This window comes from Protomyctophum bolini (assembly GCF_963924005.1).
Source record: "Protomyctophum bolini genome assembly, chromosome: 15".
In the NCBI taxonomy this organism is placed as follows: Eukaryota; Metazoa; Chordata; class Actinopteri; order Myctophiformes; family Myctophidae; genus Protomyctophum; species Protomyctophum bolini.
In genome coordinates, this window is record NC_137876.1 from 35,039,754 (window position 1) to 35,111,842 (window position 72,089).

At 43.6% G+C, this 72,089-nt stretch overlaps 4 protein-coding genes across 5 annotated transcripts in view; 3 read left to right on the top strand and 1 right to left on the bottom strand.

The window, feature by feature from the left end:
• Positions 1-2,735: 2,735 nt before the first annotated feature.
• LOC308329269 (SLIT and NTRK-like protein 3) lies at positions 2,736-11,600 on the bottom strand (the record flags this gene model as incomplete). The annotated part of the gene is made up of 6 exons (XM_080783491.1): positions 11,379-11,600; positions 10,875-11,126; positions 10,484-10,599; positions 9,245-10,174; positions 5,273-5,492; positions 2,736-3,893 (listed from the first exon to the last, which is right to left on the bottom strand). The coding sequence occupies exons 1-6, from the start codon at positions 11,592-11,594 to the stop codon at positions 2,736-2,738; spliced, it is 2,892 nt and encodes a 963-aa protein (XP_080639617.1). The 5' UTR covers positions 11,595-11,600.
• Positions 11,601-23,157: 11,557 nt separating this feature from the next.
• On the top strand, positions 23,158-48,612 carry nrd1a (nardilysin a (N-arginine dibasic convertase)). 2 transcript variants are annotated; one of them, XM_080783965.1, is made up of 32 exons: positions 23,158-23,318; positions 24,022-24,210; positions 24,765-24,999; positions 25,734-25,815; positions 26,215-26,368; positions 27,006-27,079; positions 28,006-28,101; positions 28,311-28,433; positions 29,208-29,265; positions 29,938-30,011; positions 30,287-30,356; positions 30,501-30,578; positions 31,738-31,858; positions 31,981-32,039; positions 32,790-32,844; positions 32,931-33,035; positions 33,358-33,481; positions 35,909-35,995; positions 36,137-36,256; positions 36,607-36,658; positions 37,140-37,290; positions 37,927-38,054; positions 38,270-38,432; positions 38,854-38,885; positions 39,744-39,882; positions 41,047-41,094; positions 41,769-41,821; positions 42,083-42,166; positions 42,403-42,493; positions 43,952-44,068; positions 44,265-44,354; positions 46,086-48,611. In XM_080783965.1, exons 2-32 carry the CDS (start codon positions 24,041-24,043, stop codon positions 46,305-46,307), a joined length of 3,255 nt encoding a protein of 1,084 aa, XP_080640091.1. In that variant the 5' UTR covers positions 23,158-23,318; positions 24,022-24,040; the 3' UTR covers positions 46,308-48,611. The 2 variants fall into 2 exon arrangements, with proteins under 2 accessions (XP_080640091.1, XP_080640090.1); XM_080783964.1 differs by lacking the exon at positions 23,158-23,318 and adding an exon at positions 23,523-23,543 and having other exon boundaries at positions 46,086-48,612.
• A 15,340-nt stretch (positions 48,613-63,952) lies between these two features.
• LOC308329658 (protein FAM163A-like) lies at positions 63,953-65,984 on the top strand. The gene is made up of 3 exons (XM_080784115.1): positions 63,953-64,009; positions 64,971-65,085; positions 65,505-65,984. The coding sequence occupies exons 2-3, from the start codon at positions 64,993-64,995 to the stop codon at positions 65,883-65,885; spliced, it is 474 nt and encodes a 157-aa protein (XP_080640241.1). The 5' UTR covers positions 63,953-64,009; positions 64,971-64,992; the 3' UTR covers positions 65,886-65,984.
• Positions 65,985-69,684: 3,700 nt separating this feature from the next.
• Positions 69,685-72,089, top strand: part of LOC308328988 (rab GTPase-activating protein 1-like) — a 6,093-nt gene continuing 3,688 nt past the window's right edge. The window contains exons 1-2 of the mRNA XM_080783132.1: positions 69,685-70,462; positions 71,528-71,596. Of these exons, the coding sequence (XP_080639258.1) occupies positions 70,352-70,462; positions 71,528-71,596 (180 nt within the window). The 5' untranslated portion in view covers positions 69,685-70,351. The remainder of the gene's footprint in view (positions 70,463-71,527; positions 71,597-72,089) is intronic.

Sequence of the window (72,089 nt, forward strand, 5' to 3'; positions counted from 1 at the left end):
CACTCACACACAGTCACACACACACACATACACACACACACACACACACACACACACACACACACACACACACAGTCACAGTCACACTCAGCTACACCCGCTACCTGTGTGATGAACAGCATCTAGAACAGCATCTTGTCTCCGTCTCTCTGCTGTGATGCTGAGCTGACAGCCAGAGCAATGAGAGGAGCTCAGAGTGAGAGAGAGGGAGAGAGAGAGAGGGGGGGGATGGAGTGGGGGGGCTAAGACAAGACAAGAGGGAGGCCAGGAAGGAGAGATAAAGGAGCAAAGAGGAAAAGGGGAAGATAAGACGAGGAGAGAAAGATTAGAAAGAAAGAAAAGAGTGATGATGGAAAGAAGTGAGCGAGAGACGGGAATGGTGGAGAGGGAGAGCAAAAAAATAAAAAGAGAACAATTCAGCACAGGGCCCTGTGGCCACCAGCCCTACATGTCCTTATTGTACAAATAGATTGTATTGATTTCATACCATTAATGTGGCAGATTTCATGCTATTAAGATCCGGCTTCTTTCCATAGTTGTGCAGAACCCTGCGGGTCCCCAGTTTTACTCCAAAGCTTAATAGACTGTGTGTGTGTGTGTGTGTGTGTGTGTGTGTGTGTGTGTGTGTGTGTGTGTGTGTGTGTGTGTGTGTGTGTGTGTGTGCGTGCGTGCGTAGGCATTCATCTGCTCAGCATACCTCAAGCTGTTACTTTCATGCACCATTAGGTCAACGGGAACTGAATGTGCTTTTATGGGGGTCACGGAACACGCGTGTACGTGCATCAATGATTGTGTTTTGCGTACCTGTGTGTGTGTGTGTGTGTGTGTGTGTGTCAGTTTGTCACACAATAGCTGTCAGCTGAAGGTTTATTTAGCACCCTTTATTGTATTTCTCGGGTCGGTAAGAAGGCTGAACCAGAACCAGATGCAGAATCATCCTATACATTAATATAACATGATCCCTTACAGTAAGAAGGCTGAACCAGATGCAGAATCATCCTATACATTAATATAACATGATCCCTTACAGGAGAGCTTCAACACGGGAAAAAAAAACTAAGAATAAATATATTCACAATTGCCTCTAATACTTGTAGGAGATGAAAGCATAAAAAGATACCTCCATAAAAGAGAATAATCGATAGTTGATAGAAGTGTCTTTCCTTTTGTAGATTTCTTTTGTGTTGTATTCTTTTGAAAAATGCTTTCGTGTCCAGTTTTTGTTCTTTTTTGTTTAGTTCTTTTTTGCCACTCAAATTTCCTCTGAGAAATATCTTAAAACCAATACAATAACTTGGATGTCTGTATCCGATGAAAGAAGGAGGTCCTCGTGGCCCCATTAAGTCTGAGACATTAAGAAATCCAAAAGGCATACTGCTCCGTGCTGTCCATCTCTCTCTCTCTGTTCCACATCCAATAAGGAAGGTCTACAGTGCATACCAAGAACCCTGTTTCATCTCATCACTGAAACCAACTACTCCTGGATAAGCCAGAAAATATCCCTCCCTCTAGGCCTGGTGGAAGAAAGGAGAAAAAAAAGAAAGAAAAAGAAACAAACAAACAAAATCAGTTCATCCAGATTCACATCATCAAAATGAAAGAGATCAAAAGTCAATTCAGCGTCATACAAGCACCTCCAATGTTCACAGAATGTAAGGGCAAAAATGACTATTTTTGGCTTATCCAGGGAATTGAGTGATTACTTCAGCGACTTTCAATTGGTCAGGTTCCTTGTCACTCAGCGTCCCGTCAGTTAGTAGTCAAACCCCTTTGTTTTAGATAAATAGATCTGTATTCATAGAAAAATAAGCATTAACCACACTGCTGGCTGTTCATTGCTAAGGCACTTGTTCCGGCTTCTCTTGTTTTCTCTCTCCTCTCCCTTTATATACAGTACAAGCACGCAACCACCCCACACACACACACACACACACACGCACACTTACACGCACGCAACCACCCCACACACACACACACACACACACACACACACACACACACACACACACACACACACACACACACACACACACACACACACACACACACACACACATCTATCTATCTATATGCATATACAGTATACAGTATCAATTATATGTACACATATAGATATGTAGATATAGATAGATAGTGATACGGTATGTATTGTTCCTTCGCGATGTCACAGTTTGTATTCTGTGTCTGATTCTGTTTATTTATTGAGGGTGAGAGCTGGTGTGTTGTTTTCCCCCATCAAAACAGGTATTTCAGAATGCATGAACACCAACCTGCATCATTTTCTTTCCCTCTGGCGTCTTTCTCTTTTTGTGGTGCTGGGAGTAGGACAAAAACCCACAAAAGCCCCGGCCTCAGTGCAGTACGATAAAGAGGCATAAAAATAATAATAATAGTAATAATAACGGTACAGTAGTAGCTCCTGCAAAAGTTTCGCCTCCGGGCACAGATCAGGGATCAGCTAATCCTTTCCAGATTCTGACCTTATAAGCCAATAGTGGGAAAAATACAAAACTGGCTTCAGCTCATTATCCAGGAATAAACAGAGTGTGTTTAGTGTAGTGTTGTGTAGTGCCGCTCCTCCACAGTCTCTGCTCACAGGCACGGCAGCCTCTGGACTATACAGGAGGCATTGTTACCGGATGAGTCATCGTCAGAACACGGGGATGAAGAGGAGAGAGGAGTAGATGAGAGGACGAGGAGGGAGAAATAGTACTGGAGTAGGAGGAGAACAATTGTTAGAACTGGTAAGAGCGGTCCAGTACCTCCATGTAGTCCGGTGTGGTCCTCAGTCTGGCGACCGCCTCTCCGGCTCCCTGCTCACTCTGGTTGTTGCTACCACTGCCTCCCACCGAGTTGGCGGTGGTTACCACCGTTTGCTCTGGCCTGGCCTGGTCCTGTTTGGTGGGGTCCGGGGGTTGGTGGGGGTGAGGATACCGGGGTGGGGGCCGTGCGTACCTATCTGGCAGGTCTCGGAACTCGGGGGCGGTTATCCTGAAGAGGCAGTCCACCAAACCCACCTTCGGGGTGGGGCCCTGGCTGTCTATGACCGTCGGACAGAGGATCCCATTTCCGTGGAGGCCAGCAAGGGGTCCCATTGCCCCGGTGACTGTGCTGAGGGGCAATGGGGAAGACACGTCCAGAGTCCACTCCCTCTCTTTCTCTGTTGTTGAACGGTAGCCTCCTTTGCATTCTGTAGATCCTGCAAACTGCTGCTGCTGCGATAGTCGTTGCTTCACTGCTGCATCCAGCTCCTCTTTGTAGGCGGGGCTGCTGCTACACACAAGTGCAGCCCTGGACGGATCTGAGCCTTTGGACCCAGGCTCAGGGGGCAGGATGGTGTCATAGACGTGGCTGTGTTCTGGTCCGGGGAGAGGCGGTGTCTGTGGGAGGCCGTGGTGGTGGTGGTGGTGGTGGTGGTGCGTCTGCTCTGTGAAGATCCCGCACTCCATCTGAATCCCAGCGAGGTCCACCTCTCCCTGGCGGCGGAACGGCAGCTTGTCCCTCCTTCGCAAGGCGTAGGCAATCAGAGCTGCTGCAGCGAAGAACGCAGAGACAAACAGCACCAGCAGGCTGAGGACTAACACTGACAATGGAATGGAATCCTTCCCTGGAGGGGGTGCCGGCCCTAGCCCCGGGCTGGGGTACCCGACCGAGACCCCCTTGTCTGGGGCTGTGGAAGTGGCTGTTTGCTCCCCCTGCTCCTGCTCCTCCTGGCGCTCCAGCTCTGGGCAGAGGAGCTCCACGGAGAGGGAGCGGAGGTCAATGCCCGTGGTCTCGTCTGGGGAATGACAAACCACCTCTCCCACCACCACCACAGCGCTCAGCCCCTCCAGCCAACGCTTCAGGGGAGCTGCCTCGCAGTTACACTCCCACGGGTTCTGCTGCAAATCCACCTGGAGAGGCACAAAACAAATCTGTCATCTTCCCTCGTGTGTATTGGAAAACTGGCTCTCGTCCTGCCGCTATGCAGTATATGTCATAGACAGTGACAGTACTTGATCTCATATTGGGGTGTCACTTTGCAAAATGTAAACAAAAGTTTGCGGTTGATGCCGGCTGCTTTCAACTTTGTGACTCTCACTTCTGTTGAAGAACAGTCCAATAGTTTGCTTTCCATAATGTGAAAAGGTCTTATGAATATATGACAGTATCATTATAGAATTCCATGTGATATTTATCTCCAGTGATGATAATGTATCTTTGCTGCCTAATCATTTGATGATCCATTACTATCAAGTCTATATTGACTTGATAGTAAATATAGTTTTGATAGTCTATATTTACCCTATATTTAGTATATATATTGCAACCATTCATTTAAATGGGGAAATTCACAGGGGTTGGAGGAATAAAGAGTGGAAAAACATAGTAGCTTGCTACTCGAGACCACAATAATAAAGAATTGACCACCTAGAAAGTAGTAAAGACAAGGTTGACAAATAATTGATTACAAATTCTCTACACCAGTCATTTAGTTAAGTAAGTGTGTGCTATGCTCACGCACCTTATCCAGTTATCCCATGTGTTTTTTTCTGGAAAAAGCTAAGAGACCCTTTGGTTGTACAGTTTGTAGCATAAACTTGTAAATAAGCGAAGAGACCTTTTGGTTGTACCGTTTGTGGAAAAAGCTTGTAAATATCTAAGAAAGAAGAAAACCCTTTACCTGTACTTTTTTACAGTTTTCTTCCTGTCTTGATCTACATTTACATCTTAACCCATTTAGACCTGAGACCGATTCTAAATCCTGACCTAAGTTGTGTGTGGCCCTTCACTCACTTTAATTCCCATCTGTTAAGAATGTTGCCCACCCTATACGTCTATTTGCGTGCAGTGGTGTAATGGTGTTTTTTATTTCCTGTGGTACTGCATTTTAATGACACCACTGTGTACGCACTTCCTGGCACCACTTTATGCCTATAGTTAAATATCTGACTAGTCTCGCGTTGCCAGACTCTCGCAATTTCCAAATGCTTCCATCATACAGTCTGGACTCTGGAGCAACGGAAGCTCTATCATGAGTAAAATATATAGCGGAAGTGGAGCCTCCTCCCCACTTCCGTTTCGTCTTTAGTCGCACAAATTTATCCTAAAATAAATCGAAAAGCTTGCTGCTTAGCAGAAACAGATATAAAAAATAAGTGCTAAAGATATTTTAAACGGAAATGGCAGCTTCCTTACTCGGAGGTGTAGTTCCAGACTCTATTGCATTCGGAGATTGTGGTATAGTTGTCTGGCGAGACTAATATCTGACAGACCCATACCCAGTACTCACCTGTACCAGGCCGGTGAGGTGTTCCAGCACGCCCTCTACAGGTAGGCTCAGGAAGTGGTTGTTTCGAAGGTTCAGACGTGCTAGATTAATCCCAGAGAACACATGTAGCGGAAGGCTCCGCAGCAAGTTTGCATTTAGGAACAATAGCTGAAGGGAGGGCATGGAGTTAAAGGTCCCAGGATCCACCTCACGTATCTCATTGTATTCAAAATATAGGTATCTATGAAGAGAAGAAGACAGTGTTAATTTCAGTGACTTTCAATTAATTTGTCCAACCGGTAAAAAGTGCTTGTTGGCGGCTGTTGTCATGTTTATTTCTTATAACTATAAGTTTGGCCCGCACATCTAGAGTTCACACTTCTCTTCCCAATCTGACCAATAAACCCATATATGGAGATCTGTCAGTCCCTTTTATGCCCATATAGAGATTGCTGATGTGATGTCACGCGCTCCATGCGTAATTGGGTGTAATGGCTGACCTGAGCATGACAATGTGGTCCGTCCCAGAGATGTGTAGAGACAGCGCGGTCATGTGACCCATGCATCGCTCGAGAGTGACACCCTGGAGTTTTAAATACATTGTTTTCAATGAGGGTGGCGGAAATATCAGCAATTTTAGGTATAGTATGTGTGCAACAATATGACAACTGTAGTATTGTATTGTACAGTGACGACTAAAGTCTCTGTAATGTTTTTGTTATACTATTACTAAAAAACGATCTAAAGATCTAAAATAAAATGATTTAACTAAGACCATTAAACCTGGGCTGTTGCCTTTCATTCACTGAAGTGACTGAAAGGCAGTATTCTCACGATACTGCCTGCTCATAAACCGATCGAGGGGCTCCAAGCTGCAGCATTGCAGAAACACTTATTGCGCTCTTTCGAGACGTCGATATAGTTACCGTATAATCATTTGCAAATCAGAACACAAGGTATCGAAAAATAACCTGTCTTTTTTCAAATAATGTCTTCTTTCATTTGTCACAGTCATTAAAAAATGATGTTTGTTCATGCCTCCCATAGAGTCCAGTGCATTCCGTAAACTTCTGGTCCAGGGCTTTGTCACTATTAGGCTCCCCATAGCCGCCCAGAGCTGCCATTGGACTGGCCGGCTGGCCCACACCGGCCAGTCCTGAGCTAAACACAAGCTCTGTGTGCACATGCTTGCAGGGAAAACTAAATAAGAGCTATGACAGGGATGGATTAAATTAACCATTGTCATATTTAAGCAGAGAACTACAGAATTTCCATACTTGGCAATGCTTTTATGATGCTCCAAGACAGTCCAATTTGTATGAGTGAGCACTTGCCATTATTCCCTATGGCCAGAAATGGAGGAATGAGAGATTCTGTAGAGTTTGTTCCCTTTCCTAAATCAGTGACGCAACACTAATGTGCATCTGCACTGAGAATGTACTGGGGGAAATGGAAATAGGTTATCGCTGCAATAAAATGAAGCTCATATTGGGGTAAAAGCCTGCCCCCCCCCTTTCTCTGTTACTCTCATACACACACACACACACACACACACGCACACACACACACACACACACACACACACACACACACACACACACACACACACACACACACACACACACACGCACACACACACACACACACACACACACACACACACACACACAATTGAGTCCAGAGCCATCCATTTATTGTCAGTACAGCAGCTTCAGGTCGTATGTCTTGATTATACCACACATCACATCAGATTCGGGCACCTACGGTTTTCACCTTTGGGAGAGTTGTTGTTCTTGTTCACAAATATTGGTTCAATAATTTTATCACAGGCCAGAGGGATAGCATAGTGAAATTAGTCAGATGGAAACGTTGCAGACCATTATTCTTGTTGACAAGATGGATGTGTGTTAGTAAAGCATGGGTATTGAATATTAAAAAAAAAAACAAAGTCAGCTTATGCATTATTTCAGATATTAATATTAATGCAGCACAGGTGATAGGAGTCACTGGTATTTGATTTGCTATGGACTTTAACTGTTACTGTTTCAGCTGACAACTGAATGTGGTTGATGTCACATAATGTTAAATTGATAGGCTAATAATAAGGATGGTATGCATTTCATAAACCTCTCATGTTAACATCAACAACATTCATTATGATACTGTAGTGGGTAGTGGGTCGACAGAAACAATATAATACACATATTGACATTGTTAAAGTAGCACTTTCAACTTTGTCATATAATTGTTCCTCCTCACTAATGCTCATTTTAATATGGCACAATGCCCACCTACTCACTCTTATTGTTGCATGGGCTGTGGACATCACGATGGGCATTACAAGATACTGTAATAGAAATTGAAGCCTTAATATTTGAACTCTTGTTTGAAATAGACGGATATGTCACCGTCTAATGAGCCAACCCGTTCTCACAACCAAGAGGTCACATTTTGCAGCTGTCAGTACAGTAAAACATCAACATTTGACATGATGTGCCAATCCATCGCATTTTGACAAAACTATGCCTAAATTGTCAGATATATCACAGCTCTGTCTTTTTTATTCCACTATTCGTCGCTATAGTAATACTATTTGTAAGAATGTGTTGCATGAGCACAGTGAGGACCAATTATATGAAGATGGGATGAAAATGGGTTAAGTGGTCCTTAAACACGTGTGCATGTATTGTTAACCTACACAACTACAGTGGCTACAGCGCTCTCTTGAGAAAGAAGAATGGTGGCATTCATTCTGTGAAATTGCACCATCAATACAATGATTATTAACATTCTTTATGTTGGCTGGCCAGGGGGAGACCAGTTTAGAGACCAGGATTACTGCATGTTTTTTGTGAGGGTACCTACCTACCCTAGGGGACACGGGGAGAACATGCACTCTCCACACAGAAAGGCCCTTTCGCCAACCCCGCCTCGGGTATGGGCACTGATGACGCGAGGAGATAGTAACAATATAAGTAGTACTGCTTAAAAGCTCATTTTGACATAAATGCTTTCATACCCACTGTCTAACAGGAAGGCTGGTGCCAACAACAAAAAATCCGCTTTGTAATCTTTTAGACTGTCCCATGAGGCTCTTTATAAGTGATCAATAGGGTAAGCTTCTAAAAGTCCTGAACCTTTCCTTCAAATAAAGTGATCGTCACTTTGAGCTGGACAATAGAACTGCAGCCAAGATTGCTAAAGACCTTCAGTAAAATATGACAAAATATGCAAATCACTGCAATGGAGTTAGTATGCATCACAGTTTTTCAAGTAACAACACATTTGTAGTAGAGAACCCATCTCATTTCTACAGCATAAACGCTTCCCTGCAGTCTTTATCAAATACTGCACTGTTTATTTGGATTAGAGGTAAAATATTTACATAACATTCTTGCTAAGGTTTGCATACATACACTATTTGCATATCTCCGCAAGCCTAATCTCTGACAACGATACATGTTGTGTATCATAAAAGCCCCCCCATGTAACTGCACATTCCTGAAATGTACCAGACATTTGAGAACCTTATAAACACTTATGCAAATAAAATATGCATTCATTCTCACTTTATCAGTCACACAGTAATTTTCAGCAGGCTGCCACCCCCACAGAGACATACCATCATGCACCGTTGCTAACAAATGACACCGCTGGAGAAGTACCGCCTTTCAATTCAATTTCAACTAAAGCAGCTTCATAATCAGATCCACATCCATGCCAGGCAATTTGAAGCATTTGAAAAGGGGATCCATTGTTTTTGCGCCGCTATTGCACAGAAATTCAGTTTCACACATTCAATCACAGATTCATGAATACGTGAGCTAAAATGGGATTTTAGTCCATAGCTGTATCTCAAGTGTACAGAAAATGTATTTAATGCCAAAAGCATTTTGTACGCATTGGATAAAACATGGCAAAATATCTCACCAATTTGTAACACATCAAAGATGCTTCTATGTACTGTACTGTAGGTGTTAAAATAAATCATACCTGAGGTTCTGAAGGCCTAGGAACATGTCAGGGCTCAGCCTCTCCAGGTTGTTCCCATTCAGGTAGAGGCTCCTCAGGCTTGGGAGACTGGAAAAGGCCCCTTCCTGGAGGTAGGAGATACGATTGTTCCCAAGGTGGAGAAGGTCTAGGCTGGAGAAGTTCCAGAAGTCTGACCGGTAGATCCTTTGAATGAGATTCCCGCTCAGGTAGAGCTTGCGGCCATTGAGCGGCCGTGGTGTGAGCTGGGATACATTGAGGAAGCCACTTTCCTTACAGTTGACAGTGAGACCCAGGTCTGTGATGTGCAGGTTGCAGGTGCAACCCAAGGGGCAGATGATGGGGATCGGAGGTCGCGTCTGGTAACCAGCCACAGGGGGGTTATGGTTGGGCAGCAGGCTGCGGGGTGTGGGGGGTGTCCTGGAGGGCCGTGGCCTCTTGGTCGGTCGGGGTTGCCTCTCTCTCTCTCTACGCTCTGCTGAGGAGGAGGAGGAAGAAGTGGATGAGGTGTGTGTGTTCTGGCGGGAGCCGTGGACCATGGAGGAGGGTTTAGTGGGTCTCACCCTGCCGGGGTGAGAGTTGGGCTTAGAGTTAGGCGGCAGATGTTGGGGCTGTGATCCACCAGGCAGACCTCCTCCTTCCGCTTGCAAGTCTTTATCGGGGAGGTCAGCACATAGCTCCTTACGGGGGATCTCTCGCAGGTCCTTGCCATGGAGGTGGAAAGGGTACTCGCAGGTGACGTCCCCCACCACAGCCGTGTACGGTATCTGACCCAGCCACTGCTGCAGTTGCACTGCCTCACAGCCACAGTTCCAAGGGTTCTCTTCTAGCTGGATCTCCATCAGGGAGCGGCCCACATACTCCAGGGTCCCAGCATATGCCAGGCTCTTCAGACGGTTCCCCCGCAGATCCAGGTGGGTCAGAGACACAGATCTGGAACAGGAGGGAGGACGCAGACAAGTAGACATTAATGGAAAAATGTGGAGCAAATGTAAAATGTAGAGCAAGTGCAATAGAAAACTAACAAAAGGTTCACAGTTATTACAATTATTACTGTTCAAGTAATTATTTTTATTTGATTTACCCCACCTTACAATAGAGAAAAAGCCTGAAAAAAATTAATAATTACATTTCTGTCCCTCGTGGGAAACAGAACAGTTGGAAATTGTATCCGCTGCTATTTTTACTTACAGCGCACCTCCGCAATTCAGCAGCTTTGCAATATGGAAATCAGATTCTAACCTGAACAGATGAGCCGGCAAGACAGGGATCAGGTTGTCGTTGAGGATGAGAACCCGGAGCTTGTAGAGAAACCTTAGAGCCCCACTGTCGATGCGCTTGATCACGTTGTAGTCTGCCTGCAGGTTGGCAAAAAAACTGATGAAGTAGATGTAACTGCTGCAATGGGGAAGCAAATTGAACATAGCAGGAACAGCAGAACGGTACCAAAAGCCATTTATTTGAAGAGGGAGAAAACATGGCAAAAACACAGGGCTCGATAAGCCTCTTTCAGTGGAGCCACCTGGTAACTATTGACCATTACCGTTTCTTTCATTTGCAGCAATCTCTGACATTTGGTCAATAATCCTGTTAATTATGGATAATCAAACATTGATTATCATCCCGAGCCTACCTGGAGGTATTCCAGCGCCTCTAGGCCAGCGAATGTGTCATTTCGAAACAGCTCCAGTTTGTTTTCGTGAAGGTACAGACGTCTCAGCTTTGCCAACCCATGGAATGCTCCCACCCGGATGTCCTGGAGCGCATTGTTGCCGAGGTTTATCGACACTGCGTTGCTAAGGTGCTGAAATCCGTTGCTATAGAGACGCCTAAGAGAGTTCCTCTGCAGGTTCAGTTTGAAGGGGCGGATCCACGACTGTGACACCTGAGTGATTAATTAGTGGATTGATTGGTTATCTTAGTAATTACACTAATATGATAATAGAGAAACACCCATAAGCCGCGTTAGACACGGAATATTATAAGACTTAGAGATAGTGTATTAATAAGAGTGAGATTATCCCCCACCCACATGATTAAAATAACACACACAGTGCAGTATAGTGCTGCCATGTCCTGCGTATGTGACAGAACACATGATTAGTAATGACACAACGTTCCAATGACACAACGTTACCTGGCTGACATTGGTGAAGCTCCGTCCGTCACAGTGCACATGCAGGACGCCTTCTTTGACCTCGCACGTGCACGGCTCAAAGCACGGCTCGTCCACTTCCTCCTCAGAGTTGTCCACCAGAGGCGTATGTGTGGAGGTGGGGGTGGGGGTGGGGTTGTGCGAGGCCCGGGACACACACACACACCCCAGGGCCATTGCCAGAGCGACCCACCGCATTCTCCGGCTTCTCCCTCTCTCAGCTCAGCAGCCTGGGGCAGCAGCCCAGCATCGACCCTTCACCGCACTGCACACACATATAGGGACATACATGCAGTGCATGGACATGTGTGCAGGCACAATGATGTTGTGCACGCACACACACACACACACACACGCACACACACACACACACACACACACACACACACACACACACACACACACACAAGCACACACACACACACACACACACACGTACGCACAGAGTTAAGGTAATACGTACAGCTTAGGCGGTAAAAGGTCATTAATCACAAAGATGAGCTCAGGACAAATCAGACTCATGATGTACTGCAGGCGACTACCACAGACAGAGAATGACAATTAAATCACGTGCAGTAGAAAAACAGGGCAAAGATATTTACATTAAATTGCACTAATGATGCCTATAGGTCTCCTGGCGACCCCAGGAGTCACAACAGTTTGAACAGGACCATAACAAAGCAAGACATTATCAAAGAATAATAAATAACCTGAGGTGAGGTGTAGAACCTGAGAGAACATCTCAGCTCTGAGAACCTAATGAATTAATTAGAAGTGTAAAATATTGAGTGAAACAATCAGAGGCTAACAGGCAGGCTATTTCGCCTATAAATCGCACGTGGCCATTTTCAAGGGGCTTCTCAGACAAAGTTCAAAGAAGGCCTGCAATGAATACATATCATCTGCATTCTAAGATGCTCAGTGAAGCTGTAATGTCACGCACGTGTTGCTGTACCATATGCATTATGGATATGACTGAATGCAAATCAGATTCATAATGCCTTCGTCTAATGAATCCCTGGCTGCATAAAATACACAGTAATCAGGGAGCAGAAGGAAGGATGCTATATGAAAATACTTTATATTACAGCCGTCAAACTCTATCTAGCCTCGGGGACCCGATGATTTGGTTAGCTATATCTTAATCAGGACCCTGGCAACAAAGATTGATTGACAGCAAGCATGCAGGATCAGAAATAGCCTTTAATAAACCTAATGGTCACATCTAAGTTCTAATCCAACCCAAGTAGGTAGAGTAGAGCCTGTGCATGATTAATGATGATGATGATGATGATGATGATGATGATGATGATAAAGATGACAGCACAGTAACATCACGACAGTGTGGAGAAAGTGAGAATTGCAGTAGCACCCTGATAAATAAATACAAATACAAAAAAGATTAGATCCCAAGATGTGAATCCTCTGCATCGGGATTTCTCTCCTCAAGTCTTAATGAGATCTAAATTGGATAAGGCATCTTGGCCAGCCCGCATAGCGTTCAGCACCGCCATGCAAAATGCAATAATGATCCTGATGGTACGCTATAGCTGTAATCACACGGCAATAATCTACCATCAGTGAGGGAGACAAGGAGGAGGCAGTAAAAACATCACCACCCGGGAGAGAGGAAGAGCAATCACAGAGATGATTATGATAGGGAGGATGAGAAACGCAGCAGAAATGAGAAGAGAAGGCGAAACTGGAAGAGCCAAAGGAGAGAGGGAGGGAGTCACAGACAAGAGATCGAGTGATGAGGAAGAGAGGATATGTACAAGGGGAGAGGAGATGGGAGAGGAGGTGTGGGCGCGAGGAGTGGGATTGCATAAGCAAGAAGGCAACGAGTCAGTCAGTCAAGTCTGCCACTCAGGAGATCTCCCAGTAAAACAGCTGAAATGTGATATTGATTACATCAAAGCCCTCCTCTCTCCCTCCCAGTGCACACAGTGTACTCCTGCCTCAAAGAAATAGCACTGGATTTGATCTGTGTGTGTGTGTGTGTGTGTGTGTGTGTGTGTGTGTGTGTGTGTGTGTGTGTGTGTGTGTGTGTGTGTGTGTGTGTGTGTGTGTGTGTGTGTGTGTGTGTGTGTGTGTGTGTGTGTGTGTGTGTGTGTGTGTGTGTGTGTTGCTTTTGTTCCAGTATAGGCACAGGTATATAGCCAGGCATGAGTCCACAGATTGTACTCGCTATCAAATCAGTGCAGTGCAGTGAGGCATTACTTGTTATGATAAAACTATATACAAGCTGACATACTGGACATAACCATCTGAGTAAAACCTGCAGTGCAAAACTCAATGTGAATTCCCTCCACCATTCGTATATACAATGTAGTGATGCTATAGGAAGTCTTGTTCATTATTGTCCCTGTAGAGTTTGGAGGTCTACAACAATAAATCTAGGTCAACATGCTCAGATGGTGTTTGGCAAACTGGAAAACCATATGGACAACACAATGCTCTCTGAGTCCCATGGCATTTGTTGGAAGAAATAATGCAGTCATTCATCCCTGTTGACATATTGTTTATCACTATGAAGGGCCTTGAATGGTAAGATATATTGATTAATAGACAGCCCGATAGGTCCCTTGTGTTCAGGTTTGCTTTGGTGGGGGGCAATATCTCTAGTTAATGAGAAACACAGTCAACACTTAACCGGCTCCCTCTCTCTCTGCCTCCAATAAGCCAAGTGGTTTAGTCAGCATTGAGCAGGCCTACGTCATTATCAAGAAACCGGACACTTTATATGTTGTTGACTGATTAGATAGCACAGAAAATCACAGTCAACACATTAAGTCAGTCAGTCAGTCAGTCTGTCTGTCTGTCTGTCTGTCTGTCTGTCTGTCTGTCTGTCTGTCTGTCTGTCTGTCAGTGAGTGACAGTCAGTCATGTCTCTTTGTCATGTATAGGCTATACCTAATACCTGGCTGGCTTGTAATTTCTTTCCGACCACACATTCATGCTGTTAACAGAGGACTGACACAGGTGTGGCTGTGCTCTTTCTTGAGTCTTTCTGACTGAGTTTGCTTTCGCCCGGTCATGCACATTGACGCAAACCGAGAGATGACCGTCCGTCACTGCCTATTCACCGCCATATTATTCATGTCACATAATTCCGGTGTCCACCTCTCCGTCCTCTCTGTCTGTCAGGCAACAGAGCGTCCGCCAAGCTTTACACAGCTTTACATGGGCCCCTGCTCCCAGTACAGACCAGCTATAATAAGACAAGCAGCATCAATGACCAAGTCTGGCTATACAGATCTGGATAGCCCACAGCCCTCCTAGAAAATCAATTAGTTCCCAACATCACTGCACACAAATTGTAACAGTGAGCGAAATTAAAGCATGTCCAATTAAATAGCCTAGTCATTAACGAACCCTATTAAGACGTTCACTCGGTTCTGTATGAAAATCCTTGGCAGAGTAACGCAATCCAATTGCATTCCCCATTGTCTGTCTCTCCCCTCAGCCTCGCTGATCCACACAGCGACGCCGGCAGAGCAAGGATGCGGGTAATACTCACTCAGTTCGCCGCCAAAGAATTAGGGAACGACCGAGAAAACACTTTAGGACCCGACTGTCGACATGTCGTTCACATTCAGCCGCACTCCTCTGGCGCTCTCTCTCTCTCTCTCTCTCTCTCTCTCTCCTCTCCTGTAGCGGCTGAGGCGGATGGGGGGGAGCTGGGGGACGTGATAAGACTGCAATGAGGTGGAGGAATAAAAAAACGGCAGAGAAAAACGGTTGGCTTTAGAATGCAGGTCCGCTTCTCGCTCCCCTCTCTCTCTCTCTCTCTCTCTCTCTCTCTGTGTGTCTCTCGCTCTCGAGCGCTCAACAGTGCAGCCCGGGGAGAGCTGCGGCACGGGACCATGAACAAGCGAGTGATGCGCGGAATTCTACTGGGCTTCAATGAAGAACCACCAGACCAGCACCATGTCACCTCATTGCAAACAATTGGGTAATTAAAAGAAAAATGGGCAACGAAGGCGGCCCAGTTATTCACGCTAAAGGGGTGGTGCGCAACGTTATAGTTTGTAAATTATAGCGCTCAGAGAGTGTATAGTACTACTAGGCTATACAATTGTAGCCTACAGTAGGCCTACCTCCTCACAAAAGAAGCCAGTTCATCCTCATTATTAATAAGAAGATTATTGAGGACATAACGGACTAGTCGCAACAGACAATGAGGCCCCCATAAACTTTCCACGCACGTTGCCCCCATGTGCAGCCTCGTAAAATACCCGGACCGTTCAGCTATACCGACAATAATTTATAATCTCATTAGTTTATTCATTTCTTCTTGCCCTTAAGCGCCGACGGATTTCGTGAAACCGGTGTGCGCACCGTACGCACGTGTGTGTGTGTGTGTGTGTGTGTGTGTGTGTGTGTGTGTGTGTGTGCGTGTGTGGTCGTGTGCGTGTGTGTGTCGTGCAGTGTGTGTGTGTGTGTGTGTGTGTGTGTGTGTGTGTGTGTGTGTGTGTGTGTGTGTGTGTTACCATGGCGACCCGTGCCAGCTGGCATCATAGCACGCGCGGCATCATGAGCGGAGAAAACTGTGGTGACTTATTAGAGGAACGCCTCAGATTATGAAGAGGCCCGCATCAGTGCATCATGCATGCTTCATGGCCTACATCAAAACACCATGTCATGCCAATTAAATATGGAGGTGAGTGGGCGCAACAGATGTCACGGAGATCGAGACGAATCAAAGTTGTTCCTCTTCTGCATGCAGGCCCTCCCCGCAGGATTCCTCCTGCACAGACCAGTTAATCACAGCCTAGTTTACATCAATACTACCATTAAGTAGTAGTTATAGGGTCCAAAGGCCAACCTTAGTAATTAAGGGGTCCCCGTCTCAAGGGACACATGGGATGCAGTGCCAGCGTTGAGGGAGGCATTAAAAAAGCATCCAAACATCAGTCAGTTGGCTGCATGGCCATAGAAAAATGATTTAATAACAACATGTCTTGCACATTGCTGAGCTGAAAGTTCAATTCGCAGTTCAATTTCACATTGATTTCAGTGTGCATTAAGGCGAATCACCTTGAGGTAATGGAGAGGCGCATCTCTCTCTGTTTCTCTCTCTCTTCTCTCACTCACTCACACACATGCACTCGCACGCTGCACGCACAAAACCTCTCCCTCTCTCTACCTGACTCTCCGTCTCCCTACAACAGCGTTTGGTGGGGGAAGCTTTCCCGAGAGATTCCTATCAGAAACAGTAACAGAGATGGTTCCAGTAATATCAGGAAGATGTAGATGATGGTTATAGATTTCAGGGCTCTCAGGTGCATTAGGCTGTATTACAGTCTCCCCACAAGGCTAGTTAATGTACATTGCAGTGGAAACAAGCTGGCAGACAGTAGGGCATGCACAACATGCATATGCATATGCTCATACAAATGCACACACACACGCGTGCACATGCACACACACACACACACACACACACACACACACACACACACACACACACGCGTGCGCGCACACGCACGTACGCACGCACACATACACACACGCACACACGCACACAAACAGACAGAGTGAGACAGATGATGCACACATGCACAAACCACAGGCAATGTTCCAGCTGATGTACTTCAGTATATCCAACGGGACAATGCCAGACAGAGGTGTTTGAGTTTGCCCATCAGCATCTAGGGCAGTGAGATATTATTTCCACTAGTCTAATTGCTAATGCCAGGAACATGTCAGGTGTAATGTGATCTCAGGCCTGCAGGTTATAGGCTACTATACAGCCGCACTGTAGAAAAAACCTGCACAGACAGAAACCGTGTATTCCCGCTCTGGGCGCTGTGGGTGCTGCTCATCAGTGCCCATACCCGAGGCAGTGTTGGCGAAAGGGCCTTTCTGTGTGGAGTTTGCATGTTCTCCCCGTGTCCCCTAGGTATAGGTACCCTCACAAAAACATGCAGTAATCCTGGTCTCTAAACTGCCTCCCCCTGGCCAGCCGGGGCGCCTGATGGAGGGGAATGGAACTGGTTGGAATAACGTGTTCCTTCCACGCGCTACGTCCAACAAGGGAAACTCCCCCCTGTCAGGTGTAAAGGAGCAACTTGGACACTCAGGCATGAAGGAAGCATGAGTTCAAGTCCGTCCGGAGGGTGTGTAGAGCCCAGGATCACATTAGATAATTGACACAGGGGTGAAAAATGGGTTACAAAATCGTGGGATAAAAATTATAAAGAGGAAAAAAAGAAAAACACCAGTGCACGTCCCCGCTCAGAGCAGTGTTGGTCGGCGAACCATGGGAGCTCCCTAAATTAAGAAAACAAACAGACAGGAACTAGGAGGAGATGGTTATCAGGTCTCATCAGATACCTGTGTGCCTGTTCTCCCGGGACAGGAGCCGCTCTGAGCACATAAAGTACTTTTTTAGAGCGCATTGACGGGGTCTCTAAAGTAGGGGATCTATTTATATTGGCCTAGTGCTGGCTGTGGAGCTGTCCAGTGCTGAAATGGATGGGGCTTCTTGCTGTTTCATTTCAGCCACTTCTCTTCCTCTATATCTTCTTCCTCCTCATTATATCCCCCTTCCACCCCTTTTGTCAGATAGCTCTTTGATTTTTTCCTTTTCCTCATCGTTCCTTCCTATATCCTAACTGTATGTGTTTATTGTATGTTTATATTGTTCCCCTTTTTACTGAAGAATTACCCCTCTGGGACATTATGGGACACATGACCTGACCTGACCTTATATCTTATCTGACCTTAGCTTAACTAGCCACCCTTTTTTATTTCCTCCCTACTTATGACAATTGACAACTCAGGCAGTTAGCAGATGCTCTTTATGCAGAGTGACTTACAAAAGTGCAAGGTCAGAGATGCCAAGCACAATGAACAACAACAGCGCAAGTGGCCATGGAATTCTAATTCCACAGCTGGGCTTTGTGATGTGAGAAAAAAAGATATGCTATGATGGCAGTAATTTAGGTGAGTCATTAAAGTATTATAATGTATCACTTAGAACAGCACACCTCGCATCTATCTGTCTCTCCTTCCTTCTTTTTAAGTTCTGTCAGTTCAGACTGCATGAGTGTCGAGCACAATTTTCTTTGATTCCTTCTTTCCCATGCACCCTTAGGCCCGTTCGCCTGTCATTTTTTCCTTGGATGCTCCACCTCCTCCTCCTCTAGTCAGGCAGTGGCCGGCCCAAGCTGTAGCTCTCTCCTCACCCTTGCCTAAGGTACTGCACGTGTTCTTGTTCATAAGAGATTGTCCTGTGGGACACACAGGCGTGTGCACGCATATGGAACTATACGCATACACACATACTATACATTGTGTATGTCCTTGCACACACTTACATAATTTGAATGGCCATACATGGCACTTTTCCCAGAACAAAAACATGGCTCACACACGCATGCACGCATGCATGCAGCACACAAAGAGCCAGGGGTCACAAGATACACGTTGTTGACAGACTGGTGGAAGTTCCTCAACACATGGTTTTGTGATTCTGTTGGGCTCACAGTCTCTCATTACTCACTGCTCTGAGGCAATCAGCAAGGCAAGGGCACACTGTACCCAGAAGAAAGGGAAGAAAGAGGAAAGGAAGAGAGGGAGCAGAAAGCAAGAAGAAGACAATGACCCGTGGGAATTAGAGGAGTGTGAGGGCTAGCGAGATGTAAACGGGAGCGGAGAGAGGGGAAAGGACAGAGGGAGACGATCAGATATAGTTAAGGGAATAGATGGAGCAGCAGAGAGGATATGGGAAGGAGGAGGGCTGGTGATAGCTAGAAGCGCAGGTGGTTCTGTCATTAGCTCCAGATTAAAGGAGAGGGCAACTCCAGAGGACTCACCTCTGATTCACATACTGGTACTGCAGGCAAGGACAAGCCTCCGGGGAGACAAGAAACACTCACACATGCGCAAGCGCGCAGGCACACACACATGCGCGCACATACACGCACACGCACACACGCACGCACGCACGCACGCACGCACGCACGCACGCACACACACACACACACACACACACACACACACACACACACACACACACACACACACACACACACACACACACACACACACACACACACACACACACACACATCCATGTGCATATGCACATACAGGTCCACATGCCGACAGTGATCCACAAGAACACCCACAGGCTCACATGCTTCCCCACCGGAACACACAGCTACACACAAACACACACTCCCAAAGATGCACAGTGACTCACAAGGATATGCACTCCCACACAGATACATTCACGCACGCACACACACACACACACACACACACACACACACACACACACACACACACACACACACACACACACACACACACACACACACACACTAACGCATACAGATGCACGCTACACACCTACACACACATCACTGAGTTAATTAATGAAACCTCCTGTTTTAATTAGGATTTAAAATCAGTTGCTATGGGAACATTGCCCCCTCTGAATGTTAAGGTAAAGGCAGAATTGTATGCAGCTCCTGCTGCCTCCTCCCAATGACTCCACGGGAGGCTGTCCAGGAGGGAGACATTAATACCAACAATGATTCAGCTGACTGATTCTACATTGCATTTTATTTTTCTTGAGAAGCCTGAGGTGCCTTATCTGAACTTCAATTTGGACTTGGTTATAGAGGGGCACATGAGTAGAAAAAATAAAGAAAAATCATTACTACTGGCACCACAGCTACTGTGTACAATATGTGTACAATATGTTTCTATGAAAGACCTGCAGGGATGTTGACATTATGGAAAGGAAAGGTTAAGGATATTTAAAGGCCTATCCGTTCCATTGGATTTTCGTCAAGACCTCGTTTTCTTTCATTCAGGATTTTTTTTAAAGGGTTGAGTTTGTGTTTTTGAGTGACCCTCACCTGTGGTTATCTTTTCATATAGTGCAAGTTAATGGGTGATGAAGGCATTGCTTTCAATCACACACAAGCCCTGTTAAATTATAGTGTACTGTACAAGTGATATTTGTTTTACCACATTTTCTCTGCAATTTAGTCATTATGCCAGTTAATTCCTCCCCAAGCATATTTCTGTGTTGTCACTGCTGTTGTAGCCTACTGCTCACCTGCCAGTGAGGAGCCCCCACCAGGAGGACATAGAGACCTCCTGCCCCCCCAACACTCCTCACTGACAGGTGCCGTCCCAGCCATAGAGGTCCCAGCATGTATGTGTAAATGTCACCCTCCACGGGCGGCTTCCCCCCCACCGAACACAGGCCACAATTTTCGTATATAGACGCTCGACAAAGCCGGATGCACTGTGGTGAAACAGTGGTTGTACAGTTTGTAGCAAAGCTTGTAAATAAGCTAAGACACCTTTTGGTTGTACCGTTTGTGGCAAAAGCTTGTATAAATAGCTAAGACCCACACAGAAGAACCTTTTACCTGTACTTTTTGTGGTAGAAGTGCTCAAACTTTTACTTGTTTTACTGCCTTGATCTCCTCCTCCTCCTCTTCTTCCATTTCTTTGTTTTTCTGACAACAAATTTCACCTTTTTATCCGTAAAACTCATTTAATGTGACAATAAATCTGATTCTGATTCTGAAAGGTTAGGTTAAAACATGTGACAATAAAGTTGATACTGTAACAATGCTTGTGAAAACCTTAAAGTGTTAAATTCTTTCCTGCTCATTTGTGTCATCACTTCTATTTCACTTGTTTATCCAGTATGAGCTTCCTCCTGACTGGATAACCCAACATGAAAATGCATTTTCTGTTCACTAAAGAGCTGAGGACAAAAGGAGACACACAGAATATAGAGCTATTTAGCAATTATTTTAACAAAATAAAATCACTTACTTATATATTGAAATATATATATATATATAAATTCAACAGCTTGCATGCAGTTTGAGAGGATTTGATTGACAGCTTTCGACAGCCTCTGTGTAGCACTTGCATTAGGAAATAAAGTTAAAGTTGAAAGTCCTACTATTTGTCACATACCAGGCGTGGACACTAAGGGCTGTATTTTTAAGTACCAGGTCTTATTCCCTAACTTGAGTAAACTAAAGACCTGGAGGCGTGTCCAAAGAGCATTGATCACGCCTCCAGGTCTTTAGTTTACTCAAGTTAGGGAATAAGACCTGGTACTTAAGACACGCAAAATACAGCCCTAAGGGTTAATTGCCCACCTGCCCCTGGCAGGTAAATAAATATAACTTTCTAGTAAATGTAGAATAACAAGTGTGAACCCATAGTCATATTCTATGTAGGTATTTGCCATACAAATTGAGGTATGACATTTAGCCTGCAACTAAGGCATTCCCCTAGAGCTCCATATGAGACAACGGAGATATCTAGTGCAGCCGTGCCGCGCTCCTATACATTCTAATAGGAGGCTAGTGGCAATTTATCTTAAACAAAAACAAAAAAAGTCTTAAATGGAAGAGCGCTTGATTAGTGATCAATAGGGCAGACCTTTAAATCCCTTTCTTTAAAGGAATGTTCCATTGCTTTTTCAGTTAAATCTGATAGCCAGTGTGAGGGGGAACCCTGGCATCGATATGTGTTGGCGACTACTGCCAATATTAACTAGACTCTGCACAATACATCTTTTTTTCATTAGTGACTGACTTATTCTGCCTGTATTTTCTGCATCAAAAGCAACAATGCCAAGGTTATGTCCACATAGTTTTGACTGACAAACTTAAACACCCAGCACTGCCATCTCTTATAAGAACTGGATAGCATAAATCTTACATTGCACTTGCACCACATTTCTTCCCACGTGCCTAAAGGTCAGCAGAGGTGAAAGATAGACAGAATGAAACCAAAGGAAGATGCCAAGTCTGGCAACTGGGATACAGCAGTGCAGGAATGTCTTGTGTGACAGCCTCTACACACTGGGTTGTTGTGGTTGCAGAGCAGACGGTGTTTATCACCTCTTGCTGCCGACAGAGGCCCGGGGGCAAATCTGATTGGCCTCAGAGCAAAAGAGAGAGTTGGTAAGTGAGGGGGAGGAGTGAGGACACGTTGGCACTGGCAGACAGGAGGGACGTGGAAATGAATGCCAGCATGCTGCAGCCTGTGGAGGAGGAGCTGGGCACAAGGGTCACATTGGACAAATGTCACTGTGGCTTATATTGGTGCAAAAGTTTCTAAGCATCTGCACTGATGCATGATGTAAATTCCTAAGACTTTGTCTTTTAAACTTTTGCCTCTCATTGGATTTCTCCCAGTGGCCACACTGCCTAGCTGACACTGTTTCTTTTTTTGTCTGCAGACCTTTTACACGGCTAGGAACATGTAAATATGTAGCCTTTGAAATAAAGCTGCTATGGCAGTCTGAATACAGCCCCGAGTAAGAAGAGAGAGACCATCCTCTCTGAGTCTAAATGAAGGCAATTTCTATTCTTGCCATGAGCCAGGCAGGCACCGTGCTTCATAGCCTACGCCTGCCCCCTAGCGGCTCCCAAAGACGTCAGCGATTCAGTAGACTACACAACTATAGTATACACTGTAATCCAATGGAATTTAATCATTTATGTTGGGGTGTTTGTAAAATAGATAATTCTACAACATTGGCATCAACATGCAGGCTGTGGTTCGACCTACGTAGTCATGGCGCATTAATCAAGCTAGCAGCCTGTGAACATTAATAACTAAATAGAATACAATTGTTTGTAGACACGGTGAGACGCTGATCGTTCGCAACTAACTTACTAATTGCTGCCTGTTCGCTCTTAAACGTGTTAAATAAATAACCACCACCACAGCTCACTTCACAGACATGTGGACCAACATAGGCCACGCCCTATGGGTGTTCCTTTCGCTGCTCTGACCAATCGCAACCTGCTATGTTGAACCGTTGCCATTTCTCAGCGAATCACAGTAGTCCTTCTTGGCATACGGTCATCCTACCCTAAGTTAAGGCCCCTCCGGTGACAACTATCAAGAAGAAGGAAGGTATGGATACATTGTTGCCGCTGTACTGGATTGACTAACTAGAATTAAAGGCTATTAAACTTCTCTAGCTGTGCCCTTGAAATAAACGCCACAGCGAATTAGATATATAGCCCAGCATTAGCATGAATGATATCGCATGTTGACACTGACAGTGGATTTACCGTTAGCAGCACCTAGCATCCTTTTATGCAGTGCTGACAGCTGTAGCAAAGATCTACATTTTTGGTACTTGTCTGCATCCAAAACATTGGTTGTCAATACTGATCCTTCGTCGTCTGTATTGCGGTACTATAGATGTGTCGTCCCAGAGAGATAATAAAGATTAACCCCGCAGGTTTGGTTGGGGTACATTTTAGCTGACACAGAGCTGAATAGGGCGAAACCACCAGACAGCCCCCGTATGAATAGACGCATTGTCATATAGACGTGTCTGTCTGTCATTGTGGTCAGTGACCGTTATGGCAATTCATGATCAAAACGAGAACTCTTCTGTAGGACTATAGGGAGACAAAGGAAGTAGTTTCGCTCTGGTCACAACAGACACAACTGTCTTAATAGATAAGGTTTACATTTTGGTGTCAACGTCACCAACCATAGCTCTGTTTAGGGCGACACGTCTGAGCTGCTCTGCTCTGGGCCGTATATTACCTGTGACAGCTAGCTGTCCTGTTGTTTATGGTCGCGCATTGCTGTCACCCCGCAGTGCATCGTCTCTGCTGAGGATGCAGAGAAACTCTCTAGCGTCTGGTTCTGCTGCGGCCTCGGTGCAAGTAAGTGGCTCAGACGACACGGAACCCATGGCCCTGGAGGAGGCCCCACAAGCAGCAGCAGGAGAGGACAACGTCGGGGACAGCAACATCGTCAAGTCACCCAGTGACCCCAAACAATACAGGTAAATAGTACCATAACCGCTTAAACCCTATATGTCTTGGGGGATTTATATAATCTCTACACTAAATCTCTTCTCCAAAAATACACGATCTACAATCACAGTATGAGCCTGTACATGTACAGACAGTATCTGTTTTTTTTTTGGTGAACGTTTTCCCCAGAATAGGGATGCTTTGATGCTCATGGTTAACAACAAAAACATACATATTCTTCCAGTACAGTGCTAGCCAGGCAGGGGAACTCAACCATCCAAACTTGCCTGAAACAAATAGTTCTCATGATCATTTTCATAACAGATTGAGGACACTATTGTGAAATTGTTAGAATGGTAGTTGCATCATCTGAAAGCACACACTGTTGCATGACTGCCAAGGCATCCTCCAGGGTTTGTCTAATACATGTGCATAATTGGAAACAGAGCTACCCAGACTACAAGGGGGTCATATGCCATGTGCATCACTTTTGATTGTCCTAGTTTATGAAGTTACAGAACAGCATCTAAAATTGGAAATAGTTTTTCTTTATTTATTTTTAACCTTTTTTGTAACTTTCCAGGTACATTGAACTGGAGAACGGGCTGAGAGCTCTCCTCATCTCCGACTACCGTGGTCCAGCGGTGGGAGATGATGATTCAGAAGGAGAGGAGGATGGCGAGGAGGAGGAGGAGGATGGTGACTCCGGCGAGGGGACAGAGGACGAGTCTGAGGAAGAGGACAATGAGAAGGATAGCGACTTTGAGGACGATGACGAGAACGAGGGGAAAAGGAAGAAAGCTAATTCAGAAAAACAGGTAGCTCTGATAAAACCTCAATTTGTAGGTTCGTTGATTTTCACCACTGAACGTAATCCAGGTTCTGGTCTTTATGTCTTAAATATGGGAATGTTGGCATGAGACCAGATTGGACAGTCTCTTTTTTCATGTGTGACCTGAGCTCTACTCGAAATGTACGACTGTTCTTCACAGTCTTTATGTACAGTATACAGACCAAAAATCACACCTGTGTGAAGTGAGGGACGCTAATATATTAAAGTCTAACTCATGTTGATTAGGTGATGTAATGGTGATGTAAAACAAACGGTGCCAACACAAACATTAAATTCTCTTTATTGTTAATGGCATTTAATGTTTGTGTTAGGGACAAGATGACGTAAATTGTCCCTTCATTATCGATGGCGTTTTTAAAACAAACATTGAACTATAAACAAACATTAAACCTGTATATAGGAGGGGCTAGTGCCCCTCAAAAATTATTGATCAGATGTTTAACCATCTGAACCCGAGCATCCTTATTATGTGGGAACATTCGCCATAAGCAGTTCTACAATCAAACAAATTAACAATGCGTTGCAACTTGCAATGTGACGTGTTGTGTTAGCTTGTAGATCTGCTATTTTTGGCAAACAGATTTGTTGTGCAGGAATAGAGCGCACCAAGTTTTAGCTTAAAGATCTGGAGTGTTTAAGTGGTTAACTCAAGAAATGCCATAGCTTCATAACCTGTCTGTCTGTCTGTCTGTCTGTCAGTCTGCAGCAGCATTATGTGTAGGAGTGGGCAGCTTCAGTGACCCCAGTGACCTTCCAGGCCTTGCCCACTTCCTTGAACACAGTGAGTAGCAAACTTAGGAGCCCATTTTCAACCTGATCTTCATCATTCATTAGTTTAGTTCTCACTAATGCTCATTCTAAGATCTAATCAATCTGCATGTCAGGGATATGCTGTGGGCAGTTCTGAAACATGCCTACGAATGACATCATTGATGGAGATAATGCAAACTACAGCTTTTCTCTTCCTAAAATAGAAGTCATTGTACTGTACTTGCATTAATATAACAACAAAAAAGGTTGAAATCTTGTTGGTAGAAAGGTTTCTGAACTGTCCACAGTCATCTGAGACACAGAGCGAGTAGACAGAATTTGTGGTGCTTTAATTCTTGGGAATTGAGAAAACCTTAATTTCCATCACTCTCTCCAATTCTACCTCTCTTCTTTCACTCTTCTCTACCAGTGGTGTTCATGGGTAGTGAGAAGTATCCATCGGAGAATGGATTTGATGCCTTCCTGAAGAAGCATGGTGGGAGTGACAATGCCTCCACAGACTGTGAGAGGACTATCTTCCAGTTTGACATGCAGAGAAAGCACTTCAAAGAGTCTCTGGACAGGTAAGGAAGGACTAGAGCTTAGTCCTAAAGTAGTCATAATAAGTAGGGTGTAGGGTTATGCATAGAAAACTCATCTATTGATTCTTAATATCAATTTATATTTTCTGGTTTGTCAGGTCCATATAATACCCGACAGTCGGTGTCCGTTCTATAATATATCTGAACGAATCACATCTCTGAACAAATGTCACAGGTCCAATTAGGATTCTGAGCCGTCATTTCAAAGAATGTTTGAACCAATCGAATCTCGGAATGAATTTAGGCCCTCCATTTAAAATTTGAGCCCTCATTCGGGTCTGTCATTCTGGACCTGTGAAGAACTCATCGGACTTGATAGCAATCACATAGCGTACCAGTCACGTCAAAATTGCCTGTGAAAAACTAGATCAGGGTTAGAGCCATAGACAGTGAGACATAGACACATACTCTGTGTGTGTGTGTGTGTGTGTGTGTGTGTGTGTGTGTGTGTGTGTGTGTGTGTGTGTGTGTGTGTGTGTGTGTGTGTGTGTGTGTGTGTGTGTGTGTGTGTGTGAGAATCCGATTGTGTATTTGTCCCCATCTGACCTGTTGTTGTTTTGCCTATCTGTTGTGGTCCCTGATTATGGCCACCCTGCTGCCTGCTGTACCACCTGTGCAGATGGGCTCAGTTCTTCATCTGCCCCCTGATGATCAGAGATGCCATCGATAGGGAAGTGGAGGCCGTGGACAGTGGTGAGGTTAATATGGGGGTAGTAGAGGGGGGTTAAATACTGTTTGTGCCTCTGCTCATTGCTTCTCTTTGTCGGGTTTGGAGCCTTCTAAGGCCTTAATGATACTTCAAATTGATAGTTAAAGCGGTATTATGTAACCTTTTATTATGAATACATTTTAATTTGGTCCAATCGTTATGGTAGTCTATGTTAATACAATATAACATATACAATTGGGGTGGTTGTATTTTTTCTCCCTGCTCTTCTATTGAGACATTTAGATTATGTCAAAGGTCATGTCTCACCTACAGTAGACACAGGATCTGACACAAATTATGATCTGATAGTCAAGATTAAGATGTATACCCTGAGCAAGCAGGCAGGCTCTATTAGCTCAATGCTAAAAAATGCAGACTTGCGCAGGAAACCGGGTTCAAATCCGAGGTAGGAGAAGAAAGTTACAGTGCAGCAGCTTTTTGCTTGACGTGCTAAGGTGTATATCGTTGCTGTTGGGCAGAAACATTATATTTCAACTTGTGCTTTTTTCTAAATTAAATGTCCTACTTTGTTGTACAGAAGTTTGATGCAAAATCTGCGAAAATAGACAATTTCACTGTCTCACCGTGACGTAAAGTTTGCCATTTCCTGAAATATTACACTTTTCTCATCTCATCGTGACGTGACGTTTTCCATTTCCTGAACATTTTCAATGTTGGGCATATACGGTTTCCTCCTGACAGAGACGATATGCTATGTACTTGCGTTGGGTCTGACTCTTTCACATGCAAGTGGTAGCATGTCATTCCTTCTCTCAGTCTTTTGCCTTTCACGTCTTTCTCTGCTCTCAAATGAAGCAGATATTGCATTTAAATCTACACTCCCATCTCCACAGTATATCACTTTACAATGTACCCCCCTCTATTTCTTTCCCCCACTCCTTTCTTTCAGAGTACCAGCTGGCTAAGCCATCAGACTCCCACAGGAAGGAGATGCTGTTTGGCAGTCTGGCCAAACCTGGACACCCTATGGGTAAATTCTGCTGGGGTGAGTAAACATTTCCAACAGGACATTTCCACCAGGAGAAGTAATAGACTCAGAGTCTCCCCAGCGTGTAGCTTGGAGTATGTTCAGCAGTTACAAATGGGACCGCTGAGACTGAAACCAAGATGCTCTCTTGATGGTTTCTCTCCAGCTGTTAACAGTCTTTATTTTTTTATGACCGCCCTCTTTGACTCTCTATTTAACATCATCAGGAAATGCCCAGACGCTGAAGCACGAGCCAAAGAAGAAGAACATCAATGTGTACAAGCGTCTCCGTGCCTTCTGGAAGAGACACTACTCTGCCCATTATATGACGCTAGCTGTGCAGTCCAAAGGTCAGAGAATTCTATCCCAGATCCAGTTACAGTATCATACTGTCCAGGCACTAATTGTTTAGGTATTGTAAGATACCGTAGAAGGATGCATTCATACACTGTAACATTATCAGCGTTAATGTGTAAACATTTATTTGGTTGCATACATTCTCAGAGTTCCAAATGGATAAATTAACACTGAGGATTACACAGACGACGGTGTAGATTATAAATGCTTAACCAACAATTAACCTAATTTGAATCAACCCCAAAGTACTAATCCCTGACAAATCATGAAGATTAGTATCTTAGGGAAGTGCAAACAGAACAATTGTCTCTACATGGAGCACTCAAGGAAATTGCAGATATGGTCTGACTCCTCACCAATGAATGACAAAGCCATTGATGCACCACCATTTTTATGATCCATTCATTATCATGCACGCAAGTGTAGCATTTGTTTGTAATTAGGGATTGGTTTTCATTGGGTAGACCATATGCTGGCTGATGAAAGTACATCGGTAGAAATTGATTATGCTGAAATCCATCTGCATGTGGCATTTTACCACTAGTTTAATCAGTACAAATAGGTTTTTAATCTCCCTGAAATAGCCTGACCGCCTGGGGCAAATTGTAGACACAAGTCTAGTTTGTTCCTCAGACATATGCCTCACAGGGCGAAGTAATTCAAGAAATATACTGTACACAACAGTCATCTAGTGACTGTTAAATCCATTGAATGAGCAAATTCTCTGCACTTTATTAACGTAACGTCTTGACTTCTGCTACCATTAGATAAACTGGACACTCTGGAGGAATGGGTGCGAGAGATCTTCAGTAAGGTGCCCAACAAGTGAGTTCTACGTACCTCTTCTAAGGTGATCTGATGCAGTGGTGGAAACGGTACCCCCAATTTTTACTTAAGTGGAAGTATCAATATACCGCTATTAGTAAAAGTCCAGAATTGAAAATGTACTTTAGTAAAAGTACACAAGTATTATTATGCAGAAGTTCCAAGTTTTCAAATATATAATATCACCACTGGTCTGATGTGATGTGGTATGAGTTTGAATGTGCTCTCAAGAGAGAGAGTCATTGTCAAATATTCCTCTGTCATTTATGCATTGTCGAACAACTTCTCATTTTGACACTTCCTTCCTCCAAAAAGGTTTCGCTACGAAAATGTAGATGCATGAAATATTTAAGTCTGTATTTGTTTTCAACAGCAACCCACAAAATGTACGACTAATAATACCCACACTCAATCTGTAACAGTATGCTGTAGGGGATTGCCATTTCATTTTAGAATGACACTTTTAACATCCCGTCATCATAAATGCTTGTACTGTACATGAATCGTTTCAGCTTTCTGCTGCTGCAGTTTAATTCTCTTTTCTGTTTGCTCATCAAACTCAAATTCCATTGACTGCTACTGAGTCATTCCCATGATGAATTTTGTCTTTGTTATCTATTATTGACTTCATCAGAACTGGTTACTGTATCTCTTGCTGTTTTGTGGTTACAGTAAGGAGCCCAAGCCAGAATTCTCTCACCTACTGGATCCATTTGACACGTTGGCCTTTAACAAACTGTACAGAGGTACTGACCTGTGTGTTTGACCTCCTCTTTCACTTGCAAAATGTTGCACATCTTTTATAAAATTTCTAGCATATGTACACATTTCCCCAGGCATCTCCATTTTGGGCATGTCGTTATAGGGGAAAATATTCTATGAGCTACAAACTCGCAACACATTGTGGTGTGACACATTGTGAGATTGTAGATCTATGATTTGTTGTACGATGAAGTGCATACAGTATATATAGGGGTTAAGTCATGGCTCACACAACAATTTCACCTTCTCTCTCTTTCAGTGGTTCCAGTGAGAAAGGTCCATGCGTTGACCATCACCTGGGCCCTACCCCCTCAGGAGGCATACTACAGGTTAGTCACGTAGTATTAGCCACAGTACAGATGCTAGAATTTACAGCTACTAAAAAAAATACAAACTGTTAAAAAACTCTTTGCTCTTTAAATGACTGTATGTTCCAGAACAAAATTACATCAAATTGTTCACTGTCTTTCCAGAGTGAAGCCTCTCCATTATATCTCATGGCTGATTGGTCACGAGGGTACAGGCAGCATACTCTCAACGCTCAGGAAGAAGTGAGTGTCCTCAACTCTATCCACTCATTTTTATTACCTAAGGGCTCTCCAAAATCCATTTAAAAGGACTCCATCTCTCTGGTTATGTGCAAAGCTATGATAAGCCCTGAGGATCCCATTCTCAAACCACATGTCATTCCCCCGCAAGCCCACTTGACAACGTGATGTGTGTGTTCATGCCTCTCCATGTGGATTTACAAGGGGCATCTCAGCAGCGCCAGGCGGTGAAGTGGTGTCACTCATTGGACACACACACACACATGCGCGCGCGCTCTCGCTCTCTCTCTCTGTCAGCTTACGGCAGTGGTTCTCAAACACTTTCATGTCAAGGACAACAAAACATATATTTGGCCGCAGACCCCCATCTGAAAATGCCAGGGACTGCGAGAAGAGAAGATTTGTGTTTAAAAACAAAAATAACTTATTTGTATTATTTTAATAGCAGATGACAAGCTTGCGCTGTGAGCTTGTATTTCTGCAATCTTTGGATAGCCAACATATAAAATATGTATAAAGATCAAGATGGGAACCCCTTTTGGTGTAGTTGTTGCCATGTATAGTATAGCAACATATTGTTTTTGTAATTTCTTTGAATAAATACTTTACGTTTTTCAGAAAATGTAGGTCAAAATTTAGATGGCATTTTTAGAATCGGCCTCAGGTCTAAATGGATTAACTGTAGCATGTTTTGCTGGGACCTCACTTTGAGACCCACTGGCCTATGGTACACATGGCCCATCAGATAGACCCACTGGCCTACGGTACACATGGCCCATCAGATAGACCCACTGGCCTACGGTACACATGGCCCATCAGATGGACCCACTGGCCTACGGTACACATGGCCCATCAGATAGACCCACAGCCACTTCTCTGCCACATGTCCGCAGCACTGTAACCTAGCAACACCACTCAGGAGACTTGATGGAGTGTTCTGGCTTACCGTGTGCCGTTTTTGGCTGGTGTATTGTGAACGACAGCGCAGTGAAATTTGAGTGCACGCTGTCTCAGTAATACTCTTCTGCCAAACTGCAGAAGCGTTTGAGTGGCCACTTTTTATGGGAACAAAACAAGTACAAAACAAAGTGGTCACATTTCCATTATTATTTTCTTTACCGTGTGTGTGTGTGTGTGTGTGTGTGTGTGTGTGTGTGTGTAGGTGCTGGGCTCTTGCTCTGTTCGGAGGGAACAGTGAGACCGGCTTCGACCAGAACACCACCTACTCCATCTTCTCCATCTCCATCACGCTCACTGACGAGGGCTTTCAGAACTTCTACCAGGTAATGGAAACATGGATCCCTCCCCATTTACCCCTAAGTTGTGTAGCCTTAGCCTACTTTGTGAACCACTGATCTATATAATTGAAGTACCTGCTGATCTGTGTTTGTGTTTCCCACTACAGGTGGCCCACCTTGTGTTTCAGTACCTGAGGATGCTGCAGACCCTGGGCCCACAGCAAAGGTACTGATGACACACACACACACACACACACACACACACACACACACACACACATTAGGTTATCCACTTACCCTTTAGGACAAAACTAGAAGAGAAGCGTGTAACATTTCATTTATATTTATATGGCTGAGTAAGTGAAAGATGTACTTGGTGCCTGGTCTGGCAAAAATACAAGCCTTGCCCAAATAAAGTGTTTAGTTGGACGTCTTGGTTTGTTGCTTCAAACACAACCAGTGTAGCTACATGCAGTGATTAGGATGTCCCAAAGTGTGGTGTGGTCCATATCAGGTTCCCCATACTAAATTCTTAGGGCTCATTATATACTAACATTTAAATTGGAAACAACATATTCATACTGTATGTATGAAGTCTATGAAGATGCTTGGTATATTGAGAAAAATAGGGCATCAAAATGTACTTAAAGTACTACAAGTAAAAGTTCTCATTGTGCAGAATTTCACAAGTTCAAAATGTGTACAAAATCTATTGAAAATAGCAGATCTACAAGCTCACAATACGTCACAACGCGTGTAGATCAGCTATTTTCAAATGGCCGAAATGTATAGGGTTGAAGTGGTTAATGTATGTTTTTTAATCAAAATTAAAATCTTAGAGTAGAAGTAAAAGTATTGGAAATTGGAAATACTCAAGTAAAGTACAAATACCTCAAAATTGTACTTAAGTAAAAGTACAGGCAAATAGTTACAATGTCTAAATCTTTCCTTTTGTATTATCTTCCTTTCTATATAGAATATATGAGGAGATACAGAAGATTGAAGCCAACGAGTTCCACTATCAGGAGCAGGTAAGCATCCCTCCATGTGTTACTTGATCTATATGTCAGAAACCACTGTGGTATTCATTCTTTATTTTGTGTTCCCTCCCTGTCAGACTGACCCCATAGAATATGTGGAGGACATCTGTGAGAACATGCAGCTGTTCCCTAAAGAAGACTTCCTGACAGGAGATCAGTTGATGTTCGAGTTCAACCCAGAGGTCAGTAGGACAGGGCTGGTTACCACATGGTTAGACTATAGGAATCAAAATATGGATCAGGATTTACAGTATATACTTATTTTCAACCATCTACAGTACACCTTCATAAAACCAATTGACATGAAAGCTAAGCTTAAAAACATGGTAATCCTATTAAATTATTAGTTTTCCTATGTGCACAAAAGTTTCTTTGACTCATACTCGTACTAACATTTGTGAAATTATGAAAAATGTTTCTGTAGGAGCAGGACAATGATCTAATGAATTTGGCGCGCGTGTGTGTGTATGTGTGTATGTGTGCGTGCGTGCGTGCACTGTGCAGGTGATCAGTGCAGCTCTTTCACTTCTCACTCCGGAGAAAGCCAATCTGATGTTGCTGTCACCAGAACACGAGGGCCAATGTCCCCTCCGAGAGAAATGGTTTGGCACAAACTACAGTGTTGAGGGTGAGTGCTTTGTGTGGTTGAAATAGTGTTTATGTCTCAGGGTCGACTCTAGAGGGTGTTGGCATTTGTTTTAAAGTAGGTAAAACTGAGGTGTGTGTGTGGGGTGGAGGATTGATTATGGTGTGTATTAGGCAGCAGGTGAAATTATGTCTGTGTCTCAGGGTTTTGGACTATTTTAAAGTCGGTAAAACTGTTCTGTGTGTGTGTGTGTGTGTGTGTGTGTGTGTGTGTGTGTGTGTGTGTGTGTGTGTGTGTGTGTGTGTGTGTGTGTGTGTGTGTGTGTGTGTGTGTGTGTGTGTGTGTGTGTGTGTGTGTGTGTGTGTGTGTGTGTGTGTGTGTGTGTGTGTGTGTGTGTGTGTGTGTGCTTGCGTGCGCGCGCATGCATGCTTGCGTGCGTGCGTGCGTGCGTATTGAAGATTGAGTCTGGTGGTGTATGTGTATGAGGCGGTAGGTGAAATGATGTCTGCGTTTGAGGGTCGAGAGGCTGTTGAAGTGCATGTGTTGGGTGTTGACACTGTTGTGCGACAAGTTGGTTAAAGTGTTTGGGCAGACGTGCTCTCAGAGATTCTGTTTATCGTCGACATGCAGAGCAGCAGGTGTGCTTCCCTTGATTGCCTCCTTGACGGTGGCTCCTCAGCTGCAGTAAATACTTAATAGAGAAAAAGCACCAGATAAGTGGAAATACTGTAGCTGTCCAAAATAAAAATGCTAGACTTTTAGCTCAGGTTCACATTTTTTATTGTGCAACTTCAGGCAGACGGAATTGTGTGTGTGTGTGTGTGTGTGTGTGTGTGTGTGTGTGTGTGTGTGTGTGTGTGTGTGTGTGTGTGTGTGTGTGTGTGTGTGTGTGTGTGTGTGTGTGTGTGTGTGTGTGTGTGTGTGTGTGTGTGTGTGTGTGTGTGTGTGTGTGTGTGTGTGTGTGTGTGTGTCTTTGTGTGTGTGTGTGTGTGTCTTTGTGTGTGTGTGTGACTTTGTGTGTGACTATAAGAGAAACCAATTGTGTTGCTGCTGAGGGCTTTGTTCAATGACGTATTACTTCCGAGAGCAACTGAAAAAGTGCTATAAAGCTATATTCCAAGGGTGTTGTGATAAACAGTGTGCGCGCGTTGTTGACAGCTTTTCCCCCTGTGTAGATACTCGGTGAATAGTATTTTGCTCTGATGGCTGATAGCTTTCATCCTATAACCCAGACAACCATCAGGAGTGGAAGGAAAATCACTTAATGGCATTCCTCCACTGCCCTGAGTGTCTTATCCAACACCTCTATCTTACATGATAATTTTAGGGCCACCACAGGGATATCTTGTTGCATAATCATAATGTAATCTGAACACTGTTGCCCTCACTAATGGTTTACTTGGGATATATTGGTGGTCTAAAAATGTAAGTGTAAGTAAAGTACTGTTTGACTCAATCTTATCCAGAGAACATTATTGTCAATCAACAGCGCAGGTGTTCAAGTAAGTTGAGTGTGAAGAGGGCAAGTACAGTATGTGCTACAAAATATCAAGGATTGCAAGTAGACAAACAATGTAACAAACCCAGGCCAGAGTCCACTGAAATAAGAGTACAAGCATCTCTCTAAATAGTAAATGAGAAGGAAGTTCAGGTTACACAGGAGAGTGTTAATTTAGCCGAGTGTAAAAATTGACCTATATTTATCCACTTCAAACTGGTGTCCCTTTTTTTGAGTGAAAATTGTAAAAATGGCAGATCATAACAAGCTCACAACATGCCATTATGCTATTTTCACCACGTGACACAATTGATTGTACCACAAACTATAAATAGAGCCAAATATCAAACCTGCTTGATATTCCGAAACGGTCGGGAAAGCGTCTGCGAGCGCTTTTATCGGCGCTATGTCTTCTCGCAGCCCCTCTCACACACAGCACGCAAAACCTCAGCGATCAAAGCCCGATCTTGCGTCAGATCGGGGGTTTTGTCGGCGAGCGCCAAAAATGGTCCCCGACAGGACAGCATAATCGGAGCATATATATCATTATCAGGCAGTGTGTACCAGCCATTAGACACATGTTAGGCTCTTAGCTTGCTTATGATCCTTGATGACTATTTATATGTATTTCATGTATTACCATGTGTTGTTCTTGCTTACTGTAAATCGCTCTGGTTTAAGAGCATCTGCTAAATGCCTAAATTGTTTAGGAATGGACATTGGACAAGCTTTAATTTAGTTCTTAGTTTTCATTTTGCAGGATAGAATGGCCTATAGATTCTGTAAAAAGCAGTATTAAAAGTATATGCAATTCAAATTAATTGGAATTTGTTTTTGTTTATTAGTTTTGCGTTATTCATTTTAGTTTCATATTTTCTTTCATTTGAGTTTTAGTCTTAGTTTAAGTTGACTATAATAACCCATTAAACCCAATAACCTGACATCATTGTTCCCCCTACCAAACACAACAGAAATCCAACAGGAGTGGAGGGGGAAGTGGACAGCAGACATGGAGCCCAGCAGTGAGCTGCATCTCCCTGCAGAGAACAAGTTCATTGGTGAGTACTAGGGGTCTATTTGTACGTCTCTAAATGTTTTGATGAATTGAACAAGGTGGACCCTCTTGTAAACAAGTGTAATGCTTTATTGGGTCGTCCACTCACAGTCCTGTGTCTGTCTGTCTCTCTCTCTGTCTCCAGCTACTGACTTTACCCTGAAGCCCTCAGACTACCCAGACACAGAGTTTCCGGTCAGAATAGCCAACAGCGACAGGGGCTGCCTCTGGTACAAGAAGGACACCAAGTTCAAGATCCCTAAGGGTAGGAGTGTTCCTGTGTGTCCATGTCTGCATTCTTAAAGTTCGAGTTATACTTGGTTGTGCATCGTGTCGCACGCCAACAACCTACAAGCTGCTGCGTGTTGTAGGTCGGCTATTATTATCGGTGCACTGCCGACTACTGTAAGTGTAAATCAGTCTTTATCTGATCTATACTTTGTTGCACAACAATGTTGCAGATTTTTGGCTACTGACACCATTGTGCAACAAAGTGTAGATTACGCTTCATGTAGCTGTGTCTGTGTTTGTCAACTACACATGTAACATGCACCTAAGAAGGCCACATATCTTGACCCGACTTGTGTTGCCTGTGTTCTTGTCTTCCTGCCGTAGCCTATGTCAGATTTCATCTCATCTCGCCTGTAATCCAGCTATCTGCCAAGAAGTGAGTACAGATGGACTCTGACCATCTCACATTTGGCCCTGTGAGAGTGTGTTTCATTTATTCATAGAAATGCTCTAGTAGTGCAATTTCAAGGTCAAATAAGTGGAATATCTTTTGTCCTAACCATCGTCTCCTTCTGAATTCTTGTTTGTCATCCCTGGCACACTCCTGGCCTTTACCTCTCTGCGTCATCATTCTTTAATCCTTCAAATTTATTTCTCTTTCAATTGTCAATGGAATGCCTCTACCTCTTTCATTCCCCCTCCTCCTCGTCTGACCTCCCTCCTGACCGTTCTGACCCACTGTTCTGTCAATGTCCCGGTTCCTTTTTGCGTCCTCTTTCTTATAACATCCCTCGCTCCCTCTCTCATCCCCCTCCTCTGCCTCCCACACCCTCCCGACACCCATTGTCACTCCGTCCTCACTCCATCTCTCCACTCTCCTGTCTCTTTCCTCACCTCTCCTCTCCCTCATCCCCCAGTGTGGTGTTATTTGACCTCATGGTAAACATCCTGGGTTATAACCTGGCTGAGCCAGCCTACGAGGCCGATGTGGCCCAACTAGAGTATAAGCTGGTGGCCGGGGAGCATGGCCTGGTCGTCAGGGTTAAAGGATTCAACCACAAACTGCCCGTGAGTGAACACACACACACACACACACACACACACGCACACAATACATTGATACAGATAATATAAACGGACCGGAAACCTCTCATCTCCATATTTGAATGTTTTTTGGTAAATGAATGCCCTACTACTTGATCATACTACATAGTCACACAAAAGCATAAAAAGTTGCAGATCTACATGCTTGAAGTGAAGTGCGAAGTGACTCGTTTTGAGCTTGTCGATCTGCTACTTTTGATAGTTATTTAACCCATTCTGACCTGAGATCAGATTCATACAAGGTTTCCACTGGACACACACTGGTCTGATGAACCCATTCTGACCTGAGATCAGATTTAAAAAAATGTCAGTCGTTCTTCGATTTTTCAAAAATAGCAGACCTACAAGCTCGTAGCGCGCCACTCGGTGGCGCGCTATGAGCTTGTAGATCTGCTGTTTTTCAATAGCTAAGGCATAACATGATGCTAACACCAAAACGGGTTCCCGGTCAGAATGGGTTAATTTGAATCCTGAAATGTAACAGTGTTGACTTATGAAGTTTCCAACCGACAGAGACGATATCCATCCATCCATTTATTTCTTCTTATTATCTTAATCTCCATCTCTCTCTCTGTCTGACTCCCTCCCTGTGCATTCTAGTTGTTGCTACACCTGATAGTCAACTACCTGGCAGAGTTCTCGGCCTCTCCTGATGTCTTCAGCATGTTCTTAGAGCAGCTGAAGAAAACCTACTTCAACATCCTCATTAAACCTGAGAAGCTTGGCAAGTATGTCGTCTCGTTTTCTTTTTAAAAGCATTAACCTTTTGTTGTGCACCAAATGCCATTGATTTATTTATCTTTCTGCTAAATAAAACACTTCCCATCTCATTCTTTACTTGCTCACTCACTCACCTTTCCCTCATTTCATATTTGACTAATGCATTTTGTTCTCTCTCCCTCTCCCTCTTTCCCTCCTTTCCCCTGTCCATCCGTCCACTCAGGGATGTGCGCCTGCTGATCCTGGAACACTCTCGCTGGTCCATGGTGGAGAAGTACCAGGCTCTGACAGCAGGGCTGACTGTAGCGGAACTGATGGACTTCAGCAAGGCTTTCAAGGCCCAGCTGTATGCTGAGGGGCTGGTGCAAGGCAACTTCACTGGCACTGTGAGTGGGTGGATGACTTAATTTGTGAATGAAGGAGTGAATAATTACGTTGTTAAATGAGTGGCAGTATTAACTGTTGCATTATGAGTGAACCCAGTGTATATCAACTATGGCTGGGTGTATTGGATGAATGGATGAGCTACAGGGCAGTCAGTGTTAAGGGCCTCCCTCTTTCATTGGTGTGTCGCCCAGGTTGCGCCTAACCTTTAGCTTCACTAAAACTATGCCTAACCCTATGCGCTGTGAGCAACTCCATAGAAGAGAGCTTTTATAACTATGGTGTAAACATGACTGCATGATTGCATCAGTAAACAAACACACACACACACACACACACACACACACACACACACACACACACACACACACACACACACTCTTTGATCGTGGTTCATTATCCTTGTCTGTGTTCTGTCTACAGGAGTCGGTGCAGTTCCTGCAGTATGTCACAGAGTAAGTTGCCTGTCACTGTTCTCTGACTATAATCAATACACTGAACAAGTGCAGTCTTTATATATGCAGTGTGTCTGGACCTGTGACTGTGTGCTTTGTCTTTATATATGCAGTGTGTCTGGACCTGTGACTGTGTGCTTTGTCTTTATATATGCAGTGTGTCTGGACCTGTGACTGTGTGCTTTGTCTGTAGATATGCAGTGTGTCTGTACCTGTGTGCTTTGTCTGTAGATATGCAGTGTGTCTGGACCTGTGTGCTTTGTCTGTAGATATGCAGTGTGTCTGGACCTGTGTTCTTTGTCTGTAGATATGCAGTGTGTCTGGACCTGTGTTCTTTGTCTGTAGATATGCAGTGTGTCTGGACCTGTGTGCTTTGTCTGTAGATATGCAGTGTGTCTGGACCTGTGTTCTTTGTCTGTAGATATGCAGTGTGTCTGGACCTGTGTGCTTTGTCTGTAGATATGCAGTGTGTCTGGACCTGTGTGCTTTGTCTGTAGATATGCAGTGTGTCTGGACCTGTGTGCTTTGTCTGTAGATATGCAGTGTGTCTGGACCTGTGTTCTTTGTCTGTAGATATGCAGTGTGTCTGGACCTGTGTTCTTTGGGTGCATTAATTTCCCTCAGGCTGACCATTGCTATTCCTCCTCATCATTGCCATTTTGTTCTTTCCCAACTTTTCGCCAATCCTTTCCTTACTTGAACAATCATCTTGTATGTTCTTCATTCATTAATTTGTCTTTTCTTTCAACTTCCTTGCTGCCTCCCTACCTTGCCTCATAACTTTACTCTTTCATTCCTTTCCCACATGCTTGCTTCCTTCCCTCCCACCTATTATAATTCTTGCCTGTTCTCCTGCAGCAAGTTGCAGTTCTCAAAGCTGCCAGTAGAGGTCCCGGTGATGTTCAGAGTGGTGGAGCTGCCTCCCAAACATCATCTGTGCAAGGTCAAATCACTCAACAAGGGAGATGCCAATTCCGAGGTCACAGTTTACTACCAGGTACACACACACACACACACACACACACACACACACACACACTATCCTGGGTATATATACTGTATACAGACCACCAAGAGCTACCATGTTAGATTCATGGTGCCTTGGCATAGATTGTCCAAGTGTATTGAATTCTATTGGAGGAATGGAACACTATTATTAACAAAAGATGTTCCATCATTTGGTGTTTTTCTGATGATCAGAACACGGAGTGCCAAGACCTCTGAAAGTCGAAAATGTAACTTGCATGCTTCAACTGCTGTTGCGGTATTCACGCACTCTGGTTGTATTTGTGCATGTGTGTTCATACAGTTGGTCATTCTGTACCATCGTCATTCGCTACGGCTAAATTGGGTTAATTGTGCCATCCATCCATATGGTAATGGAGGGGTTCTCAGAGTGGTGCGTGCACCCCTTGTGGTGCGCAAACGCCCTCTACATGACATGGAAAAGGTAATGGCGGTTTTATGGTGTTATTTAACACAAACGGTAAAATCCAGTAAAACACTGTTGTGAGGAGATGTATAGAGCAGCTGCATGTCTCTCAGTGCAGTGACATTCCGTGATTATTTGCCATGGCCCATGATCATATTTTTTAAAGTATCATTTTCGGCCAAATACAATGACACTGAGCGTTGGGGGCTGCGTCAGCTAGGTCAGGAGGTAACGGGGGTGCACGGCCAAAACAGTTTGGGGACTGCATAATGCATTATTTATCCATCAATGCATTACCAACAGCAGTCCCAGGTCCCTTTGACAGCCCTAATGCATTACCAACAGCAGTCTCAGGTCCCTTTGACAGCCCTAATGCATTACCAACAGCAGTCCCAGGTCCCTTTGACAGCCCTAATCACAAATGTATGTTCCATGATCTGACAAGTGAAATTGTACAACTTAACCCTTACCCTGAAGAAGGCATTTTGTGCCAAAACATTGGTTATCTTAAAATTAAAGTGTTTTACATCATGCCTACGAGCTGTGCGACTTCCACTTATTTTATACAACTTTGACATTATGAACGTCTATTGACACTCTCTCTCTCCCCCTCTCGCTCTCTCTCTCTCTCTCTCTCTCTCTCTCTCTCTCTCTTGCTCTCGCTCTCTCGCTCTCTCTCTCTCTCTCCCCCCCCCCCCCCCCCCCCCTCCCCTCTTTCTCTTCCTGTAGTCTGGACCTAAAAACCTGAGGGAACACACTCTAATGGAGCTACTGGTGGTGAGAACTACTAAATACTGCATCATCTGCTTCAGGCGGTGCTTTTCACAGTATTATTAACACCACACCTTCAGTACCGTAATTACAAAATAAATGCACATATTGCTGCTCCAGTGCTCATAATAAGCTACCAGGCTAAACAAATAAATGCACACTGACTGATCATTAATCACAGATGTTTAAATAGGTTTGTGTCACTGCCAAAGCCCTCAGCCCATTACAATATAGCCTCTGGTCACATGTGGTGCTATACTAGCAGAGATGTTATTAAAAAAGTGATTATGTAACATAATTATGCTTCCAAATATGCTACTGCTCATTGTATGCCCTCTAGTGGCCAAACACGGTAACACTATTAGTGAGTGTCAGACTCTTGCAGAATGGTGTAAAAACTAAAAATGCCTCTGCCGCACTTGCTCGTCATCCTTCCTATTTTTAATCTGACAGTTAACCCATTCAGGCCTGATGTCCAAAAAAAAAGTTTTCTAAATCATGAGAATTTTCTGAAAGATTTGAGGCACATTTAAAAAAAATAGCAGACCTACAAGTTGTAGCTTGTAGATCTGCTATTTTTCATTAGCTATTAGCTAAAGCTAACACCAAAAGGGTTTCCCGCCCAGAATGGGTTAAGTCGCTCGTCCAACGATCTCAAGTAACTGGCACTTTTCTTCCAGATGCACATGGAGGAACCTTGCTTTGACTTCCTGAGGACCAAAGAGACTCTGGGGTGGGTGTCTCTCTGTTTTTCTTTTTAGTTTTCACTGACTTCTTGTTTCGAGTGGAGGAAGGTCAGATGGGGACAGTGACAATTTATATGAAATGTGATACACGGCATATTGTTTATATTACCAAATGATTTCCTTCCTGTTTCTAGCTCTCTGTTCATCAGTCTCCTACCCAATCCAATACTTGCCATCTGTGAGCCCATCTTATCTGTCTGCCCATCTAAGTGTACATCTATCTGTCTGTTTATGATTCTGTTCTCTAGGTATCATGTCTACCCCACCTGCAGAAACACTTCAGGGGTTCTGGGTTTCTCTGTCACCGTGGAAACGCAGGCCACCAAGTTCAGGTGAGTCCACAACAACACATCCTTAAACAAATTGTCCCCTTCCAAACCACGCCACAATGTATCCGAGCTGCACACCCCAAACCTAAGCTACAATCTATTTATCTCCTCGCTCACCGAGACACAAGTGGCAATTCATCCACCGTCAAGGAAACATGAATTGAATCTATAAAAGGACGTGGAATGTCTTCTTTTTAGTCTCCATTATATTTTTCTTCCCGTTGACTTCCTTCCTCCAGTACCGAGTTGGTGGAGTTGAAGATTGAAGAGTTCTTGGTTTCCTTTGGGGAACTGCTGAATGCACTTACTGAGGAGGCCTTCAGTACGCAGGTGTGTTTGTGTGTGGAATACTGTAAGAATCTTTGCATGTTGTTTTGGGCATCTTCATATTTTTTGAGATATCTTCGATTACTGTCATCATTGTATTGTGAATGAATGCATTGGGACCCGAATGGAAACAAGACCGCAATGTCTTTTTTCCGGTGCTATCCTTTTGGATAAATGTGCTTTCTGACTGTACCATGTACTGTTCTTTTGCATTTGATATTGTCTAATAAAATAATCAATAAAAAAAAAAAGGTGGCAGGATTTGTCTCAAAATTTAGATGTCAATCTTAGCCAATCGGGATGTATGATATGAAAAAAACAGGTCAGGGTTCACTCTCTCTTTTTCTGGGACACAGTCCAATAAACTCATCCATCTATTTAGAGAGCCCTCTCCTATACCTGCTTAGACTCATATACATTAGCCAGATCCAATACTCAAATGTCCATCTGTCATTTCCTCACTTTAAGCCTGGTATACAGTATACTCTGTCCAGCAGGGTTGGCATTAACTATAAAATGATGTCAAATTGGTCAGGTGTTCATCATGGTGGTTTGATTTATTTTGGTTGGTTTCCACATTCAGTCAAAGGCTTAATTCTGCTGCCAGCCATGCCTGCTGCACTGCTGTTTAGAAGACCAGAGTTTTTATTTCAACGTTTCAACAAGCAGCAGTACAATTTGTCTAAAATGAATACCTCATTTACAAACAAGCTGCCGTGAGCAAGCTTCAAGTGGCTGCATTCCTCCTGCCTGTGTCTGTGTCATAGCACCTTTGCTTTGCTTCAGCTGACCACTGTTATCTGAGGCTCTCGCTGGCATTAGCTCAATCAAGCTACTAGTCTGACAACACAGGCCAACCTCCAAGAGGTGGAAACACCTCTGTAATTACTCTCTGAGTGACCATAAACACATCCTATCGCAAGAAATGGCAAAACTACCGCCCTGCCTGTACACGGCTTCAGTGGCTCAAGCAGACAGTTCATCACCTTTATTTATTCTCAGGAGTACAATTGAGGGTTACAAATACAACACAATACAAATCAAAGTACATCCAGTACACCTTGGTGGTGGTCACCGCCACCAAGGTGGTGTTGCTAGGCAGATTAATTGAGCAGATTACGGAGTGGGCTATAGGTCTAGCGTTCAGAATTCTTCTGAGTTCCATGGCAGTACTATGTATTACTTTATTATTCGGTTCAACTAGCCGAGAAGAGTTTGGACATCTGTCGTCGTTTGAATTATGTAGGCCCCCTTTAGTCCTCCTTCAGAGCAAGGAGGTGAGGAGGAGTGGAAAGGACATAGGAATTGATTCGGTTCGCTTTAAGGAAGAAGAGGAGAAAGAATTTATACTTCACATATTCCAACTAAAAAGTGTTTGCAAAGTGGACAAAGGATATACTCCAAGCAACTTGGGAAAATCCATGGAAATGTGTTACAGCTGTGTGTACTTGTCTCCTCTAGGTCACTGCCCTGGTGAAGCTGAAGGAGTGTGAGGACACACACCTGGGGGAGGAGGTGGACAGGAATTGGGCAGAGGTGGTCACCCAGCAGTACATCTTTGATAGGCTCAACAGAGAGGTGAGGAGAACACACCTTTTGTCAAGGACAGCGGGAGATGCTTACATTCTAATGATGATGAATACACTTATGCTGTGTATCAAAAACTATACACATATACAACTGTGAGACATGGCCAAAGCATTTCCGGATGTCCTCAGCCAAAAACGTTGAGAACCCCTGCTTTATGTATCCTCTCATCTCTGTGTGTTTTTAGATTGATGCTTTGAAGCAGATGACCAGGGCTGAGCTTATCTCCTGGCTCCAAGAACACAGAGGGCAGACCAGCCGCAAACTCAGCGTACATGTGAGCTTGTGTGTGTGTGTGTGTGTGTGTGTGTGTGTGTGTGTGTGTGTGCTACTCAGTAATTATTATACCAGTAGGCCGTGCACCTGTTCCTCTAGCCCCCGCAGCCATGAGAGACACCACACCACACTAGGGTTTAATATTTTCCCGGATTTGGCTCATTTTAATTCCCGGGAATTTGCGGACCTTTTCCCGGGCTCCCGCGGGAATTCCCGTCAGAAAAAAAACAAAAGAGAAGGGGAAAAAAGTGCCCACCAAAATGCATTTATATGTATAGATACTTCATATGTTCAATAGAATTGATATTTTTTGGTTGAAAACGTTTTATTTGAACGAAATATGAACATATAGCCTGCAATAAAATAATGTTATAGGCCTACTACGAGTACTACGCTATTCAGAAAACGTGACACTTAAGGAGTTTGCACTAATTTGACTGTCGAAGCACGGGGGGGGGGGGGGGGGGGGAGGGGGATAAACGACCTCACGTCTTTCTTTCACATTTAGCTATAGGTCTTTCACCCTTTGTGCAGTGGTGCTGGTGCTCCACTGCAGATAATTTGATCATCCCGCTTTGTACTTTATGAAAAGTCCGATTGGGTGTTAAAATAGCCAGCACGGCCAGTGCGCAGCACAGCACACTGATGATTAGTGATTATTAGAGAGAGAGAGAGAGAGAGGGGCTGCGTGCTGGTGGTTACTATATAAAACAAATTGTAGCCTATACTCATCTTTGTTTGTGTTCCGTTTCACGTTATTGCTGACTGCTGAGTGACGCACACATGCAGGCAAAAGCCAAAAGGGGTTTAGAAGTGATAATGTCCATCACAGGGAAAGGATCCTCCTCGCTCCGTCGGTAAAACCCTCCTTTTCATACGGGTAAAACACACTTCTCAGTTCTCACAGAGACTGATTAGGCTAAATGATTGACAAGTGCAGCAGCTTTGTCAATCTTTTGTTTTTGCCAACGGCTGATTCGGTCTGGTTATTAGCCAGGTTAGCAGCTTTGGGAGCGTGCCTGAAGATGTCCAACACAGTTCTGGAGAGAGTGACTCGGTGCTTTGCCTGTCCAGCGCAGACAGGAAATTATACGTTCTCCTCAGACATTCATTATTTTTGCTAAAGTGTATAATAAGCTCTGTATCTGGTTAATTGCGGGAGGATGCAGGATTCGCGGAGTCCCTCTGATTTTATCTTGACCGCCCGTGTCCGCCCGCAGGTATTTAAATACCGCCCGTGCCGCAAACATTTACGTTGGGTCCCGCTGACTCCCCGTTACAGCCCAGTGTGATCCATAATTCCATATAAATATCATCAAACATGTTTGAAAATGATGGGAGGGTTCAGATTGGACATTTGAGCACTCATAGATCAGCTGGGGAAAGAACGTGCACTGTGTGAAAACTCCTTTAGTGTAATTTCCAACAAGAAAAAACAACACCTCCGGGATGACGGGTCCCGAAGAAATTTTCGGTCGGGAATTTGCGTGCCCTATAACCGGGAGGCCCGTAATCCCGGGATCCCGGCATTAAACCCTACACCACACCACTGAGCGTGCTAAAGGCGGGACGCTGTGGAGTGCATTGCCAACGTGTGTGTGTGTGTGTGTGTGTGTGTGTGTGTGTGTGTGTGTGAGTGTGAGTGAGTGAGAGAGAGGGACTGGGAAAAGGAGTTACTATGCTTGTACCCTCATTTGCATATTATGGACGTACTCTATTGTTTCCCTGATAGGTGGTGGGATTCGGTCCAGAGGAGAATGATGCAGATGCTGGCAAAACGAGGGAAGACTCGACAGGCGACGTGGAACAGTTCTGCAGCTCCACGTATGGCGAGGTGTCCAAGCTTACCTTCCTCCCTGCTTCACCCAAGATGGCCGATGCCACGGCCATCATGGACATTCCTGCTTTCACCCAGAATCTGCACCTCTTCCCCTACCACAAGATCCTCAAATAAACTCACAGAACTGACAGACAGGTTAACTGTCTGTGTTTTAGGTCGATGAATGTGCCCTCATTTTGTTAAAGCAGAGCATCAGAAGAGATGGTGGGTGGTTGTAAAAGCCTTGACTCCTCATTGCCGTTATTAGGAGCACTATTACACAGATACACACACACACACACACACACACACACACACACATACGCACAGTATATATCGGTAAAGTGAAACCTGTATTTTGTTTCTCCTGTTCTGTCTTTAAGACCATGAGGCACAGGGAGAGCATCTACCTTATGCCAGCTCAACTGGGACATTTGATTTTAAATACATTTTATTTTGCGCTGCCAGACATCATATTGCTTCCGTACGGAAATCAAATGAATCATGTGCTATGCTGATATGGATGCTGTAATCTGACTGCTTTTATCTCCCAGAAGTAACAACAAACTAAACTAATGAGAAAATAGGCAGCAGAAACCACAACCTCCTCTCCTCTCAGCTGAGAATCTTCTGGACTCCTAAAGCATGTATGCGTGCGTGTGCGTGTGTGTGTGTGTGTGTGTGTGCTTGAATTCCAGCTCTGCTGTGCACGGTTGTTGCTAGCTAACGCAATCACACTGTGAAATGAAATGGTTATGAGATAGTAATGGTTGAATAAAATCATGTTATTCCTATTGAAAACACATTAGTGTCTAAAGTTTTTTTAATATAGAAGATCCTTGGCAGTCTGGAGAGTTAGTGTAACTGTAAATGCTCGTGTGGTTCCATTGTGTGATGTTTGGGGGTGCTAAAAGTAATGGATTTAAATAAAATTAGATTTCACAAATCGCAAGCTCAGCACTTCTCGATGCCAGTGAGCGTTGTTTGATAAAGTAAAGTGTGACAAATCTATTTAGTCACTCAGAATTGAAGTTGAAGTAATTAATAGAATAATTGTTAATAAAATAATTGATAGTTGCAGCCTTGGGTATGTGGCAGTGGTATGTTGCTGAAATGAGCAATAAAGACAGATCTATGCATCTATTTTGATATGACAAAAACAACCAGGTCACAATGCCAAAACAACCAGGTCACAATGCCAGTAAATGTTTCCACGCTGATGACTCGGAGCGGGTTGCATCATTAGTGGTTTCCCCCCCACCCCCTCGCATAACCTCCTAGGAGTTGAATTTATGGACAAGGTTTTGCACAACACACAAACACTGATGCTCATGCATGGCTGACACCTGATTGCTTACTCAATCCCCCAAGGGAAGAGTATGTGTGTGTGTGTGTGTGTGTGTGTGTGTGTGTGTGTGTGTGTGTGTGTGTGTGTGTGTGTGCATGAGTGCCTCTGTACAATCATGAATGGAGGCAGAATTGAATTAGACATTGCATTGGGTTTGTGCCACTGATGTAATTAATAACTGAAGTGAGTCTGGCAAAACGGTGTGTTAATACAGTAGGTTTTGCCTAACATGTTCACAGGGAAGGCACATAGTAAACTGTCAACTAGTAACTCTTGGATTAAATTATACCCGTTTCCTTGAAGAGCAAGCTACTCATCTTCTTGGTGCGTTTTTACTTTGTGTGTAGCAAGAAGGCTGGGAAGAGCATTCTTGTAGTATTTATGCAAATCTCCATCCATATAGGCCTATAGGCGTACTGCATTTTTGCAAATATTACAGATATTGGAATAACCCTATGTCAAATCTTGCAGAGGGAAAAACATGTTCAATCCAGCGATTCATTGTTTCTATAAACCAGGCTCTGGTAGCTTACATCTCAGCCTATCTCTCTTGAATAGCAACATTTGGTTTCAAAGTTATGTTGCACAAGAGCGAACAGTACAGTGACTTACTGGTACTAGGCAATTGCCAGCGCATGACTGCTCACAGGGACCAGATTTGCGCTGTCAACACTAACTGGTGGCTCTTGTTAGAAAGGTTTGGTGCAAATGTCGTGTATAGCTTAAATGTCAAAGCCAATTCCATCTCATTCTCATTCTGTCTCCACTTCGTAGAACAACTCGGCTGCATACGCAAATAAGTAGTAGTGTGTCGTCGCAAATGTGTACGGACAAGTGCGCCCCCACATAGCAGAAAATTGGATTTGTTCAGCACGCGCACCACGTTAGCGCGGGCACAGACGTGGCTTGTCATGCTCTGTGCCTACCGTGGTGGTGGGGGCGTGCGCGTGCCACACGCTTGACTTCACCCTGAGTAAAAACTTTCCAGACCTGGCCTAGACTGTATCCTGCTGTTGTCATTGTGATCTTCTCTGAGAAGCCCCGCCAAGGCTATAATGAACTCAAGCCATGAAGCGGGGACGACGCTGTGTGTGTGTGTGTGTGTGTGTGTGTGTGTGTGTGTGTGTGTGTGTGTGTGAGAGACAGACAGACAGACAGTCAGTCAGTCAGTCACACACACACACACACACACACACACACAAGAGAGTGGTCCGGACGTTCTGGCTGCTGGCATGTTTACGCAATACGCACACACATGTGTTTGTAGCCTCTATGTGTGTTTGCTGCTTGCTTGCCTGCTTCTAATCAATCAGCGCAGCGGGGCAGATCGTCTGAACTGCTGTTAAGTAAGTGTCGACGATTTGATTCAATTTGAGCAGTAATCTTCCAGCTTCCCGCTGGCCTGTCTTCATCAACCCCCCGCTAGAAACCCAACTCATCCAGAGAGAGAGAGAGAGAAAGAGAGAGAGGACTGCAGGGAGGGAGGGAGGGAAAGTGAGACATTTTCCGGATCAAAGTTTATATTTAATCCCTGTTCTTATTCTTAATCAGGGATGAAACACTTTGCGTGTCACGGACGGTCAGTCGGACTTGAATCTTTTGATGGCAATTATAAAGGAGAAGCCGCTCGAGTTCAAATTAAATTCAAGTTAAAGCCAGCTGCAACAACCTGCATTAGGCTAAACTCGACGCACGAGTGGCAATTTTGGCAAATGTGCAATGATGAAATTATTTGTGTCCAATTCAATTAACTTAAAATGATGTGTGAGCGAGCCTGATGTTTGCTTGTGTTGTGTGGCTAAATATATAAAGCTTATATTGATACTACCCTGAACTTCAGCACCATGGACAGAGGCTTACAGACTGGGATTTAGGCAATTTACAATTTACAATTTAGGCATTTAGCAGACGCTCTTAATCCAGAGCGATTTACATTAAGCAAGAACAAAAGCATGGGAATACATCACATAAAAGCATTTATCATGAAACATGCGTAAGCTAAGAAAGTAACAGTGGAATATCTATATAATGAAACTATATATATAAACTTATATTAACATATTAACACAATGATTAACACACCCAGACCCACACACCCGTTTCAGCATGCATATTTTATTTTAGTCTATAGCAGCATAGCCTACTTTATTATAAGATAACTGACGCTAAAGGCAAATGAAAAACGCTTAAACGGCGTTCAAAAGTCTCGCTGCTGTCTCGGGTGACGTTATGGCACAAAGCGTTGCATGTGTCGTCACCCCTCCCACAGGTGACAGGCCTATCACATCTTCAGCTGACACTGTTGCGTTTCCTCCTCTCCTCCTCCGGGGACCAGCGGCGGCACGGCAGCTCAACTCCCCGCGAGGAGCCGCACCGAAGAGGACGGACGGAGCCATGCCGAGCAATGCCACTCATCATCCGGCGGACCAACCTCTGATGATATCTGTCTGGAGCGCTTCAGAGAGAGGAGGGTGCCTTGAAAGGTCCTCCTAGGCCCGTTGGCACTTCGGAAGAAGTGAACGGAAGAAAAGAAAAAAAAAGAGGATGCCCGAGAACGTGAAATCGGATGAGGGTTCTTCTCGGTGTTTTTTTAATGATCAGTGAGAGGAATTCTGCAAACGAAGCAGAGCTCAGCCTCCGCGGGCTATACGCCGCTGACGCTTTAGTACCTAGCCTAAGCCTACTGATCACTAACCAGCAGTGCCAGGGATAAACGGAGAAAAACACGGGTTTTCCTCAACAACCAAAAAACGCTGGCGCTGAGAAACAGCTGTGCTTGAAGCAAAGAGGTAAGGTTCTGTCGATGGATTTTTCATCATTTTCAAGCGATTGAATTTAAAAGCTTTCTTCGTGTGTCATCTGCCACTTATGCAGATCAGTTACTTACCGCTTAATGAGTGAAAGTGCGATTAAAATGGGCTAATAGCTCTGTAGCCTATGTTCAAAATAGAGATTGATTTGATGGAAACATTATAGACTAATGTTAATAATTTCCTTTAACGAACGTTATAGCCCTATACGCATGTCGCGGGGGGAAAAAATCGTTCGTGGAGATTAGTTTTGGTCGTGTAGAATGAGTGAGTGGGGGGTGAATAGCCTAAGTAATGAGTGATATAGATATCCTAAATGAAAGAAATAAGATTCCATATGGGTGGTGCTAATTGACGGTCTGCTAACAACATATTCCCTTCCAGGCCATCAAAGGATGATAAACAGCTCTTAATTCTGCAGGCTTAAATAATGATGGCACTCCTCCTGTGCCCTGTGGCATCTCGTGACATCATGGCAATAATTGATGCCATGTATTCTTTTCCCAGGGGGCTTTGCAGCGCTGTCCACTCTGGATACCAAGATGCCATCCCCCAGATGGTGACTACTCTACTACTACTACTACTACTATACTACTAGCTTACTACAGGTAAGCTGTGTGTGTGTGTGTGTGTGTGTGTGTGTGTGTGTGTGTGTGTGTGTGTGTGTGTGTGTGTGTGCGCGCGCGCGCGCGCATGTCAAGCTATGGGTCTTTCTTTCTTTCCGATCTTTTTTTTCTTTCCAGATTGTTCTTGTCTGTCTGTCTATGGTTTATGTCAGGGATACTCAAATAGATTTACCTGTGGGCCTGTTTAGCTGTCTGTCTGCCTGTCTGAGTAGCTGTCTGCCTGCCTGCCTAATTGTCCATGAGTAGCTGTCTGTCTGCCTGTCTATGAGTAGCTGTCTGCCTGCCTGCCTAATTGTCCATGAGTAGCTGTCTGTCTGTCTATGAGTAGCTGTCTGCCTTCCTGCCTGTCCAATTGTCCATGAGTAGCTGTCTGCCTGCCTGTCCAATTCTCCATGAGTAGCTGTCTGTCTGCCTGTCTATGAGTAGCTGTCTGACTGCAATTTCCGCAATTACCATTTCCGCAATTTCCGCAATTCCGCAATTTCCATTTCCGCAATTTCCGCAATTTCCATTTCCGCAATTTCCTCAATTTCCATTTCCGCAATTTCCGCAATTTCCATATTTCCGCAATTTCCATTTCCGCAATTTTCGCAATTTCCATTTCCGCAATTTAGATTTTCATTGGTGGGCCAGTCATAATGGTCCCGCGGGCCTGATGTGGCCCGCGGGCCTGAGGTTGAGTATCACTGGTTTATGTACATTAAATATAGTAGGCTATAGTAAATGAATGAGAACGTTTTCATGGGGACATGCTGTGGACACGGTGGTTCTCTAATGGGTCCAGCAAAATGAGTTAATATAGCATCAAAATCACTTTAACCACAGGTCAATGTTTTTTATAAAGAAAGTTATATGAATACGCTGAACCTTTAGCTTGACAGCTCGACAGTGAATGATCTAAAGGCACTGACATAAATTCACATCACTTGAATATACGTACCGTAAATGATCATGTGCTGTACCAGTCAAATGGGAAAATGTACAACTGAATTCCTTTAGAGGTTATCTGACAATGACAGTGTGTAGTCCTTTTATCTCCCACTTTTCCCCCTATAGCTGCCATTGCCATTGTTTCTTTTTGTTCAGGCGATGTCTCTGTCCTAGATGTTGGACGTGTTCTTCTCCTCACACGCTGAGATGAGTGCTTTTTCAGAGGCGAAGGAAAGGGGGGGGGGAAAGTCCACATTCTACTACCTGGCTAAATTGTCCTGTGATGGAAAAATATTGTTAAAGGAATGAAATCTGAATAATTGAAGCCCCTGGGCTTTAAAATTGCAGGGCTCACCGTGATTTCCAGTGCAAAGTTAGAGGCCACCTCTCCGAAATATTCATGTCATTATTTAAGAATGGATACAGTATATCAAGGATCCACTCAGCTATAGCCCCCCCACCCCTGTTAAAATATACCATAAGAGCTATTCTCTTTCTGTTCTCTCTGCTCCTCTCCATGTCACTCCACCATCCTCTTCTCTCATGTTCAACTACTCTCTAAAAGCAACAGTCATATAAGAGAAGTAACAAAACCACATACAAAAAGCACATTATGAGCTGAATTCTATAGAAAACATTTTGTATCATTTAATTCGTGGAATCATCATTTGGTTGTTGCATTTTCCACTCGATAGTAACAACAATAGATGTTTACAATTAAATGTTATCAATTCCTTTTTATACATTATGTAAGAATGGCCCTCAACAAAAAGGGTTCTCAAGGCAAAGGGTTTATATAGCCTACTTGGTCTCCTCTTCTCTCCCTCGTCAAGCGTCAACATAATTTCCTTGATCTGTACTTGGGGTCAATTTGGTTCCATTTGTACACTCTCAGAGTTAAATTAACATTGATTTTACTTTTACAAAAAAAATTGGGGGTCCCAGAGATAGAAAAAGGACTGGTGTAAAGCAACTGAGTACATTCAGTATTTTATTTTTTGGTATTTGTATACTTCACTTCCAATATTCCATACTTTTACTTCACTATATCTCAGATCCAAATATTACTTCATTTATTTGGAAACTTTAGTTACTTTGTAGATTTTGATTATTATTACAATTATGTCTGTGTGTTGTTTCGAAAATATTGAACCAATGGAAAGTAAACTCCATTGGACCCTCAAAATGTCTGCTAAAGCAACTAACTCCACCACCTCTCCCCCTCTCATGGAAGTAATTGACAATATATAAAGTTACAACACCAACTTTGATGAGGCTGCATTGCTTTGTTTAAAAAAATATAAGGTTTTCTTTATTTCCTGAAAAATGTATATTTTTAATTTTCTGAAAAATGAACATTTTGGAGTTCCTCCCGACAGCAGAGATACTGTACATGTGCGTGCTCATGGGTGCACCTGTTACATACATGCTTCCTTCATGGATGTGCATCCAGTACTGCAGTGGTTCCCAAACATTTTCAAATTCACACTAATTGGCCCGCGGACCCCCATTTGAAATGATATGCCAGAGACTCCTATAAGATTTTTACGGCTCTAGCAGTGATTCTCAACCAGTTTAATTTTAAGGACCCTCAGTTTGACGTGCATATTAATCTACAGACCCCCGTTTAATGGCATTTCTATCTCTGTGACCCCAATTTATATTGTTCAATCAATGTTAATTTAACTCTGAACTCTGTTCCATTTGCACACTCTCAGAGTTACATACCCATAAGGGACCATTTGGTTCCAAACTAACATTTAGCTGGGGACCCCCTGGAACTCCCTCAAGGGCCACTGGGGGTCCCCGGACCCCACTTTGGGAACCACTGCAGTACTGTTGAACACATTTTGCATGTACTGTTCCGTATATAACACCTAACACAAGTGTTAGGATTTTGTTTAGTTTCCCACAGAGAGAGTGAATCAAATTGTGACACCTCACTGCTGGCTGCTTCTCTTCTCCTGCTGGTCACCAGGTCAGGAAAAGACAAACTGCTAAATATAGGCTCCCAAATAAAGCAAATAAGCCGTCTCCTAATAACACTTTATGAAGTTCAAAATAATACAGTGTACAGTATATACTGGTGCCTGGGCTTCATTTCATAGAATACAAGTTTCTGAATGAGAAGCCTATTGAATTAACTTGGGACCCCGTCACTTCCCGGTGTAAATAATTTACAGGCTTTTTTGGCAGAACCCTTGTCCAAGACTAAAAACTAATTTATACGTTGTCACATAATGGTGTCACTCCCAAATAATAGGAATAAAGAAATTTAAGCTAACACTGCAATAACGTAGACTATAGGTTCCTTTAAAACCACACAACTAAATCCAAGGGACTGGAGTCTTTGTGTATGCTTACATGCATTCGTGCATGTGTATGTGCATGCTTGGCAGTGTCTTGAGTGTATAGGGTTTGATGAGGGCCCAGGTAGGGCCCTTAAGTTTTGGGCCTGTTGAGAACTCTAGTTTTCGCCGGCTGCCTGCAGGCGCAGCTGCACTAATAACTTTGGGGCGGGCCCGTCTAGAGTTTGAATGGACAGGTATCAGTCAAAATGGACACATCGAATGAAGGATGGGTGGGGAGGGATCAACATAATTGGAATGTCAGAACAGGTCAGCTCTATATATGGAGATGGAGGTGTGATGTCACGAGGTGTGCCCATATATGGAGGTGTGACGTGACACACAGAAATGCAGGTTTTCATAGTAAATTGCAATAAGTAACATCACATTACAGTTATGGGAAATTAGTCATTATCAGCATGTGTGATTGCACGTAGCATTCTGGACATTTTCTTCATTAAACCTTTTGAGCCCCAATCCCCCGCCGGCGGGCGGGGGATTCGGGCTCATGAACTGTCCACCTCATGAACAGCTCTCAGCGGGTAAATGGGGCTGGTCAAGGTCTCAGGTTCCAACTCCGATATTTTAGATTTTCCATCCCGGACCCCCGTGGCGTTTAAGAGGTTTTAACCACATAAACTGTAGCTAACCCAAGCCAGAGAATGGTGAAGAGTACTGATGTTTCCAGAAGGTTTTAATTTTCATTGTTGAAACACCTTTTTTGAACAGACACCGTAAGAACTATAGGAGAAAAATGAGCTCTTACAACATACAAACATAAAATAAATAATCACAATGTTTACATGACACCTTCTCTCTTAATATAAACATCTCCAAAGTAATTGCACAGAAAATAAAACACAAACACAATACCTTGTTCCCGTTCTAGCTGGGTGCTAAGATATGAAACTGTTGCTGCTGCTTCCTCAAACATTTCCTTGATCTGATCCTGAGCAGCCAGGTGAGTGCAATACCTAATCAATGCAACCCCCAGTGGAGAATTACCAGGCTCTAGGCCACACACTGAACTCAAACCAAAAAACCCTTTCAAAATAAAAGTATGACACACAGTGCATTGGGTCATTTACACTCCCACCATAATTATGCAGGTTTTACAAAAACACAAATAATTTTCACATATGAAATGGCTCATATCAAAAACAAATAAACATCACATAACCATTTCACCTGTACTGTAAAGATATGCTAAACAGTTTCTAATAACAGAATCAGTTTTTGTACTGTGCGTTCTACCACAGTCAATTTGTTAACACGTTCACCCTTCTGAATGAGCTTTCAATCTCCTACAGTTATTTTGACTCTTCTGATCAGTCCATCTGAGCCGATAAGAGTCTCCGAGACTCATCCTAGCTTCCACTCACTCCGTGGCAACATTTCTTCCTTGTTTAGTCAAAAACGGGCCGAAACAGTCCATGCCACAATATGTGAAAGGAGCTGAGGGTTCTGCGCGCTCTGGTGGCAGATCACTCATCCTTTGTCCCTCTATCGGTCTCCTGAATCTCTGACAGATCACACATTGTTGAATGTAGGATGCAACTGCTCTGTTTATCCCGGGGATGCAATAGCCATTGGACCGGATCTCATTGATAGTGAAGCCTTTTCCTTGGTGCTTGACCTTTTCGTGAAAGTGAGCAATTATCAGTTTAGTCACATGATGCTCTTTGGGAATGACTGCTGGGTGTTTAAACAGAGTAGGGATGGATGAACGACCAAGTCTTCCTCCCACTTTAAGAACACCATCTGTGTCTAAAAAGGGGTCAAACTGATACAGTTTGTTGTGACAAGGGAGCTGATTTCCTTTGCTCAACAGCTGTATTTCTTGTCCATAAACGTCATCTTGCAGGTCTTTGATGATGAAACGCTCTGCATTTTCTCGTTCACTTACTGTCGTGTGTGTCTTAGATTTGTCTTTCTTAGTTCGTCGTTGAAGACGTGCTACAGCCTTGATGGCTTGAGACCAAGATGAGACCTTAGATAAGTGACCTGAGAGACCCACTGGTTCGGTGGTCTCCGTCTTCAGTATCAAGGCCTTTTTCACTTCAGGAACTCCATCATCATGCACTTCCTCTACATCACCCCTTTCAATGATGTCATTCATGTACGTAATGTACTCTTCCTTGTACTTCTCATCCTTAGAGAATTTCCCTTTGAGGTGGCTGAGTCTGATCTCGGCGAGCGGCTTGCTGTCTGGTAAGTATGGTCTGGCCTTAAAAGGTAAGGGCATTTCATAATGTCCTTGGTCATTTTGTGTTATGTCTTTCTGTATTTTATCTAGGAACATTACATCTTCTTGAGACACGGTTTTGTCATGTCCAGTGACATCCTTGAAAGCACAAATTGCGTCCATCGGTGTTAAAGGAGGCAACTCCTTTACAGCAACCCGGTGACAAAATCCGGTTGACCTCATTGCATCGAGGCAAGGCCTTGAACATCCAACAATACTCCACCCTAAGTCGGTTTGGACAGCATAGGGCTCGTTTTCTTTGCCAATGCCCTGGAACAGTTGTAGCCTATGAGAAGGCCAACTTCACAACTCAGGAGGGTCGGTATTTCATCTGAGATATCACAGGTTGGTATGTCGTCTTTCGTGTACGCTGAAGGGAGGTCGATGTGTACTGAGGAGCTATAGCCCCTCACACGGACACCTGATAGCTTTTCACTATTCAATACTGTATTTTCTCCCAACATAGTGGTTAATTTTAGCTTAACTGGGTAACGATCCATTTGCAGTTCACTGCTCACCTCTTGATCAATAAAAGCAGTGTCACTTTGTGTGTCTAATAAGGCATAGACAAGTTTTTCCTTGTTTGGATTCTTGACAGATGACACCCATACCGGCACAATCATTGAAGTGCTTGTAGACTGTCCTTCTCTGGTAATCTTGTGAGACAGAGCTGATTCTATGTCATCTGCATCCTGCTGTGTTGCACTATTATTTTGCACAGGTTTCTTTACGTAGTTATTGTCATGAAGACAAGTGGGATGTCTTCCCTTGCATGTATCACAACTGTGACGGCGGCGACATTCTTTCGCGCCATGTCCTGCTTTTGTGCATCCGTAACATAGTCTATTGTCCTTGATATATGTTCTTCTGTCCTCAAGGGAGTTTTTCATGAAGTCATGGCACTTATAGAGCTGATGGTTAGTGTCCTTGCACCACATGCACGGGGCACCATTTGTTGGCATTTCTTTGTCACTGTCTACAATCTTGTTCTTTTTAATATCCTTTGGATCCCCTTTATCCTTGAATGAGTCAGATGAGCGAAGAGCGTGGGTAGAGGTAACTGGGTTACATGCAATCTCTGCTTCGACTGACATGAATGCAGCAAAGGCATGGAAACGGGGAAAGTCGTTACTCTCAATGAGGGATTTAGTAACTTGCCGATTCCATTGTGACGCTAACCAATCTGGCAATTTCTGTGCCAATTTTTGGTTCTCTTCAGAGTCACTCAGTATATCCAAACCCTTAACGTACGGCATAGCCTGTAGGCAAGCATTCAGAAAATCTGAAAAGTTCCTTAAACCCTCTGCATCCTTAGCATGTATTTTTGGCCAATGTGTTAGCTTCTCCCTAAATGCCTTTTGGATGACAAAAGCCTGGCCGTATCTCTGGTTAAGTTTGGTCCAAGCACCTTGATAAGCCTCGTCATCGCTTCGGTAGAATGTGCCTTCAAGACATTTATGAGCTGGGCCACTAACATACTTCTTAAGGTAGTATAGTTTGTCGGCAGACGAAATGCCCTTTCTGTCTATAAGTGACATAAAGGAGGCCTTCCAATCAATGAATCGAATGGGTTCACCATTGAAGACTGTGGGCTCAGGCATAGGAAGTCGATTAATTGCTATGCTGTCCTGTAAAGCTTGCGCCAGAATTGACACATCAGTGAGAGGAGGTGGTGTGGCCTCATTGCTGGGGGACTGCATGGGCCATGGCAATAGCTGGTGTGGAACGCTGAGTATCAGGGTCACGTTTAATAGATTGGACTTGGGGCTGCATGGCAGAAGGAATGACGGAGCGCTGGTTATCAGGGGCACCTTTAACAGACTGTATGTGGGGCTGTACAGAAGTAGAGAATATGGGGTGCTGGCTCTCGGGGTCATGTTTTACAGATTGGTTGTCCGTTTCCCTTTGTACCTCTCTGTTATAGACCTCAAACCTGGCTCGTGCTGCCTCAATGTCCCTTTCTTTCTGTATTTTTTCCAATTCAGCCTCCTGAACCTGTAATTGCTCCTTTAAATTCCTTATCCTTTCCTTTTGTTTTCTTTCATCCACTCATCCACTCATTCATTGTGCCACAGAGGCACTGGGAGGTGCTGGAGAGTGATGGCTTTTATTTGACGGTGGTGCAGAGTGTTGGCTTTTTATTTGAAAGTGACACAGAATGTTCACTTTTATTTGAAGGTGCCACAGAGTGTTCACTTCTATGTGAAGACACCACAGAGTGATGGCCATGCACTTGAGATGCAGTAGAACCATAAATAGAGCGGGCATAGAGCACCGAAGTCCTGACGTAACTGGCTCATCCCGACGATTCCCCTGGTTCGCGGAAGTAATTTCTCTATGGAGAATAACATGGGGTGATCTTAATATCGTCTACTATAAGCGTTGTGGTCCAAAAATAAACAAGCTGTCTCAGCGTTATTGTTAGGGAGGTGTCTCTGTATCGTTTGCAACAGTCAGTCACTCATATATGATACAGTCTGCTTCTAGCGAAAATCTAAGTAATTCAGCAGCAGTAACATTAGCGTTTTCTCTCAGTCAGTTGATTCTTCATATCCATATGAGTGAAGCGGCCGGGGTGACATGTTTATTTTTCAAACACAGTTGTTATATGAGGCGATCTAAAATCGCCTCAATGGGGATTTCAATGCAACTAAACAAATACATGAACCTGGGGACTGACGCCCTCTACTGAAAGTGACGTCAGACTTCGGTGCTCTATAGTCATACTCTAGTAGCTCACGAAGCCGGCCCTTTGCAAACTCTGCATCATAATCTCCATCAATCTCAGTAATCCTATCATATATAATTTTGGTCATATCCTTAGTCACGGCTTCACACGCATCAACTTTACGTCTTAGTTCAGTTGATGGTGGGATTTCCATGTAGGTCCTTGTGACTACATGTTGTGCCCTTTCAAGAGGGTCTACGAGAGATGTCAGATGGCTTTCTGTTATGTTAGTTTTGAGATCTTGTCTTGTCTTACGGACCAAAATCTTCCACTGTTCATACAGGGTAATTAGTCCTTTTTCTTTCTTACTGATCTCCTCTTGTTGGTAAGCATGCATTTTTTCTGTTGGAATTCGTACACGCTCAGAGCGGCGAGGTGCCTCTGTGGACTCACCTTTCTGTTCCCTCAACTCATTACTTTTCCCTGACATAGACATTGTCAACTGAAATATGAATGTCAACCTTTAAGTTATGAGAGAACTTCTTGGCAGTTATAAATGACCCTTTGCAATGAAAAATAAACATGAAAAAAACAGAACCTCAGTAGTTATTATAAAGACAATTCAGCCAATATAGATCAACCAAAAATGTCCATGTAAATACAACAATGAACCCAACTCTGAAAGTTCTTGAAATGTAAATAAGAAATAAGTGTACTCCTCTGTGTCTGTGTGTGCGTGTTGTGCACGTGGTGTATTGTATATGTTTCAAACACAAGTCCAAAAATGTAAATGTATCCTTAAGACCATGCATGTATGTCTGTATTGTTTTTTTGTAGGTGAGCAGATGAGTATTGTTCACAGTTCAGTTCAGGATACATCTGTTGCTCACCTTGTCAATACGTGTCGGTGAATATGTACCTGACCATTGCACTGAATCCATGTGACCGCTGTCCAAGTTGCCGATGCAGGTCAGGCTCCAACATGAGAGAACATGTGCCGCTTGATGAATGGAGCTGGCATTTAGCAACGTAGAAGGATCAGCAGCAGGCATTCAATGAAGTCTCTGGGTATGTTGTACCAGTAGCTGCAGCAAGCACACCACACCGTGCGTAGAGACCCTCCGTCGAAGCAGCAGCAGCGACGCCGTGAAGACCTTCTGTCGTAGCCTGTTCTTTGGAAACAACCATGTGGATCGTTGCGGGGAAGTTCTTACTGTAGCTAACCCAAGCCAGAGAATGGTGAAGCGTACTGATGTTTCCAGAAGGTTTTAATTTTCATTGTTGAAACACCTTTTTTGGACAGACACCGTAAGAACTATAGGAAAATAAACAAGAAAAAATTAGCTCTTACAACATACAAACATAAATTATAAATAATCACAATGTTTACATGACACCTTCTCTCTTAATATAAACATCTCCAAAGTAATTGCACAGAAAATAAAACACAAACACAATACCTTGTTCCCGTTCTAGCTGGGTGCTAAGATATGAAACTGTTGCTGCTGCTTCCTCAAACATTTCCTTGATCTGATCCTGAGCAGCCAGGTGAGTGCAATACCTAATCAATGCAACCCCCAGAGGAAAATTACCAGGCTCTAGGCCACACACTGAACTCAAACCAAAAAACCCTTTCAAAATAAAAGTATGACACACAGTGCCTTGGGTCATTTACATAAACCATTGTGTCCGTATTCTTGAGTAAACGTTCTGCGAAAATATTGAATATTTATTTTCTGCCAAAAGATTTATAGTAGAGCGAAACAGGAGGGGTCCTAGACTATTTTATATTTACATGTATATTTATCTTGTGTTCTTACACCCTGCTTTTTGTGTTTAGTCATGTTTTCCTGATTGTTTAGTTTCAGTAGCTCTATGTTCAGTTGGTTCTGTATTCAGTGTTTAGGTCTTTCTGTCAGTCTCCCTCTGTTCTTCCCCAGTTGTTGTATCTTATTTTGTAGCATGTCCTTCCTGTCTCTGCCTTAGTAGCCGTAGCCCGTAGCCTGACTTTTCTCACCTATACTGTGATCATTAGCCCAGTGGTTCTCAACCTGTGGGTCGGGACCCCCAGGGGTGTTCCCCACAAGCCCACATGGTTTTGGGGGGTCTCCAGACGGCAGTGAAGCGACAATTTAAGGACTTTTGTCAAGAGCAAATTTTGCACAATATTCTTGTGCACACTGCCATTACCGCCACTAATATTACCTCACATACGTTTTATATTTCTTAACTTATTTAACATTTTATATAATGGAATCAATGACGTGACCACATGAGGTCTGACTCCGGGAAGTGGGAACCACATTGGAGCCACCATTCTCATGTTGATCCAATGATCAATTTATTTATCACAGCGTGAGTCTCTGCAGGAAACTAGTCGCCTGTAATCGGGGTTGGTTTGTGTGTCTGTTTGTCTTTGTGTTTGTCCAGAGCTGATCTCGCAAACATTGCCATTAGGCTAACCTCCATACATGGTTTTCACATACCGGTATGTTTATATTTTCACTGTCAGATGATCTATGCCACTAGCATAGAATAGATCATCTGACAGTGAATTTATTTTTGGTGTTTTGAGTTTTTTCTGTGAATTTTACATTGCTTTGGCAAAGTGAGACAATGCCAGCCATATCAATATCAATTAAGCATTCTCAATTGAACAGAAAAGACATGGGGAGTTGAGTTGTGCTGTGTGGCATCATGTGGCAGTCAGATGGAGTAAAGATTGAATGGAAGATAAAGGGAGGAGAGGAGGGGGAGGATGGATAACGGTGGTGGAGGAGGTGGGGGTGTAGAATACCGAGGTAAAAGAGTGAGATGGACAGAGGAGTGATAGAATGAGAAAGAAAGAGAGAGCCAGAGAGACTTCACATTGCTTTTAACAGCATTAACCTGGCTCACCGTGTATATAATTTAGTGCCATGACGCAATGGAGATACTGCACACAAGGAGCTGTGTGATGAGGACTTCTAAGGCTCCCACACACTAAAACATACCCCCACCCCACACCCACATACATTGTCTTTTTTATCCCTTTACTCTTTCACTCACTCACCTAATCCTTTCTAACATTGCATTGTTAGCTTTAAAATCTGTCATCTGTCAAGTGACAAGTTGTGTGACAAAAGTATAAATCACTTTCTTCACAGCGCTTGGTTGCATCAGTTTACAGAGTTTTTGGGGAAGCAAAATCAATCTGGGCTCACATCCAATTTCACAGCACATACAGTACTGTAGGTCTGCTGCAGTCAGAATTGTACAAACACATCTCTGACGTAACAGATCTCTGATTATTTCAGTTTTGAGTTCCTTCTTTGTTAAATATTTTGTAAATGCCTTTGTCAAGTTTTTTTCCCCACATTTTATCCCACAATCTTTTGCATCCTGATGAATCTACACAAGGTTTCAGCTCCTGACACAGTTGGTAGTACTAGTACAATAGTGTTTTATATGTTAATTGTGGCTGCGGTTAGCATAGATCTGATCATTCTCAGTGTTTGTTTGTTAACCGGTAACACAATGTCTACCAGAAATGTATTATATTATTAATAATAATTGTCACGGGGCAACCCGTGCCCTATAGACACTAGAAGACTCCACAATATAAAACTGGTCATGACAAACACACACTGCACAGATGCTTCCATTAATTGACTGTCATCAAGCTCCTTGGAGAGGTGGCCATGTGTAGCATCATATACCCTTATCTGTGTTGCCTAATTCTATTGTAATTGTTTTGTGTGATGTGATGCCTTGGAAAACATTCAGACTCTAAATGGGTAATTGTATAGTTGGTCTAACTCATGGGTCATGGTTTACCTGGTTTGAGTAGATTGGTCCAATTACTAATCATTGTGGGTGGGTCTCACCTGGTATATAAGGGAGGCTGGAAATGTTGAGGGGGATTGCTCAGTTGGCTTGAGACAGCAAAGAGACAACACCAAGGGAGAGCTGCCAGGGTCTTCAGGGAAGGCATAGCCTGTTTTCAGTGTCTTTAGTTCTTGGTTTGTTGTTTTTGTCTTTGTTAGTTATCAAGTGTTTATTTATTACTTTTGGTTTTTGAAAGTGTATCGTGGCCAGTATCATTCGTGCAGTATTTTGTTTTGCCTCAGACCCGGGCTGTGACAATCCGTCATATGGGCTGTTCATCAGTTTTGGAGGTAAATAAATACAACAAAAGATGTACATTCTTGGACTGTGTCGATTCTTGGAGCCTTGGCCGTTCGGGCAACTTTACAATAATATTTATTATAGGCCTACTATTCTGCATCTGATGAGCCAGATACAGTCCGTCCTGGCCCAGTAAAACGGACCCATCTCGTCACAGTACTCTCAGACTACAGTTACTTGTCTAAGCCAAGGGACAATACAAAATACTAAGAATGATTTGTGCTGTTATGTGCAGGTCTGGTAAGCGTAGTGCAGTACAATTACTGAACGGATGCTAAAATATCACACACTGCAATATGGAGATCGAGGCCAGGCGGCAGTATGTGGGCTCCCATATTATTTTACAATTTGTGCCAGGTTGGGGATTTATGTTAAATGTACTTATGTCTCTTTGGTGCTGGCCTGTATAGAGCTCCACTCTATACACATTCACACACATTCAAATTCAAAGTATTAACTAAGACACAGATGAGTCGCTAGAGTGACTAATCAAGGATGTGCAATGAATTCAAGAAGCTTCCTTGCGTCTAGCCTTAGAAGGTAATGTCAGAGCCGAGGATAGCACTGCACTCATGCTAATTCACTCCTCCCGACTCTTCCTCCCTCTGCAGGGGTTGCAGTTAGAGGAGGATTTGAGTCATGTTCCTCCACCTTCTCAGCATGATCCGCCTCTCCATCTCCTGCTGTCTTCTAATGTGAGTCTCCAGCTCTTTAAGACAGCTCGGCTGAGTCCATTCCCTTAGGTTATGAAACCATTTCTCTCACAGACATGTTAACATTAAGCCACCAGTGAACATTTTACCTGGAGGCTGGTTTACACTGATCACATCATCACAATGTTCACAATTGTCACATCACGGTTTTACAAGTAAAAGAGTGGGTGAATTTTTCCACAAATTGTACAAATAAAGGGCTTCCCCATGTGCTTTCCCACCTATGTGTTTTTTCCCACAAATCGTACAAATAAAGGGCTTCCCCATGTGCTTTCCCACGTTAGAATGTGAAGATTACTGACACATTTTAATTAATTGATGCTTTTGATTATCTTACCTGTTTATATACCTGAGAATATAGGATAAGGGTAATGGGTTCCAAGAGCTTCAGAACAGCTGCTCCTTCAAGACTTCAAAATCTAATTACCAAAGATCAGTAATATTGTCTAATATATAGGTCTTATATTTTTGTGTTAACGTCCAGAGTCACTAATGGTCTTACATTTTTTGTTGGAGTCTGCAACACTTTTTTTGTGGTCCTAATACAAACTTAAACAGTACATCTAAAAGCCCCTGTGTCTTAAAAACCCTCCACATGATTCCAAGAACATGTGTATTCGTACCTTGCAGGTACAGTATGATGGCCTTGTGTGGATGGTATTGCCTGTTGAGAATCATAAAGGTTAAATCTATCAGTAAGAGTGTTAGTTGCAGGCTGAATCATGAAGAATTATGTGCATTCTGTTATGGCTTAATACGTGGGTTTTACACGTATCTGTTAAATCTTTTTATACTGTATGAGTACATGTCTGTCTCTGTCTGTCTGTCTGTCTGTCTGTCTGTCTGTCTCTCTCTCTCTCTCTCTCTCTCTCTCTCTCTCTCTCTCTCTCTCTCTCTCTCTCTCTCTATCTCTTTCTCTCTCTCTGTCTGCTTCTCCCTGGAGGGTTTAATGGAGAGCTGGTCGAATGTCAGCGGGAACTGTTGTTATAACCGGAGGAATTCTCGCCGGTGTCATACTACTGTGCATTGTAGCAGTGCTCTGTTACTGTAGACTCCAGGTATGTTGTGCTCGTGTGCGTGTGTGTGTATGTGTGTGTGACTGTGTGTGTGTGTGTGTGTGTGTGTGTGTGTGTGTGTGTGTGTGTGTGTGTGTGTGTGTGTGTGTGTGTGTGTGCGTGTTTCAATTCAATTTAATTCAGTTCAATTCAAATGAGCTTCATTGGCTTAAAATGCTTCAGTATCTGTTTGTCTAGAAATGACCAATATTACCAATAATTAATTATGAGATTGAGTTCTATCTCTCCATCCCTGTAACCCCCTCTCCATCGTTTCTCCTTTTGCCTGTTTCATAGTAGGGCATTGTGTCATGCAGCAAAAATTACAGATCTACAAGCTCACAGGGTGTTGCAAGGCTACACATTGTGAGTTTGATCATGTAACTAAGTATAAATCAGACCTCCCTCTCCATCTCTCCCAGTACTACTGCTGCAAGAAGAATGAGTCGGAGGTGGATGTGGCCTCCACGGCGGGAGCCGAGTCACACTCCCACTTTGCCTGTAATGCGTGCACTGCCCTGGCCATGGACGGGACTGCGGTCACCTCGGTGTCCCTCGACCGGCTCAATGGCAGTCCCCAACGCAACTACTGCCCCACCTGCTCACCCTACTACCTCCGCCCTGGACACACCGACGACGTGCGCAACGGCGGGGAGCGTCTTGGCTTCCACACGTATTACGAGAACCCTTCTGTCTGTCTCCCCTTGTCCATCAACCCGCAAGGCTCCTCCCCCATAAGATACGACAGCCCATGCACGGACATGTTCCCATCCCCGCCACGCCCCTACAGCACCGAGGTCTGACAATGTGAACACACGATGAACACGCTCACACTCCTGACGTGCACAGAAGACCTAACATGCCGGACAAATGCTCATTCAAGTGTAAACATGAGCAAACATGAGTCTTCTGAAGTTAAACACGTGCTATTCAGACATGCACTATGACACGTCTCACACACATCCGATGACCATTGTGACCCGGGTGATAGCCTCCGTGTCAGGTATTGACAGACAAACTCCTCTTGAGCCACAGAGGGTGGACTGTAGAGGTGCAATCCATGATGCTGTGTGGTCTCCAGGTCAAAACATACACCCAGAATAAATAGAACCTTAGTATATCTTTGACCCCACCCTTTTACTCACCCACACCCCATCCCAGTTCCTGTAGCTCTCCTTGACATTGTTTGCCCCTCTATCCCAGCTAGCATAAAGTGAGAGCCTGGATGCCCCATTGCCCCCTCCCCCGGGCTTATTGTACATGAGGGCTATCAGTTTCTTGTTTTGTTTTTTGTTTACTTGTTAAGATTGTCGTCTTAAACCGAATACAGAACGCTAATGGTTTGTTTCAGAGGCATGACATTAAGTAAAACATGTGGGATATTTTGCCTTTTGTCATGAGAAACGTGGCATTGGAAAGGAAGAACTTCTTTCTGAGAATTAGGCTATAGGCTCCTATACCGATTTGGAGTCTAACTAAAGTGAGATGTCTAACTCCTTCTTAATCGGAACCAAATTAGCTCAATGAAAGACATTTGAGTGAGTGTCTTTCAATTGAGATGTGTGATTTACTTACATTTTTAATGTTTACAGATTTAAATGGAGGAAGAATGAAGCAAAGAAAGCATCTCTAGACTATCAGGATGTAGTCTTGGTGTTTGGATATTAAAGTAAAAGGGTGTAGAGACATTTAGATCAAAATTATTAACTTAAATGTATTAATCACACAACTTCAACTTTCTTAATCAAATTTGTATCCATGAACTGTGATATGTAGGTACAGTAAAGTTAAAAGTAATGCAGTATTATTCTTCAGTATATATTCCTGACTCTGTGGATCTTTCAGATGTGTTATGGTTTTAGTGTGGGAGTGTCAGGGTTTCAATGTGTCTCAGGAGACCTGTCTCAGTGAAACCTCCCTAATCTTGTCTTTTTAATCCATGTTAGCGATTGTCTTTTTGTGTGTGTGTGTGTGTGTGTGTGTGTGTGTGTGTGTGTGTGTGTGTGTGTGTGTGTGTGTGTGTGTGTGCGATTGTGCGTGCGTGCGAGATAAAAGTAGGAACAAAGTAAGAGGTATTCACTTCAGGATTAGCTTAACCACTTTGACCCTGACCTCCCTATTTTGGGCATGTCATTATAGGTGCCATAGCTTCTAGACTGGCTGGGCTGTTTTTCGAAATCATTTACATTCTTGAATGTTTTTAAAATGACTGAAAACAGGTGTTTAAAGCAGTTCTGAGAAGCATTGTCACCTATTTTAGGGGGGGGGGGAAGAAGTGGTACATTATATATAATTGTATCTATTTGTTTATTTAGATGTTCACTCTGCACTGGTGTTCACTGCAGCTTAGCCGATATACTTCAGCAAGTCACCACAAAGAGCACCTGATGTATCAAAATGGACTTTTACCCTTTATTTAGGTAGATCTAGTTCCTTAATTAATTTTGATGGTTGGGACATTTTATTTTTCAGAGCCTGTACTAGATTGCGTTCGGGATACTCTGATAATGAATAGACCCTATTTTAAACAACAACAAAAGAAATGTCCACATTGTTTCACAAAATGTTCCTTTTTTGTGGAGGAATAAACATTTATATCTGCCTGGAGAATGTCTTTGTCTTTCTTCCACAATGGAGTCACAACCTGGCCCTGGTTCAACAGTTAAAGCCCTCAGTGCATGTCTGCATGATATACTGTCATGATACGGACCATGCTACTGACCATGATACTGACCATGCTACTGACCATGATACTGTTATGATACTGACCATGCAACTGACCATGATACTGACCATGATATGGAGACACAATGACCAGTACCATGGAGACACAATGGCCAGCACCATGACATCCCTATCACACAGTGCTATGAGAGGAGTTTGATGTGACAGGGCAGAACAGACATAGCCGAGCTACAAGCTCACAATGCATCACCACGTCACGTAGCTAAATTTCCTGAAAAGTAATCGTTTTAGAGAAACACTGGCATGTTTTGTCAGCTGACCCTGAAGGTGCTAAAGTGTTTACTGACCCTCCTCTTTTCTCTCATTATAGATCTCAAAGCATCAGAGACTATGGTGAAAGCAGACTGCTACATACCCCCCCAGCAACACACAGGGCGGTTGGATGGAGTCACCGGCTTCTACCCTTGTCTACATTGTGTGGCCTGTAAAAACTCCAAGAAAATGAACACATTTACAAGTGCAGTTACTAACAAACAATACACTATCAGACAATTTGTGAATTGTAGTTCCTCTAATGTAGTCTACATGATCACATGTAAATGTAATCTACAGTACGTAGGCAAAACATCTAGGGCAGTCCGCACACGCATCATAGAACACATGAGTGCCATCAGTCGCAAGGACATCAAATCTCAAGTCGCCAGACACTTCATGGAAGCCGGTCACTCCATAGCAGATCTGTCTTACACAGTCATTGATCAAATTAAGAAATCTAGAAGAGGGGGTGATTTAGACACTAAACTCCTACAAACTGAATCTAGATGGATTTTTTATTTAAAGTCTGTCAATCCAGGTGGCTTGAATGAAGATCTCTCCCTCCAGTGCTACCTATGAAGTAAAAAGTTATATTCAAAAAGTGAGTGAAAAGTCTGTCAACATGTGATGTATGCAATATTCTTGTTTCCTATATAACTGTGATTTTGTATATCCTTTCTGTAATGTCCACGCCCACAATCAGGTGATGTCACCAATTAGTAATTCTCAGCACCTGAGCTGTATTGTTTTGGAGCTCTTTAAGAGTAAGTTCTTTGTCTGTGAAAAACCATAGCACTGACGAAGGTCTGAGGACCGAAACGTTTGCTTTTTAATTGCACCATGAGCACAGAGCACCATGAGCACAGAGCATGATAAAATAAAAGTCTCAGTCTAAGGAGTTTTACTTATTTTTCTATACAGTGAGCGAGTCTTTTCCTGTCAAAGTTTCCCTTAAGTAATCGTTTTGAACATACCCAGTTTCGTCCTGACAGTGACGTTATGCAAGGGGGGTGCATGGGAGTTTTATTTTTTTCCTACTAAAATTACTGTAACGGAGAACAATTTAATATTTTTATTAAAGAAATGGAGGGGAGCAGCCTCACTCTGCCCTGTCATCTGTCTTTGGTATTCAGTATTCATGTCATGATATTCCTGGTCCAGCCGTACCTGCTGGACCAGTTTCAACTCCTGTCTAACAACTCGGCCAAGGCCATCAGGAACAATAGCGAGAATACTGTAACGACGGCAACACCCTGAGGTGAAATACCACACGTTTATAACCTGCAAAGAACTACCTACGTCAGACCTCTAGAACCTGTATCTCTGTGTGTGTGTGTGTGTGTGTGTGTGTGTGTGTGTGTGTGTGTGTGTGTGTGTGTGTGTGTGTGTGTGTGTGTGTGTGTGTGTGTGTGTGTGTGTGTGTGTGTGAGAGAGAGAGAGAACGAGAATGACACTAGGAAGGGGGAGTGAAGGAATAACAATAGAAGAGGGAATAAGGTGACAGAATAAGAAAGAGAAGCACAGCAATGGGTGTGTCTCTGTCACTTCCAGCAGTATATATAGATCTCAAAAAGCACCTGCAAGACACACTTGCCAGTGTGTACTGTGCATGTACTTTAGTCTGACCTGCAGCTACCTGTAAATGTAAGCTTTTCATTTGGCCGCAGACTTATCTCTTGGAGTACGCTATACGTCTGCACCTTATACCTTTGGACTATAACTACACAGAGTCTCAAAGGAGTTTCCCTGCGTCTGGAGATCTGGACTTTATCCCTCTATCCTGATTTACCGGCACGCTGCTGGATTTCCGGTTTACAGTCTAAATATGGGAACACGGGAAACTGCTGCTGCATTTGTCTGAATTCAGTTTCTGCCTCTGATGAAAGCCACCGGTCCACAGGAGTGAACTTGGTGCGAGTGACAGATTAATCTCGGAGCTCATCTGGGACCTACAGTACAGACTTCATGGTTAATTCTCACTCCACAGTCAAACCAGTTATCCTATCAAGTGCTGCTGTACACTTCCTGGAGTTAAACTGCCTTTGCATGTTACAAAGGCAGGGCTTCTGAGAATCCACGCTGACTGGAATTCACCTGTGAGGACTTAAACAATTAGCACAGCTGTGTGTGTGTGTGTGTGTGTGTGTGTGTGTGTGTGTGTGTGTGTGTGTGTGTGTGTGTGTGTGTGTGTGTGTGTGTGTGTGTGTGTGTGTGTGTGTGTGTGTGTGTGTGTGTGTCAACCCCTGGGACCCTTTAATAGTTGGGCAGGATGATGGAGGAAGTGTCAATCATGATGGCGTATGATGCCCACGTAGTGGACCAGATGAATGAGGAGGAGATCCTGGCTTGTCTCGTGGCAGAATCTCGGCCCAAATCCACAGTAAGATTAACCACTTAACCCATTTGGACCTGAGGCCAATTCTACAAAAGTCTTTCTCATGTCAAGGACCCCCAAAACAAAATCATATGTATTTGTCCATGGACCACTATCTCAAAATATTTTGTTCAAGACAATCAGGTCAAAATTTGTGTCAGGTGAGACATGACCTTTGACACTATCTAAATGTCTCAAAAGAAGAGCAGGGAGACAAAATAAAACCACCCAAATTGTATAAGTTATATTATATCAACATACTCTACCATACAAATTGGACACATTTACATTTTATTCAGGCTTTAATTGTCCAATGGCAGGAACTTGGTGCACAAAGAATATAGTAATAAAATAAATAGATACTGACAGACACTGATACTAATATCCTTTTCTCAGACAATCATAAGACCGTTTTAATCCCTTAGGCTCTGGAAACTAGTTCAGAACTTTAAAATAGTCAATATTCTTTAAAGGGAGTAAAAGAAAGTACTATCCACATGCAGTCTGCAATGTGCTGCTACAGTATTATCAATAGCTAAGCAATGACTACTACAACATATTCAACTTGGGGCAATATGGCCATCACAGCAGGCAAAATATAATTTGAGGCTCAACTTGAATGTAGGATCATATGACCCTAGCATTGACTGCTTCAATCAAAAACAATGCTAGCAGTAATAGTATAACAATAGTGACTTGCACTGAAGGCCATGAGCATAAACAGACATGACAAGCAAGGCAAAACAGATTCCCATGTATAGATAGGTTTGAAATTGCAGACAAGAAGGAAATACAGAATGGAGGTCAGATATTTTGGAATCAAGAACTGGCATACTTTTCAAGAAACTAGCATTCTTTCTCATTGGAAAAATAGCATTCCTTCCTATTCCTATTTTAACTTTTCTTATCCCTATCTTGATCTGTTTGGGTCTGTGCTTGATTTTTTTTCTTTCACTCAGACTCTATCTGGCTCCATCTCTGTTTGGATTAGATAACTCTCTTTAGCTTAGTCAAACATGACATCTGTTGATATTACTGTAACTGATTGGCCTTGACTCTCCCTCTCCTCAGGTTCCCTCTAAGAAGCCTAAACTCAAGGAGAGACAGTTTCAACAGCTGCAAGAGGACGATAGATACCAGGTTAGAAAATATAGCGAATAATATATAGTAGGCTATGCTATAATACTGTACATTTCCCTTAAAAAAATACTACATGTTTAATTCTAGGGGACGAGAATACAAATTTACATTCAGTTTCTCTAAAATACTGTGGAACACATGTATAAGTGTTTAAATGACCTACTAGCAATTAACTACCAGAGTTTATTTTATAGTGTGCATCTCGGTTTTTGAAAATCATTCGATCTTGTCGGCCTCTATCTCTACATTTGTGCGGTTCTGCTTGTCTCAGACGTGATTCTTTTTTAACCTTTCCTTCAAAGACATTTGACTCAACACATTTGCAAGTGTCTCACACTCTCACATTCTCTCTCGCTCCCCTTGCTGGAAATCTTTTCTTAGGTAATAGGTGGTCTCAAGTCTAGGCAGTTCCGTACCTTTTAAGATACGGCTGTCCTGAGCTTTTCCTGTAACCATCTATGCTGTCATATTGTGTTCTGCTGTGTCAAGTTCT

Coding starts and splice junctions, on each gene's coding strand:
- nrd1a (XM_080783965.1), top strand. CDS start 24,041: ATGCAGAGAAACTCTCTAGCGTCTGGTTCTGCTGCGGCCTCGGTGCAA. Junction 37,291..37,926: donor GATTCAACCACAAACTGCCC/GTGAGTGAACAC, acceptor TGTGCATTCTAG/TTGTTGCTACACCTGATAGT. Junction 38,055..38,269: donor AAACCTGAGAAGCTTGGCAA/GTATGTCGTCTC, acceptor CCGTCCACTCAG/GGATGTGCGCCTGCTGATCC.
- LOC308329658 (XM_080784115.1), top strand. CDS start 64,993: ATGTCAGCGGGAACTGTTGTTATAACCGGAGGAATTCTCGCCGGTGTC. Junction 65,086..65,504: donor TCTGTTACTGTAGACTCCAG/GTATGTTGTGCT, acceptor CATCTCTCCCAG/TACTACTGCTGCAAGAAGAA.